Here is a 72,089-nt window from a genome sequence, read left to right as displayed (position 1 = left end):
TCTCAGATACTCTTACATCTGGACCTCTCAAGTTAAAAAAAAAACAAACTTTTTTTTTAGGGAGTTAATGGAAATTTATTAAACATTTACCTCTACCCAAGTGAAATCAAGACACATGCAGGGGGCTGTTTATATCTGATAAACACTAAAAGACTGATTTAAATCTGGATCCTGACTATACCTGAAAGTCCCATTAATATGTTCCTTCAGAGCCTTCCAGCAGTGTGCGTTGTAATGGGGCTAAGTATTGATCCTCACATGTTCTCTGGCTAATGATTCAATTTAGATTACTATTTGTCAGCATGAAATTCTGGCTGAGACTGCCCTTGTTGGAGTTCAGTTCCTATTGTCTATTTTCACTTGGAGAATTGCTTATCCTTTCTGAGTATCTATTTTCTTATCTGTAAGACGCTGGAGATAAAGACACGACTTACAGGACTAACATAAGGATTAGTGCAAAAAAATAGCTTTGCAATTTATGAAGCACTGTGCAAATGCAGGACTGAAGTGAGATGCCAGATGCCGGAGCTACATTGCTGTGTGAGCTTGGACAACTTAATTAAAGTCCCTGACCCTGTGAGTCCTCAGCTGTATAATCAGGATGATGGGAGAACAGGATTTTTATGAAGCAAACATAATGTGTACAAAGTAGTTAGAGCACAGCTCGTCATATAGTAAATGCTATGTAAGAGTCTGTGAGATAATCAATAATGACGATGATAATAATGATGATGATGGTGGTGCTGATGTAGCAAATATTGTAGATTAGTGTTATTGAATAGGCAACAGGACAGATAAAGAATGCAATCTCTGGAGTCAAATTTGAGTTGAAATCCAAAACCTCTGAGATCTAAAGCAAGTTTCTTAACTCCTCTCAGTCTTTAGGTTTTTTTAAATCCCTAAAGTGGTGAATAATATAATAATAATAAAGTAGTCTTTAGGGAAAGAATTAAAAAGAGGATGCAATTTTATTTTTCACATTAGTCTTTATCAGAAACAGTGTAGCATAGTGATTAAGAGCTTTGGAGTCTAAAGATTCAGGGTGGAATTTTATCTCTGACTCTTATAAACAGGCTAATATCTGGCAAGTTTTGTCCCAGCCTCTATTTCTTCATAAGAGTATACCTATATCAAAGGATAATTGTAAGGATTAAATAAGAAAATAATGTATTTAAGGTACTTGGTGCAATTCCTGACACTTGCTCAGTTTTAAAATCTGTGATTACTGATAAGCTCATTGTCACTCAGGCTTTCATGGCTGAGGTCAGGGGAAAAGTAGGGGTGAGCACACATCTTATATCTTTGAAAGGAATGGAGTATGTCTCACTGTAGAAAATATGATCCCCAGTCTTGGGAGGGACACCCCAGTTTGGGAGTCTCAGATGGCAGCTCCTGGAAAACCAAGAAGAACAAGACGTTGAGCAACAAAACCAGGGAAACGAGGGGCACCAATGGTCACCCAATGTCACCTTGTACCACAGTGTAGTCTAGGCTTTGGCTAAAGGAAGCTTGAAGAAGGAGCAAAATAAACGGCTGCCCTCACAATTCAGAATAGACATATTTTCACTTGGGTTTGAATCAAAACCAGAAGGATGAAGTGCAGGCAGATTGGACTGTTGCAACAGAACTGAGCACACAGGCTGAGTCTACCACTAACTTAGCCATGTGAATTCGTGCAAAAATGTGGCCCTCCCAGAACAATATTTTCCCCATCTGTTAAATAATGTGTTAAGACCAGATGGTACCTACAATCTCCTTCTGTTCAATGGTAGATACATTTGCAAGCAAGAAAAGTTACTTTAAGTAACTCCACCAAATCCAGGTCTTTGCTCTCAGACCTAAAAGTAAGACTCTTTTTTTGCATCAAGAGTTAAGTTCAGACCCTCCTTAATGAGCCTCTAAGCAGGGGTTGGGTACAGTGTGGGGCAAATGCTGGAACCCAGAACACCCAACTAAACAGCCATATAATCAATAATCAGTCAAAATCAGAGTTCTCCCTGGAGGTGAAGACTCAGAGATAAGGCCGCAAGGTGGGGTGAATATGCCATCAGGAACACAGATCTGAATCAAGTCACTAGGCAAAGAGGAAAACCCAGGGGGTAAGGGGAGTCCAGACAAGAGGGCTTAAAAGAAGGGCCTCAGTCTGTCTCAGAGGCAGGGAGGGAGGACAGTGATTTTGTAAAAACAAAAAGTCAATGATTTTTTCATTTCAAATTAATAAAATATGGACAGAAGTATTATATATATGCAGAAGTATTATATATGTGCAGAAGTATATATATGCAATATATATTATGTACATGTATATATATGCAGTAGTACCAAGATATTTAGTGGGAAGGAGGAATTAAGGACTAGAAAAGGTTTGGTGTCAACCAGATTGATAACAGCAATTGCAATTGAGAGAACTATACTGTACAATATATGATTGATTAGGGGACACCTACTATCTGAGCCTCAGCAAACCAGTTTACATGCCATGCAAAGCTACTATAGACCCAAGTCAAAAAATCTTCCAACTCATCATGTGAAGTCCCACCCATCATCAGAGTCTGTCAGGTCATTGCTCCCACCTGGTTTTTTTTGTTTTATTTTTTTGGCTGCGTCGGGTCTTTGTTGCTGCGTGCAGGTTTTCACTAGTTGCAGCGAGCAGGGGCTACTCTTCACTGCAGTGCACGGGCTTCTCATTGCAGTAGCTTCTCTTGTTGCGGAGCACAGGTTCTAGGCATGCAGGCTTCAGTAGTTGCAGCACGCGGGCTCAGTAGTTGCAGCAGGTGCGCAGGCCCTAGAGCACGCGGGCTTCAGTAGTTGCGGCGCATGGACTAAGTAATTGCAGCATGCAGGCTCTAGGGTGCACAGGCTTCAGTAGTTGTGGTGCACAGGCTCTAGAGCGCAGGCTCAGTAGTGGTGGCACACGGGCTTAGTTGCTCCGTGGCTTGTGGGATCTTCCAGGACCAGGGATCGAACCCATGTCCCCTGCATTGGCAGGCGGATTCTTAACGACTGCGCCACCAGGGAAGTCCCTCCACCTGTTTTTTAATTCTATTTTTTTTTTTTCTGGCCCCTTCACCAAACCCCTCCAACAGGAAATGTTCTCTTTGAACATCATGGGGGAAGCCAGTTGGTCTGGTTCGGAGCCTGGTCAGGGGCCTGGTGCAGGTGGCTGGAGTATAGGGATTCTCAGGAAGGCAAAAAGGATGCAGGTGGAGCTCTCCAGGTGCCCTCTATGGCACTGGGGTGCTGGGGGCAGTGAGTGAGGTCCTGATGGAGGGTGCACCCATCAGGGGAGCGTCAGAGATGGGCAGAATCAGGCCCCACACACTGCTGCCCCCATGTCTCTTCCCAGAGGAAGGCTGTTCTTGCTGGATCTTGGCAAACTCTTTGGTACCTCGGGTGCCGCAGGCCTCTCCTCTGAAATTCGTTCCTAAGAAATCTGGTTCAAGACACCTATCAAGCACACCTCAATCGTCATCAATTTTAAGAGTTCTGTAATGTTTTTTTTTTCTAAGCTGAGTGGTGGATGCAGGATGCTATATTCCTCTTTATAGCTTTTTTAATATCTGAAACATTTTATACTTAACTTGTAAAGGAAAAAATTAGAAAGTTCTTTAGAAAAAAGTGATTTTTTGAAATAGGCTTAGAAGAAGAGACAAATTCAATATGTTGTTTTAAAGAGGATTAGAATCATTTATATCAGAATCTGGGGGGACATTTTGTTACCTCTAGAAACACAGTAGAATAATCTAGGACTTTCCTCATAAGGGGATAGTAAATGTGCTATTGACATGCTCTCTCTCTAGATCTTGAAATTCCTACATGGTTATTAAATTTGCTGATCAACAATGTTAAATAGCTAAATTGTTTGTGTGGGTAGGAGACTGGTCCATTGTGACACCATCACTAAAAATAAAGATATTATTGTAATTAAATATAGACAAGTATACTTCTTACGTAAAATATTGCAAGTGCACTTTCAAAGATAACAATTGCAATAGAATATGTAAACTTTCAGCAAAATTCTGCTAATAACTGAGAAGCACTGAGGAAATCTCCGTTCACTTCTATAAACAGCTGTGCTTTTTTCAAATGCGCTGATACCATCGTTTAGTCTTCAGTCATTGCTCAATTAGCCTGAGGCTGATAAACCCGAACGATTAACGCACTCTGTAATCAAACCAAATCAAAACTCACTCATCAGGTCAGCTTCCTGAAACTCCTTCTCATGTTAGACACCCAGCTCTTTCTAGGAAGGAAGATGACAGGTGATGTCTTTATCAGTGATGAGAAACCGGTAATCCTGGAGCCAGACCGCACTAGAGGCGAATTTTGGATTTTGTCACCAACACTGCAATTCAAATCGTAATTTTCATTGTTGTTTTGCTCTGGCTCTACGTTGACTCTCAATTTTCAATTTTGAATAGATGGAGAGCTGAGGATAATTTTAATCAGCTAATCAGAATTTCTCAACAATGCTAGTCATTGCAACTGAAATGTATTTGGCACATTTATTGAAAATGTATGGTATTATAATTTAAGATGTAATATTTTGCCAAGAGAAAAAAAAAGTATAACCTTCAAGTAACATTTTATCCATTGTTCTAAATTGTCCTTACAAAAAATAAAAAAATAAAACAATAAAATAAATTGTCCTTACATGGAAAAGGTTTCCCTATTACTATGACAGAATATCCACATGAAAGTAAATTTCCAGTCAGATGTATATATATATATATATATATATATCCTACACTTTGTTTTTTATAGGATTTGAAACATTTCTAATTTTGTTATTTTCTAGAAAAACCATCACCTTGATTAACTAATGCCTTACTAAAGGTAACTACTTTTTGTTTTAACCTTAGTATTTTAACATAATGAAGATCCAGTTCAGAGGATTCAGATACATCTGGAGACCGTTTTTCACAGTCATATGAACTACAATCAATAGGTTTTTGTTTTGTTTTGTTTTTTATTTATTTTTTTATTGGAGTATAATTGCTTTACAATGTTGTGTTAATTTCTGCTGTACAATGAAATGAATCAGCTACATGTATACATATATTCCCTCCCTCTTGGACCTCCCTCCCACCCCCATCCCACCCTCTAGGTCATCACAGAGCACCGAGGTCCCTGTGCTACACAGCACGTTCCCACTAGCTATCTATTTTACACATGGTAGTGTATTTATGTCAAACCTAATCTCCCAGTTCATCCCACCCTCCCCTCGTCCCCCGTGTCCACACATCCATTCTATACATCTGCATTTCTATTCCTGCCCTGCAAATATGTTCATCTGTACCATTTTTCTAGATTCCACATATGTGCATTAATATACGATATCTGTTTTTCTCTTTCTGACTTATACACTGTATGACAGACTCTAGGTCCATCTATATCTCTACAAATGACCCAATTTCACTTCTTTTATGTAATATTTCATTATATATATGTACCATATCTTCTTTATCTATTCATCTGTCGATGGACATTTAGGTTGTTTCCATGTCCTAGCTTTTGTAAATAGTGCTGCAATGAATATTGGGGTACATGTGTCTTTTTGAATTATGGTTTTCTCAGGGGTATATGCCCAGTAGTGGTATTGCTGGGTCATATGGTAGTTCTATTTTTAGTTTTTCAAGGAACCCCCATACTGTTCTCCACAGTGGCTGTATCAATTTACATTCCCACCAACAGTGCAAGAGGGTTCCCTTTTCTCCGCACCCTCTCCAGCCTTTATTGTTTGTAGACTTTTTGATGATGGGCATTCTGACCGGTGTGAGGTGATACCTCATGGTAGTTTTGATTTGCATTTCTCTAATAATTAGTGATGTTGAGCAGCTTTTCATGTGCTTCTTGGCCATCTGTATGTCTTCTTTGGAGAAATGTCTATTTAGGTCTTCTGCCCATTTTTTGATTGGGTTGTTTGTTTTTTTGATATTGAGCTGCATGAGCTGTTTGTATATTTTGGAGATTAATCCTTTGGCCGTTGCTTCATTTGCAAATATTTTCTCCCATTCTGTGGGTTGCCTTTTTGTCTTGATTATGGTTTCCTTTGCTATGCAAAAGCTTTTAATTAGGTCCCATTTACTGTATGCATGATTATAACTGCATATTATAAGATTATGATTATAGTTATATATTCCCAGGAAAATACTAATATTTTAGATTAATAATACATAGAATAAAAATTTTGTCTATACTTACAGATAGCACAAAAAATATCAGATTTCTGATTTACAGGTAATCGTTGAAAATTTAATAAATTGCCTTTCCCTTATCAAGTATATTCATTCTACTGTAACAAATGGAAGCAAAATAACATAGCTTAAAGCCTCTAAAAGAGTGAATTCTTCTCAAAAAGAGGGTTCCCCAGGGGTCATTTGGCAATGTTGAGAGACACTTTTCATTGTTACAACTATAAGGAGGGGTTGCTACTGGCATCTACTGGGTAGAGGCCAGGAATGCTGCTAAACATCCCCTGATAACAGAGAATTGTTGTACCCAAAATATTAATAGTGCCAAGGCTGAGAAACTACTCTAGAACATAATGAGCATGAAAAATCCATGGAAAGAAGGAGAAGGTAAGGAAAGGATTTGTTCCACAGAGCAATGAAAACATGATGTCTGCTCAGCAGTAAAACTAACCCATGATGCCACTGTGTGGCCTCTGGGCAAAGGAATTAATAAGGGGCCCACGTGATGTGAAAGTTTCCATAATAATAAACATGAATATTGAATTTAATTCAACTGAAAATCAGCAGGTTATCATCAGCAAACCAAATTTATGGACTTTAAGTAGAATAGAAATTAAACTGGATTGTCTTTAAAATATGGGTACACATTTCAGAAGTACAAATTCTTCTAAATAATCATTCTTGCCTTCATTTTCATTTTAAGAGAACCTCCATATTTTGAGTTGGCGCATGGACACCCAGAATAAAGCCTGTCTTTGCCGGTCCCCTTTGATGCCAGGTGCAACCATATGACTAAGTTCTGTAAAATGAGATATCAGCTAAGTTAAGTCAGCAGCAACAAAGTTAATCATTTAAAAGGGAGGGGCATACATGCCCCCTTTCTTTTTTTCACTTCTGGACAGCTGGAATGTGGACGTGGAGGTATATCATTTCAGATCCTGTGTTTAAGGACAACACACTAAGGATGGTGGAGCAACAGGAGACAAGGTGAGAAGACCCCTGGACCAATTCCATATAGCAAAACTCAAGAGCAGCCTAAAATACTGCCTTACTATGATACAGAGATATACATCTTAATTTGGCACTGGGGTACCATAACCATAGAGCAAACGAGATTCCATAAGCATTTGATTGTACCTCTGTGTTATCCAGTAGCCTGGAAAGTGATACATCATTCTATCGCTTCTGCAGAAACTTTTAATTCCCACCCTCAAATCCTACATGACCCAATTACTAAGTTCCAAAGAAAATGTAAAACTAAACATTTTTAAAAATCATGTAAAATCATGTATTGTGACGTGCAGATATTTGGGGTTTTTAAAACCCACGTATCTTGTGCATTTCTTATTCCATAGATCAAACTAATTGAATGAGAAGATGTATAAAAAGTATATGGATATATCTCATTATTTATCATACTCTCCCATGAAAGCTCTTTAACTTAAGCAGACCATTTAGCCAAAAATATTAGTTGAATACTTTCTTGTGTAACAGAGTAACTGAGAGCATTGATATTTGAGTTTTTATTAGCCAAGTTTGTCAGCAGTGGGCTATTTTGATGTCATCTATTAACAGGAAGTGAACACACTATTATCTTAAATTCTAGGTCAACACTGACTTTTTAAAAATTTTATCCATATCATATACTTTTGTGGATGAAATTTGACCATTAGCATCATGATGATAATTAAAATATCTGTGCATTCTTCCTTTTCTCTATTGCCGACAGCTGAGAACGAGTATGACAGCTCAATCTCTCTTATCATTGGCAATCATTGGCAATCAGTTAAGCAAAGAGATTATTATATTCATCGTGTTTTCTTATGTAGTTGATATAATAATTAACCAGCCAGATATCAGATTTCAAAGTTTACTACAATTGCTATTTGAAGTTCCTAAATCATCTGAATAGTTCTAATGTATAAGAATATTATTGTGAAAAACTCCCAGAAGATACAAAAGAAACTTTCATGAACAATATCAGAATTATTATTAGTGCATTTATTTCATTACATAAAATATATTTCTTTTAAATCATATAATTCTGTTATGTTAACATATATGATTATCTTTAAAAATTTTTGTTTTTAATTTTATTTTTCCTAGTTCTGGTCCTAGTATCTGGAGGAGAGTGTTCTTTCACTGAAGTAAAACCAACTACAAATTATGTAAGGAATACTGCGGTACTATAATTAGTGGCACTAAATCAAAATAGAAGCTTAATCAACTTTTAGTATTAGTTCAGCTGCAATTCAGTGATTTTTCTAATTCCAAATTATTCAAGAGCCCTAATCCATGTTGGCTTAAAACGTGTATAGATGTTGTTATTGAGGGAATAGTGCCTTTTCATTTACACAACAGATACTCATTTTACTCAACAAAGGTTTATTGAGCAGCTAACTTGTGCCAGTCACTCTTCTGGGCACAGTGAATAACATAGATAAGATCCCTGCTATCACAGAGTTTACAATCTAGTCTTTGTTTATAAATTGGGTGACCATATATTTTACCATCTTACCCAAGACACTTTTGAGAGTGAAAGGACTATTAGTATTATTCTGGCACAATCGATGTAATCTGAGACTGTATGCTCATCTCATTAATAAATGACATATTGGAATTTAGATTATAACTTTCAAAGATTTTTTAAATTGTAGTATTTTGATATATCAAGGATAACATTGTTTTGTTATTTGTAAATTTATATTTATATGTGTAAATTTTTTAAGACCCTCGATTTCTAATTCAGTCCTCCATTGAATGAAGGCCAACTGCATCATTCAACCTCCTGCGATGAGTGCCAGTGACTAGAGTTCATGAATTTTCTAGAATTTTGGCATTTTATTTTCTAATGATACTTATTGTCAGAAAAATGTTCTCATGCTATGTTGAAATATTCTTCTTTGTAACTTTAACTTATATTCCCTATTTCTTTTTTCTAGAAATAAAATAACTTTTCCTCTAAATAACAGCTTTTAAGCATTTAAGGACAAATATTATAGTTTTACTATAAAAATACTATTTCTTAAAGGCTAAACTTGGTCATTTGACTTTTACTTAAGTCTGATATGCAAACTTCTTTTAAAATATGTAAGTGGTGGAGAAAAGAATCACTCTCTTTATTATCAAATGTCACTGAATCACACTTAGTGGACAGTACCCCTGGTTAAGTAATTGACTCAGATGCAGTTTGCCATTAATATTAGTGACATTTAGTATGGAAAGGTGTGTATGCCTTTACCAATGAGTATACCATGTGATCATAATCTTATTCTAATTATAATTCTCCATGCATGAAGTATTATTGTTTCTACTTATGGGATATCAATGTTTCAAGAAATACTTTTTGCATTCCAAGGTATATTTAAAATGCTACCTCCATTAACTAGACATCACTAAGTGCTAAGACGGAAAGTTATGGTGGGAATGGGGAGAAAGACATTTAATAGATTAAATCTATTGTAAAGGCCAAACAACAATAATGAATATAAACAAGACTTTGGCGATATATTTTCGGATTTATCACGGTGGCATGACAAATATAACTCCTTTCTCAATTGTAGTTAGGTCTGGAACTGAGGCAGGAACTAAGGCTACACGTTGTGTTGGGGGAGGTTTATGGGATTGAGTGGTGAAGACCTGAGGTTGGCTCAGTCAGGGATAGTGAGATGGGGCTGACAATAAGTGGGATTGAACTGATGTCATTAAAAATATAAAGAAAGCGAAGAAATAGTTTGAATCTGGCCGTTGCAGGTAGGAGTCAAGTTCTGGCCCAGCTCTTAAAGATCATGATAAGCGAGGCTAGTAGAGGAGAAAAAGGAGGGCATTGTAGGAAAGTAGAAAGGGAGGGCATAAAAGGGAAGGATAGAGATTGATAGAGAGAGGTCTGAGTGAACAGCAGAGAGAAATGATATCAAATAATTACAGGAAAATAGAATTAAATGACAGTACGAGACTTTTGATATTTTATGTAGAAATGGCAAGCCAAACAGCAACATTTTAAACAGGAAAATAATGTGAAAATTATATTTGGATAACTAAAGCTAAACATATGCTTACCCGTCAGTACATGACATAGACATTTTGTTGATTGAAAGTAGCCATGTTCAAAAGCATATATACTATGCAATTACATTTATGTGAATAAAGGACAGTCAAAATTAATTTATGGTGACAGAATTCAGAATGATGGTTACCTCTGGGGAAATGGGGCACTGATATTAGGAATAAGGAATTTCTAGGGTGATGGACATGTTTTATATCTTAATCTAGATATATACATATATGTATAAAAATTTATTGAAAAATTAATAAAAAGGAGAGAAACATAAAAGTAAAAAATTACACTTGGACTTTATTCTGTTTTTCTTTATAACTTTAAGATAATGCTTAACTCATTAACTTTTAGCATTACATTTTTCAGTATAAGCTTAGCAAAAATATAAATTTTCTTCCAAATTCATCTGGAAGGAATATAATATTTTCATTATAAAATTCTTAGAATTTTCTAATTTCCATTTTTTATTTGACTCATAATTTATTTTTAAGTTTCTAAAATATTCTCCAGTGTTAGGGCTCTTCTAGTTATCTTTTAAATTTTGCTTCTAATTTCAATTGTTTATGATAAGAGAAAACGATTAAAATAATACCAATTCTGAAATTTATTGAGAATTATTTTATATATATGGTCAATTTTTGCATATGTTCCGTGTGAGCTTGAGAAAAATGCGTATTCACTTATTGTAGAGTGAGAAAACTATAAATTGATTCACCCACTCAGGAAATTTTAACCTCTAAAACTGTAATTCAATAAATTTATGTTGCTTTAAGCCACAAAGTTTGTGGTGCAGCAATAGGAAACTAATACAGATATTGGGTCCTGGAAGGTTCTGTGATAACAAATACCTAAATAAGTGGAAGTGGCTTTGGAATTGGGCAATGAAAAGAGGTTGGAAAATTTCTGCGGTGCGTGATACAAAAAGCCGAGATTGCCTTCAACAGATGTCAGATGATATATGGTTAATATCCATCTATATGGGTGTTAATAACTCTGCTATTGCAGTTTCAGAAGAAAGTGAGAAGCATGGTAGAGGAGGCCTATATTGTCTTAGAGAATAACTAAATCATCATAAACAGACTGTTGGTAGAAAAATGGATGTCAAAGGTGCTGCTGGTGAGGGCTCGGGTGAAAATGAAAAACATGTTATTGGAAAGTAGCGGAAATTGGATCCTTGTTATATAAAGGCATAAACTTAGCTGAATGGTGTCCTTCATGATTTAGTTATGTGGAAAGTGGACTTGTAAGCAATGAACTTGGACATTTAGCTGAAGAGATTTCCAAGCAAAGTGTTGAAGGTGTGAACTGGTTTGTTCTTGTTATTTATAGTAAAATGCAAGAGGAAACAGATAAATTTAGGGAAGAACTGTTAAGCATAAAAAAATGAGGACTTGATGATTTGGGAAATTCTCAGCCTACCCAGATTGCAGAAGATGCTAAAAATAGGAGATTCACTGTTAGGAAAGCATGCTAGGGAGAGAGCCAGGAGTGTGGTTGGACAACCTTTTACTAGTGCCTTGGAAGGATAAAAAGTCAGAGAACTCAATAATAGAGACAGCTCTTTGAAGAGCCTGTGATTCATGGATTCCCTCAGTCATCTCAGCAGAAGCCAGGAATAGAGATGGAATTTTTCCAGGAAAGATCTGTGGAGGAATATCTTGTTTAATGAAGTGACATACACAGGGGACCACAAGGTCCTTGAGAATTTTATACCAGCAGAAACACTGCCAGCTTGGAATGCAAGGGAGAGAGACAGGATGAAATAAAAGAAGTTACTTGGACTCTCAAAATTCTTCAGGCGGGAAACAGGCTGACAACACTACTCAGCTGCAAACATACGCTACTTTTCAAGAAAAGGAAGAATGACTGCCTTTCAAGTAAAAGGATGAAACAGAAGACCCAAAAAGGTGGACCCTCAAGCCAGAGGGCTATTTCCAGGCCTTGAAACCTAATGTTGTTTTTCTGTCTGGATCTCTAAATTGCTTGGGACCAGTGGCTAATTCTTTCTTTCATTTTCTCCCTTTTGGAATGGGACTATCTATAAATGTTATGTTACGCCTGTCTCACCATTATACTTTGGAAGCAGATAACTTGTTTTCTAGTTCCGCAGGTCCACAGATGAAAAGCTATTTTGTCCCAGAATGGATTATATCCAGAGCTTCATTCATGCCTAATTTTAAGATGAGTTAGATGATGAAATTGGGGACTTTCAGGTTCATGAAGCTTAGATATTTTGGACTTGAGTTGATGCTGTAATGGCCTGAGACTGGGAGTTTGAGATAGAGTGAATGTATTTTATATTTGGATGGGTAAGAATCTTTTGGGGGCCAGCAAATGAACAATGTTAGCCTGAATAATGCCCCCCAAAATGTACACATCTTAATCCCCATCTTATCTTACATGGCAAAAGAGACTTTGCAGATGTCATTAAATTAAAAACCTTGAGATGGGAAATCATCTTGAATTATCAAGATGAACCAAATGTAACCACAAGGTTAGTTATACAAGAAAAGCAAGAGGATCAGTAAAAGAGAGAGAGAGAGAGGTGTGATGACAAAAGCAGAGGTTGAAGTGATGTAAAGAAGGGGCCATGGGCCAAGGAATGCAGGCATCCTCTAGAAGCTAGGTAAGACAAAAAAACCAACTCTTCCCCAGAGATAATAATTGTTATTATCTCTATTTTATTTTAAAAATAGTAAAATTGCATTTTTAAGCCCTTAAATTTTTGGTAATTTGGCAGCAATAGGAAACTAACACGCAAGTCAATTAACATTTATCTATTTATATATTTATGCAACAGATATTTATTGAGCACCTACTATACCTTGAGCTGGAAAAAAAATCTTACTATCATTTTAAAAAGTAAGCTTGTGTGTATGTGTGTGTGTGTGTGTGTTTAACTGAAATGACTTGAAGAGAAAGGAATTTCAACGTGTGTAAGTATAATCCAAATTAAAGTATTTAAATACAGTTATTTCATTTTTAAGTATGTAGAATTTATGGTAAATAGGTTAACATACTAAAGATAATATTACTATTGCACTAATTTTAAAATTATTTCTAATTAGCATGGTCCATATTGATATGTTTATTTAAAATTTTTTGCTTAAACATACACCCATTTTTTCCCATTTGGTAAGCAAAATATTCCCTCCTCACCCCTGCCAGAATGTAATCATATAATAAATAGCAGTCCATTCTTTATAGGTTTGAATGAAGCTAACATTTTTTATAGTGTGTGAAATAGACTGAATATTTGTGTCCCCCAAATTTATATGTTAAATCCTACCCCCAATATGATGGAATTTGGAGGCAGGGCTTTTGGAAGGTAATTAGGTTATAAAGGTGAAGCCCTCATGCATAGGGTTAGTGCCCTTATAAAAAAGACCCCAGAGAGCTGCCTTCCCCTTTCACCATGTGAAGCCACAGAGAAAAGGCAGCTGTTGATGAACCAGGAAACTCTCACTAGATACTAAATCTGCTAGCATCTTATTCTTGAACTTCCCAGCCTTCCCACGATGAGAAATAAATTTCTGTTGTTTATAAGCCACTCAGTCTGTGGTATTATGTTATTGCAGCCTGACTGGACTAAGACAGTCTCAAGAACTAACTTTTTAAAATAATTTTTCAATGTCTACTGATTTGTAAAATATATATTCTTGGCTCCCACACTGATTCTGCTTCAGTAATTTCCAGTGGAGCCTGGTCATTGTAAGCATCGATTTAAATCTCATCAATTAGCAGAAATTATAAACAAAGTCCAAATTAAAAATTTTATTAATAATCTTGCACAGTTATTTTCTTCCTTGGACTCTTCTTCAGTATTTAATTAGTGCTTCCATTTGAAATAGCAAAAACAAATGTATAGCAATGTTAATAGCAGCCAATATGCTAAAGACAAAACAATTTGAGGAGAAAAATAACCACATTTTTGTACGGCATATATAGGAAACAAAATATAATAATTAAAATTGTTCTATGTAAGTTTATTTAACGTACTTCTATATTTAATGTTCATCCTTTAAACACATTGGTAGTTAAAAACAGATATTAATAGTAATTTTACTATGAGATTTTATCATACATTTCTTAGATAAGGCTTTTTCAATAACAAATTAGGTTCACTTTTATGCAGATTATATGATATAAAACTTTTAGGAAAACTGATAAACTCTTTAAGTTAAAATTTCAGTTCTTGTAAAATGGTGATCTAGTAAGTGTGGAAGACAGTGTGGGTTTTATGTAATACAGTGATGGATTAGTGATGGGCTAAATGGTTGCCTTTTGTCCTTGAGAGGGTGATAAACTTCCAATGAAGTATTGCTGTTGGTTAGAGAATCACCTACAATAGTTGTAGATATAAATTTAACATGAGAGATGGTAGGGGGAAACAGATGATGGGATAATTAGAGATAAAAACTAAGAATTCTTTTGCTATGGGGAAATCATTGTGTTGTTGCAATGTTTTTCTGTTTTGTTTTATTTTTTAAGTAGTTCTGGGAACAGTTATGGTAGTCAATTAACCTGACATGGTGATTGTAGTTGTGGTGGTTTCAGGCTCAACTGAAAAATACCACATCATTTGATCCCACAACAACCAAAACTAGTCCCACCATTTCAGACAAATCTACAGCATCATTTCTTGTGGTAGCTGTTACTTCCATTGTTGTATTGGTTTTTTGATGGTTATAAATTTAGTGACAGTAATGGTGGTCATAGCTTCAATTGAAATTATTATAGTGTCTTTGTGGTACTAAAATTATATAGAACATATGGTGCTTTTTGATTTCGCTAAAATAGTGAAGATGGCCTACTGTGCTTGTTGGTTCATTAGAAGCAATGGTAGCTTTGGTAGTTGTGGCCTTTGTTACCTGGATGTTAGTTGTTGTCATCTCAATTAACTAGCATTGGTGGTAAATGTGGGGCAGAGTGAATGCATGATATTGAGGTGGCTGTATTGTGAGAGGAATGAGTTTCATTGAATAAGTAGCAATGGCTGATATGGTTGCAAATTCAAAGTTGTACAAATTATAGGTTTACTTCAAGTACTGGGTATAGAGAGTTGAGATAAAGTGGGAGTGGTGGCAGCTGTCCTGGTAGTAGGATAGTGGTGGTTATTAATTCAGCTGAAGTATTGGTTCCCATTGTGGTTGAAGTGGTTAAAGCTGTAGGGTTATAGACTCATTTGAAGTGTTATAAATTCTGTTGAAGTGCTTTGTTATTTTAATAGTAGCTTCTGAAAAAAATTATGAGTGTTTATGAATGAAGTTTTGGTTCTTGCTTTCATACCTGTACATTTTGTACATTTAGTGGTATTTGGAAATTAAATTTAAATGGGAGTGACTTTTTTGGCTGGAGGTTCAGTGGAATTGGTAGGAGGTTTAGGTTTACTTCAAGGATAGTTGGTGCTGTGGTAGAGGGTTTAGTAGAAGTGGAAGTTTGAGTTATCATATTTGTAGTTTCAGCTGAAGTGGCTATTATATCTCTAAGTGTAGTAGTTCAGTAGAAATTGTAGTGCTTTCAGGTTCAATGAATGAGGTGGTATCGACTGCATTTGTTGTAATTTCAAATGAAGAGGTTGTTATATTTGTAAAAGTAGTAGGTTCAGTAGCAATTGTTGTATTTTCAGATTCAGTGGAAGTGATCATTTCTGTTGTGGTCATAAGTTCAGTTGAAGTACCTGTAGTCGAATGGGTTTTGGGATCAATTGAGGAGGTGATACTTATAGATTTACTAGAAGTCAGGATGGCTGTTGAGGCACGTTCAGAAGAGGTTGTGATGGTCGTAGGTACAGGAGTTATATGTTCTTTTGGAGTGGTTATAGTTGTAATGTCTGTGGGAGTAACGCTGGGTATAACTTCTGTTGACGTGGTTATAGCTGTTGTGGTGGTATTATGCTCAATCGAAGTGGTAGGTTCAGTCAGACGGGTGGTAGTGTACCTCATGGTAAGTGGTTCAGTTGAAATGCTGGTGGTTGTTTCCATTATGGTAGCAGCTTCAGCTGAAGTGGAGGTTGTGGCAGTTGGTGTCTGTAGGTTCAGTTGAAACTGTGTTGGTTGCAGGTTCAGGGGACATGGTGGTAGTGGGCTTTATGGCAACAGGTTCAGTTGCCATAAGTGGTGGAGTTGTCTGCTGTGGTGGTTGTAGGTTCCTTTGCTGTGATCATAGTAGTTGTACTGGTGAACTAGCTTATCGGTGTTCACCAGTAATGGCCACAAAATAAAACTCAAATGCATTAGCTATATCTATTACATAAAGTTTTATGTTCTCTGTTTATACATTGGAAAAGATTATCATATTATATATTCCCTTGGAGGAAAAATAAAACCACCGAACCTGTCTTTATATATATATATATATATATATATATATATATATATATATATATATATATACACACTTTTATTTGCCTATAATCTTCAGTTGATATTTTATTCCATTTGTCAAACTCTCCCTCAATAGAAAAACTCTCTCTCCATAACTGTTCAAATATCTAGTTGAAAAGAGAAATATATATTCTAAATCTTATTTTAAATAGCTTTTGAAAACATTTGTAAGTTTGACATTATTTGGAGAAACCATAATATTAGCTAATGATTAGCTTCATAAAGAGAATTTAATTTTAATTTTAATTGGAGTGTTTTGGCATCATAGTGAAGTAAAAAAATCACAACGAATCTGGAAATGATTTGTGTGCATGTTGGGTAAGGGGTCTCATTACCCTGGATCAAGAGAAAAAATCTCTTGCTTTTGAGGCAGAATTGTCTTCCTTAAAAATCTTTCATTCAGCAAAAAAGATACATGCACCCCAATGTTCATTGCAGCACTATTTACAAAAACCAGGACATGGAAGCAACCTAAATGTCCATTGACAGAGGAATGGATAAAGATGTGGTACATATATACAATGGAATATTATTCAGCTATAAAATGAACGAAATAATGCCATTTGCAGCAACATGGATGGACCTGGAGATTGTTACACTGAGTGAAGTAATTCAGACAGAGAAGGACAAATACCAAACGATACCATTTATATGTGGACTCTAAAAAAATGGGACAAATGAACTTATTCACAAAACAGAAATAGAGTCACAGATGTAGAAAACAATCTTACGGTTACCAGGGGGGAAAAAGGGAGAGGGATAAATTGGGAGATAGGGATTGACATATACACACTACTATATATAAAACAGATAACTAATAAGGACCTACTGTATAGCACAGGGAACTCTACTAAATACTCTGTAATGACTTATATGGGAAAAGAACCTAAAAAAGAGTGGATATATGTGTATGTATAACTGATTCACTTTGCTGTACAGCAGAAAGTAACACAACATTGTAAATCAACTATACTCCAATGAAAATTTTTTTAAAAATCGTTCATTCAGCAGATATTTATTGAGCAACATGACTTTCTTCTTTGACCTGTCTCTTCAGTGCAGAAATATGTTACTCCATGCCTTTTCTTTTTTCTTTGGACTGTTTATTTCAAACTGTACTTTTATTATTCCATCCAGTTTTACATTTTTTTTTAATGCCAAGGGCAATTTGATTAGATTTGCCTACTTACCAAAAAAAAAAAAACCAAATGCTATTGTAAATATCATCTAGCACATGGTTAACATTGGTATTAAAACATAAACAATCATGTTAACAAATTGCACATAAATAAAACAGAATTTTTAGAGAGGATCCCTCTTAGATCTAGGGACCATATCCAAGATTAGCTCCTGATTTTCAAGGATTTTGGAAATATTTGAGTTCTGACAAGTCTAAAATTTGTGCGAAAAGAAAAATCTATGCATTATATAATAAAATCTGGACATCAAACTTAAAAACAAATCAAATTGAAGAAGTTAAAGCCGAAATTACATAATTATTTTGAATCATGACTGTAGAACATTTCAAAATTTGATTAATTCGTATTGACAGAAAATTGCACCTGTTGAAGATTAATAAGTATTTGAAATAGTTTTTAAACTATGCATGGAGTGACATAATGTATGAATAAAAATATAAGATTTGTGATTGACAATGAGTGGTTGAAAAGTTAATAAATTGACTTTTCCTCAATAACTAGAAGTATTCATTCCTTTTCTTGAAGATTACAGAAATTACTAGAATTTTCTGTAAAGACTGAGTATAAGACTCACATAAGCAAGCTGTCAAAATGGAAAAATAAATACTCACTGGCTGTTTTCCAGGGGGTTCAACATTCACAATACATTTTCCATGCTTTTTCTCCATTTTCTACCACAGGCTTAACTCCAGGAACAATTTTCATTTTGAACAGTGGCCTTTATACCTGGAATTTTGAGAAATAATTGAGTTGATTGATGCTACCATGTTATGAACTATGATGCATCAGTGCAGGTATGAACTAAATTAAGTAATAAGCTATCATTCCCCAATATAGGATCCACCTTAGAGGAAAAAGTAAGGTAGTAATTAATACAACAAACAAGAAAACCAATCTTGCCTATGGGAGCTATTCCCTCCTGGCTCTCCAAAGAGAAAAAAAAAATTCTCAAATTATAACTCATGTTACATTCTCTTAACTTTTAGCAACGTCTCTCTCATTTACCCTTCCTTCTGACTTTGGGGTCTTCTCCATGATAAAATTCTGGACCAGGTGATATTTGCCATTGCTTTCCTTCCAACTAAGCATGGCCACCTTCTCTCCCCTTGTTGGCACCTCCTCTTTTAGGTGCATAGCTCTCTCCTCACTAGGCTTTAACACTTTCAGGCTCTCCTCCCATGCTCTAAAACTTTCCAGTCCTCCTCCCTCAGCTTCCAGAAAAATGTGTCTGAGCCCACTTCCTCAGAGCTCCGACTCTGAGAGCTGGTAAATCTGATATAGAAATGTATTCACCAAGGTCTTCCATCTTTCAGAAGGGCACTAGGAAATTTAGTTAAAGGGAATTGATTCAACAAGTTTCTTCCAACATCTTCATATTTAACTGCTGAGGCAGCCTCTGCTTTACACAGGTAGAAATGTCACTGTGACTCAGCAAAATCTAAATTGCAATAGGCTGGAGTTTAGAAATAACTATCAATTTAGAAGTTAACAATTAGTATCCAACACATATATCCAGAGAGATCGTCACAAAAGTGGCACAGAAAGTTCTTGGTGAAGAATGGTATTTGAATAATGTAAGTTTTTAAAAAATGACTCATACAGTAAGTAATCAAAAACTAATTCAAAAATAATGTTCTTTTATGATAAATATATCATTAGCACTAATTGACTAGCTAGAGATTCATCTAATTTAATACATCTCAATCTACCAATAAAATGTAGACCATCTATTCCAACCCTGACAATTTGCAATTGAAAACATTGAGGCCCCAAGAGGAGAAGTGACAAAACCAGTTTAATCGTCGTGGTCAGAACCTCCTGCTGTCTTTCAGACTAGTAGCCACCCATATATCGCAGCTCAGGATGAAGAAAGGCAGACAATCCATTAGAGAGTCCATTAGCTTTCCTTTAAAAAAAAAAAAAAAAAGCAAATATTCAAGTTCCAGAGTTGGAAAGGACTGGGGAGACTTCTTGGGAATGCTTACTCCTGGACCTCACTAGACTGACTAAATCTAAAGGGGGTTTTGTACTCTGCTTAGATGACTCTAATGCACACCAAAGTCTGAGAAGCACTAAGTTAGAAAATGTTGTAAAGAAAAGTGATGGAGCAGAGCCTCCCATCAAGCCTCTTAGATAGCCTCAACCACCAGAGGGCAGACAGCAGAAGCAAGAAAAACTACAATCCTGCAGCCTGTGGACCAAAAACCACAGTTACAGAAAGAGAGACAAGATGAAAAGGCAGAGGGCTATGTACCAGATGAAGGAATAAGAAAAAACCCCAGAAAAACAACTAAATGAAGTGGACATAGGCAACCTTCCAGAAAAAGAATTCAGAATAATGATAGTGAAGATGATCCAGGACCTCGGAATAAGAATGGAGGCAAAGATTGAGAAGATGCAAGAAATGATTAACAAAGACCTAGAAGAATTAAAGAACAAACAAACAGAGATGACCAATACAATAACTGAAATGAAAACTACACTAGAAGGAATCAATAGCAGAATAACTGAGGCAGAAGAACGGATAAGTGACCTGGAAGACAGGATGGTGGAATTCACTGCTGCGGAACAGAATAAAGAAAAAAGAATGAAAAGAAATGAAGACAGCCTAAGAGACCTCTGGGACAACATTAAACGCAACAACATTCGCATTATAGCGGTCCCAGAAGGAGAAGAGAGAGAGAAAGGACCAGAGAAAATATTTGAAGAGATTATACTCGAAAACTTCCCTAACATGGGAAAGGAAATAGCCACCCAAGTCCAGGAAGCGCAGAGAGTCCCATACAGGATAAACCCAAGGAGAAACACGCCGAGACATACAGTAATCAAAGTGGCAAAAATTAAAGACAAAGAAAAATTATTGAAAGCAGCAAGGGAAAAACGACAAATAACATACAAGGGAACTCCCATAAGGTTAACAGCTGATTTCTCAGCAGAAACTCTACAAGCCAGAAGGGAGTGGCATAACATATTTAAAGTGATGAAAGGGAAGAACCTACAACCAAGATTACTCTACCCGGCAAGGATCTCATTTAGATTTGATGGAGAAATCAAAAGCTTTACAGACAAGCAAAAGCTAAGAGAATTCAGCACCACCAAACCAGCTCTACAACAAATGCTAAAGGAACTTCTCTAAGTGGGAAACACAAGAGAAGAAAAGGACCTACAAAAACAAACCCAAAACAATTAAGAAAATGGTCATAGGAACATACATATCGATAATTACCTTAAACGTCAATGGATTAAATGCCCCAACCAAAAGACATAGACTGGCTGAATGGATACAAAAACAAGACCCATATATATGCTGTCTACAAGAGACCCACTTTAGACCTAGGGACACATACAGACTGAAAGTGAGGGGATGGAAAAAGATATTCCATGCAAATGGAAATCAAAAGAAAGCTGGAGTAGCTATACTCATATCAGATAAAATAGACTTTAAAATAAAGAATGTTACAAGAGACAAGGAAGGACACTACATAACGATCAAGGGATCAATCCAAGAAGAAGATATAACAATTATAAATATATATGCACCCAACATGGGAGCACCTCAATACATAAGGCAACTGCTAACAGCTATAAAAGAGGAGATCGACAGTAACACAATAATAGTGGGGGACTTTAACACCTCACTTACACCAATGGACAGATCATCCAAAATGAAAATGAATAAGGAAACAGAAGCTTTAAATGACACAATATACCAGTTAGATTTAATTGATATATATAGGACATTCCATCCAAAAACAGAAGATTACACGTTCTTCTCAAGTGCGCACGGAACATTCTCCAGGATAGATCACATCTTGGGTCACAAATCAAGCCTCAGTAAATTTAAGAAAATTGAAATCATATCAAGCATCTTTTCTGACCACAACGCTATGAGATTAGAAATCAATTACAGGGAAAAAAACGTAAAACAGACAGACACATGGAGGCTAAACAATACGTTACTAAATAACCAAGAGATCACTGAAGAAATCAGAGAGGAAATCAAAAAATACCTAGAGACAAATGACAATGAAAACACGAAGACCCAAAACCTATGGGATGCAGCAAAAGCAGTTCTAAGCGGGAAGTTTATAGCTATACAAGCCTATCTCAAGAAACAAGAAAAATCTCAAGAAAACAATCTAACCTTACACCTAAAGAAACTAGAGAAAGAAGAACAAACAAAGCCCAAAGTTAGCAGAAGGAAAGAAATCATAAAGATCAGAGCAGAAATAAATGAAATAGAAACAAAGAAAACAACAGCAAAGATCAATAAAACTAAAAGCTGGTTCTTTGAGAAGATAAACAAAATTGATAAACCATTAGCCAGACTCATCAAGAAAAAGACGGAGAGGACTCAAATCAATAAAATCAGAAATGAAAAAGGAGAAGTTACAACAGACACCGCAGAAATACAAAGCATCCTAAGAGACTACTACAAGCAACTTTATGCCAATAAAATGGACAACCTGGAAGAAATGGACACATTTTTAGAAAGGTATAACCTTCCAAGACTGAACCAGGAAGAAACAGAAAATATGAACAGACCAATCACAAGTAATGAAATTGAAACTGTGATTAAAAATCTTCCAACAAACAAAAGTCCAGGACCAGATGGCTTCACAGGTGAATTCTATCAAACATTTAGAGAAGAGCTAACACCTATCCTTCTCAAACTCTTCCAAAAGATTGCAGAGGAAGGAACACTCCCAAACTCATTCTATGAGGCCACCATCACCCTGATACCAAAACCAGACAAAGACACTACAAAAAAAGAAAATTACAGACCAATATCACTGATGAATATAGATGCAAAAATCCTCAACAAAATACTAGCAAACAGAATCCAACAACACATTAAAAGGATCATACACCACGATCAAGTGGGATTTATCCCAGGGATGCAAGGATTCTTCAATATACGCAAATCAATCAATGTGATACACCATATTAACAAATTGAAGAATAAAAACCATATGATCATCTCAATAGATGCAGAAAAAGCTTTTGACAAAATTCAACACCCATTTATGATAAAAACTCTCCAGAAAGTGGGCATAGAGGGAACCTACCTCAACATAATAAAGGCCATATATGACAAACCCACAGCAAACATCATTCTCAATGGTGAAAAACTGAAAGCATTTCCTCTAAGATCAGGAACGAGACAAGGATGTCCACTCTCACCACTATTATTCAACATAGTTCTGGAAGTCCTAGCCACGGCAATCAGAGAAGAAAAAGAAATAAAAGGAATACAAATTGGAAAAGAAGAAGTAAAACTGTCACTGTTTGCGGATGACATGATACTATACATAGAGAATCCTAAAACTGCCACCAGAAAACTGCTAGAGCTAATGAATGAATATGGTAAAGTTGCAGGATACAAAATGAATGCACAGAAATCTCTTGCATTCCTATACACTAATGATGAAAAATCTGAAAGAGAAATTATGGAAACACTCCCATTTACCATTGCAACAAAAAGAATAAAATACCTAGGAATAAACCTACCTAGGGAGACAAAAGACCTGTATGCAGAAAACTATAAGACACTGATGAAAGAAATTAAAGATGATACCAACAGATGGAGAGATATACCATGTTCTTGGATTGGAAGAATCAACATTGTGAAAATGACTATACTACCCAAAGCAATATACAGATTCAATGCAATCCCTATCAAATTACCAATGGCATTTTTTACGGAGCTAGAACAAATCATCTTAAAATTTGTATGGAGTCACAAAAGACCCTGAATAGCCAAAGCAGTCTTGAGGGAAAAAAATGGAGCTGGAGGAATCAGACTCCCTGACTTCAGACTATACTACAAAGCTACAGTAATCAAGACAATATGGTACCGGCACAAAAACAGAAACATAGATCAATGGAACAAGATAGAAAGCCCAGAGATTAACCCATGCACCTATGGTCAACTAATCTATGACAAAGGAGGCACAGATATACAATGGAGAAAAGACAGTCTCTTCAATAAGTGGTGCTGGGAAAACTGGACAGCTACATGTAAAAGAATGAAATTAGAATACTCCCTAGCACCATACACAAAAATAAACTCAAAATGGATTAGAGACCTAAATATAAGACTGGACACTATAAAACTCTTAGAGGAAAACATAGGAAGAACACTCTTTGACATAAATCACAGCAAGATCTTTTTTGATCCACCTCCTAGAGTAATGGAAATAAAAACAAAAATAAACAAATGGGACCTAATGAAACTTCAAAGCTTTTGCACAGCAAAGGAAACCATAAACAAGACGAAAAGACAACCCTCGGAATGGGAGAAAATATTTGCAAACGAATCAACGGACAAAGGATTAATCTCCAAAATATATAAACAGCTCATTCAGCTCAATATTAAAGAAACAAACACCCCAATCCAAAAATGGGCAGAAGACCTAAATAGACATTTCTCCAAAGAAGACATACAGACGGCCAAGAAGCACATGAAAAGATGCTCAACATCGCTAATTATTAGAGAAACGCAAATCCAAACTACAATGAGGTATCGCCTCACTCCTGTTAGAATGGGCATCATCAGAAAATCTACAAACAACAAATGTTGGCGAGGGTGTGGAGAAAAAGGAAACCTCTTGCACTGTTGGTGGGAATGTAAATCGATACAGCCACTCTGGAGAACAATATGGAGGTTCCTTAAAAAACTAAAAATAGAATTACCATATGATCCAGCAATCCCACTACCGGGCATATACCCAGAGAAAACCGTAATTCAAAAAGACACATGCACCCCAATGTTCATTGCAGCACTGTTTACAATAGCCAGGTCATGGAAGCAACCTAAATGCCCATCGACAGACGAATGGATAAAAAAGAAGTGGTACATATATACAATGGAATATTACTCAGCCATAAAAAGGAACGAAATTGAGTCATTTGTTGAGAAGTGGATAGATCTAGAGACTGTCATACAGAGTGAAGTAAGTCAGAAAGAGAAAAACAAATATCGTATATTAATGCATGTATGTGGAACCTAGAAAAATGGTACAGATGAGCTGGTTTGCAGGGCAGAAGTTGAGACACAGATGTAGAGAATGGACATATGGACACCAAGGGGGGAAAACTGCGGTGGGGTGGGGATGGTGGTGTGCTGAATTGGGCGATTGGGATTGACATGTATACACTGATGTGTATAAAATTGATGCCTAATAAGAACCTGCAGTATAAAAAAACAAACAAACAAAACAACTAATACTAAACTTTCATTGGGTTATTTGTATGGAAATATGTTAATATAAATGTTTCAGACATTACATGAAATTTCTAAAAATCTTATATTTGTATTTGTATGGAAATATGTATGGAAATATGTTAATATAAATGTTTCAGACATTACATGAAATTTCTAAAAATCTTATATGTTCTGGTATAATGTTATAAGTAATAATCCTAGTTATTACTTTAAAATGTATATCTCAGAAATAACTAATTTTCTTGTCAACTGCATTATTATGAACTTTCACCAAATCTTTAACTGTGGTCATTTTTAAGTCTTTTCTCATTTACAGACAGTTCTGGGTGTACTCTGATGCTTTTGCAAATATGTTCCTATTAAAGGGTTTCATCTTCAAGAAATTCATGGAAAAGACTCTGACAAGTACAGGTTTCTGGTAACTGACTGTACTGCTGAACTGAATGAATAAGCATTTTCAGAACTCTAATGAAAAACTGATGAACTCAAAAAAGTGCTAACAAAAGATCAAGATGAAAAAAAAATTTTAATTACATGGGACTGAGTGAACTGATGAGGATGAGTATAATTTTTGTGACTATCTGTCTGAATTAAAAATAAAAAATCCCACAAGGACTCAGAGGCAAAGAATATACAAATCAATTTTCACTGCAAAGTAAAGGAGCTGTTACAGTGGAGGATTACTGGACTGAATGTCAATATTATGACATAGTATGAGTGTGTTTCGGGTTTGGTAATTGCAATCATTGTTGCTTTTGTTGTGGTCATCCATGTACAATGCTTCGTGTCAGTCTATTTATCTCTTGTAAAAATAAAATACACTGTGTGTGTGTGAAAAAAAAAAAAAGAAAAGTGATGGAATTCCCTGAACTATGTAGGAAGAAATATTTTGTGTGTGTGTGTAGTTTAACCCTTTCAAAAGTCTTCTTATAAATGTATTCACCATTTTTAGCTTAAGAGTTCTAATTGGAATCAACTAAAACAGAATGTCATTGCCTCAGCTTCTAAAATAAATAGGCAATGAAAAATTTATGGAAGAGGGGAGAGAGTGAGAGAGTCATTTGTTTCGAAAAGCAGTATAACACAATGCCCACCAAGAAATGACTTGGGCCTGTAGGCTATAAGAATCCATGTGAATGAAATGTTTCAATAGTATTGAACACTGATAATAACATCAGCATCAATCGCACTTGACTACAAATGGCTTTTTTTCCAGGCTGGCTACGTGTTTGACACACTGCTAGCTTTCCCTAATAATTATCCTCTCTTTCACTTTCATAGTAAGCAAACCCCAGAATATTTAGCTGGGTACATGCCTGCCAACAATAAAGGCTAGCCTGCCCAACTGCCCATGTAGCAAGGTGTGGCCATATGACTAAATCCTGGCCCATGGCATGAGAAAAGAAGGTATGCGTGCAACTTCTGGTTGTATACTTAAGAGCAAGGAATATGCCCTTCCTTTCCCCTTTCCCTTCCTTTTCATTCAAAAGCAGATCAGTGGGTGAGCCATCCTGTAACCCAGAGATTAGAGCAATATCCTATGAACAGTGGAACAGACAACTGGAAGAAGCCTAAACTCTAAATTTTTAATAATGAAGAGCTACTGCAGCCCCTAAAATTCTATAACAGCTGGACTGCATTCTTAGTAATATACTATCTTATGATGGTAGGAAGACACTATCTTAATTTGACCCTGGAGCATCATAACCACAGAGTAGATAAAATTTCACAGGCATTCATTTGCATCTATACCTTTTTTTGGTAGTCTACAGAGGAATAAATAGTTTGATACTTGTGCAGTAACTGGAATGTTCCACTTTCAAAATGCCTGATTAATTAAAGAGTTGCAAAACCAAACTGGAAAGTACTGAAGAAAGTATGTTACTGTGAAATTCATATGATCTCTACTTTGTCAAAGAACAGTTTAATACAGGTATTACCTCATTACTCAACAGCACAGAGTAGAACACACCTGGATTAATATGGATATGGGTAAATCCGGGATTGCCACTTTGCCCAACCCTGGGGGTGCTTTTTGCATCCTAGGTTATGAAATTGGTGACCCTTATAGTGTTTCCAACTATCTTCACAGTCAGACATTCTATACCTGGGTATATTTCACAGTTAAGTCAGGATTCCCTATAAGGACTCTTCAATCTCTGGTGAATTTGTAGCCAAAAGAATTGGAAAACTTAGTGAAATAGTAAAGGTGCTTTGTATTTGGCCATTCTTTAGCCAAAAGAATTTGGTGGTCTCTTTCAAATTCACCTATTAATGCTCTGTCAGCTTGTTTTATATTTTTATCCACACACAAAAAAAACTCCTGGGTTTAAATTACACCATAATCTGATGACAGTTAAATCACGTTTGGTCCACTAATTGGCTGAGACCAGTAGGACAGCTCCTGTTCCCTGATTTGGAGTAATTTTTAGCCAAAGCGATTATTTTAGTTCGTCATTTTTATTGTTTGACATAGTAACTAACAAGCCAAACAAGAGGTTTAAAAATATAGTGGTTAGTGTTAATTAGTATTATTCAACTAATTTAAATGCATGAAAAAATCATTATAACATACACAAACATGCAAAGAAATTTTCAAAAGCCCTTTCAGAACTGTTATGTATTCATGTATTCAATTAGTGTTTTGCACAAAATCTGTAAATATAGAAGTTAAAAAAAGGAAAATTTCATACATCTTCTTATGTGATTATCATAAAAGAATGGGTTTTTTTTTTTTAAGAACTCAATTCCCAAAATCTAGGACAGAATTCTATGACAAAATGTTATTTCATCAAATTTAAAATAATGAAGTATTATCTAGGTAACATCTTGGATCAACAATAATTAGTACTACTCAAATTGGGAGCAAGCAACTGTTTGATCCGTATCAGTGATTTTTTTCTAATTTCACATTACACTAGATTCCATTCTAAGTCTACTTTAAAATGTCAAATGTGTTTTTATTGATAGAATATTGAGGGTTTTTTAATTCATTCATCAAGTGAATTGATGAAAACATATCAGGTATTTTTCTGGGCAATGGGGATTTATACAGTAATAAATAAAATAGGCAATAAATAGTAGTTGTGTTTTCTTGCGGGAAATGCTCTGCTTTTATAAATGGATGTAATTATGTTTGAGTTAAAAGGATTCTAGACATTCAGGTCAAACGCCAGTGAATGAAGTGAACCCTTATGCCAGCCTCTCTGTGCCACGTGCCGTGACCAGGAGCTTGTCTGTTTTCTAGGGTTCAGTATTCCTTTCTGGGTTGACTCTCCTGCTAGATCATTCTTCCTTATGTTGAGTAGAAGACTTCATCTCAGTAACTTCAACCTGTTTACCCAGGTTCTGTTTTCTAGAAAGATATACAAAATAAATAAAATTCTTCTCTTAAATAGTAGGTCTTAATTATTTTGGCACTACAACTGTGTCCCTCGTTATTCAAGATTTTTTTAAAAATCTGCTTCTTAAAAGACAAAAGTTACTCACTTGAGTTTTACCTAAGTCCTGTTAGTATTTTTAATGGGGGGGAAGGAAGGAAGGGAGGGAGGGAAGGGGGGAGCAAGGGAGGGACGGAGGGAGAGAGAGAGAAGAAAAGGAAGGAAGGAAGGAGGGAGGGAGGGAGGGAAGGAAGGAGAAAGAAAGGAGGGAGGGGGGAGGGAAGGAGGGGGAGGGAGGAAGAAAATAGCACCACAGAACCATCTGTTGTTGCAAAATGTCACTGCAGCCCCCTAAATGGGCCTTAACACCGGGATGTTAAGTCCTTTCCAGGACAATTACTGACATATACTAAGGAGAGATGTGGCTTTATAAGTGGGTGCACTCCTCTGACCATAACTTAATCTTCATAACCTCTCAAGAATTAAGTGTTAATATCCCCACGTCCTTGATGAGCCATCAAATCTTAAATAAACACTTAATGAGTCCCAAGCTAAGTTTAGTGTGTGAACCTGAGGTTTCCCCAGACACTCATCCAACAATCATTTAATTAAGGTCATTCTATAATTATTGTACATTTTCATTAAGAATAATGGGGAGAGAGAAATTATACATTTAAATGGGTAAATCTTATAATCTGAATTATATCTCAATAAAGCTATTAGAAGAAAAGATTAATAGCAGGGAGGTAGAGGGAGTGGAGTAAAAAATATTTAGAAGTGAATCAGTCAAAGAGATCAAGCAAAATATCGAAAAGAATAATAAACATGCTGGTAACTTACCTCAAGATGCATCAGGGAGGCCTGCATGTTAACAAGACAGGGATGGTGTTGAGGGCTGGAAATAGACTGTCCATGGGGACAGGAATCTATTTCTAAAAAATAGAAAGGGCTTAGCAAATGCAGTCAAGGTTGCCAGCCTTCTAATCATACACTCTCTACAATCCCTGACTGGGATTTAGGCAGATAGATGATTAGCACTCAGGTGTCCACGCTGGAGAAGTTTAACTTTCCAACAGGTGTCCCGAGTACAGAAATTAGGAATCTTTAAGAGCTCTGCAGTTTTGCAGTCTGTCAAGATCTGCCAGGAGTCAATAGGGCCTTAGCCCCTGGAGCTAAAGTTCCTGGGAAAGACCCAGTCTTCAGGAATGGGGCCTTAAAAGAACAGGATCCTGTTGCCAGAGTGTTCAGAGCTTGAGATTTGATACTTGTTCACCTAATCTGGGTTGAAAGTGTCAGAAGATGAGCATATGAAGCATGCCTGCCCAGCACTTAAATATATTTTTTTCTCTTATATGGTCAGTTCTGGAACTTGGGCAGAAACAGGGGTAAAACAGGGGCTACAGGTTGGAAGGTTTGGTGGACTTAGCTGTGAGGACTAGACAGGTTCAGAAAGGATGTATTTCTGTATCTCCTTTTACCCAACCCACTGCAAAAATCTAATTTTTCTATTTCTACTTTTTCAGTCCTCCAATCCCTTTTCTGCAAGGCATTTACATTGTTCCACCTAAAATTAAATAAGATATGTCACTTTCCGGCTCAACACTCCTCAATGGCATTCCTCTGGGGAAAGGAAAATCACTAAAACTTAGCAAAACATGTAAGATCTAAAGTAAGTTAGCCCCAGCTGACTTCATTGTGCATTCATGCAGACAACACTTGCTGTGTCCTAGCCACACTGCTTTTGGAAAATTAGGAAATATTTCAAATATACAAAGAGATATAAAGAATTTTACATGGAACACCCATATATATTCTATCACTCATCCTCAGAGACAAATCATTATAAAACATGTATGAATCTCACAAGGAAAAAGCTGAGCCAAAGAAGTCAGACACAAAAGAGTACATACTATACCAATCCCATTCCTGCTATGTTCGCAATCAGACAGAGTGGTCCGCGGTGTCAGAAATCAGAACAGTGTTTACTTTGGGGGAAGGAAAAAGGAGGTGGTGTTTGGGTGTGGGCACATGGCAGGCTTCTGAAGAGCTGGTAAGGTTCTGTTTCTTGATTTGGGTATGGGTGTGTTCACTCGGTGAAAACTCATTGAGCTGTACCTTATGATACGTGCATTTTCTGCACATACGTGTATTTCAACTAAAAAACATTTTAGAAAAATGACACTAATTAGAATAGCTTAACATTAAAAGTATATTAAAAGATGATTTAACAGTATAATTCCAATTCTAAAATCTTCATTTAATAATAAATTCTTATAATTTTTGCTATTTTCATTTATTGAGCAAAATATTTATTACCTGTTAGTTGCCAGGTACACACACTGGTTAAACATAGGGGCCAGGTTCCTCCCTTCAGGAAGCTTACCTAATATACTGTTGCTGTGATGAACATTTATTAAACAAAAATCCATTGAGCACCCACAATGTGTTAAACTGGGAAAATCTTCCATCCTTTACAGAGCAAACTTGTATTTATTTACACAGTGGACCTACTGCAGAACATGTCTCATCCTGATGAAATGAAGAGATGTAGAGCTGGAAAGTGGTAAAAGTTATGTCTTCTTTAACAAAAAAAGAAAAGTTCAGTCAGTGAAACATTTAATAAATAATATACAGTATCACTAATTAAAAAAATAATGAAGGAAATAAAGTGTTCTAATAAAGTTTTATTACATTAATTGCATATAGTTACAGTAAATAGGTTGGTAATACAGGGGGAAAGTAACTCTGTAAGACTGACTTGAAAGGATAGTTAAAAATTATTTCTAATTAGCATAGTGGCCACTAAAATATTTGTTCTAAATTACTTGAAAACGCATTTCTCCTTTTGGGTAAGGAAAGCATTTCCATACCCAGTCCCTACCATGTGCTCATGTGTCTATACGCTATTCAGCATCCTTTGTTTATAGGTAAAATTAACACCAACAAATGGAACTGACTTTTGTTAGTGCTTTAAAGAATATTTACTGATTTATATCAATCTCACTAACATCAAAGATACAGGTCACAATGCCCTTCTGAATTCACTGCTTCAAGTAGCGGTTATCAGTCCTGTTTGCACACTTTTTGAAGAATATAGATTTCTGGATCACCCTTGAGGATTCTGATTCAGTAGGACTGCAGTAGAGTGCATGTACCATCAACACTGATTTAAACCTGTGAATTACCAAGAATTCTAAGTAATAGAATCCAAATTTGTAAGTTTATTACTCTCAGCATTGCTATTTTCTTTTTCTGAATTTTCTCTGGTATTTCAGCAGATAGCAGGCATAAGTAAATATTTATCGAAAGTATTTAATTTAATGCCTTTATAAGATTACTGCAAAAAGTAGTAGAAAACAAACTTATTAATTGAAAATAGTGATAACACATTTAAATTTTTACTTATATATCAAAATGATTTAAAGAGAAAATGAAATGAAAAAAATGTTGGCACAATCTAAAAAGAAGATGTGGTAATATGTAAATCTATTTAAAACACCCTTACGATACAGAATGTGTTTTCCTTATTACATATGGAATTAGTGTATTAGAGACTACAACTTTATAATAGTAAAAGACTGTATTCACATTTGGTAACTTTTTATTTAATCATAACAGCTTTCCAGCATAAATAAATGGATTGGATTTACTTTGTATGAAAATTGTGTTATCAAAAACCTCACAAAGTAGAGACTATCCACATTAAATGGTCAAGTCTAATATATGGTATTGTTAAATCTAAATGTTGTTTTGAGGATGAATTCATTATCATTTTAGTGTTAGTTGAATTGGTCATTAAGTAATCTTGTTTTAGAAGTGGTTATTTTGGTCCCTGTAGTTTTATGCTGGCAGTTACTGACATTGGAATCACCTATGGTACTAATAGTAGTTATAGTTAAGAGTGATGACAATGGACATAAGGATTTAATTTGCAAGCATCCTAACTAGAGTTCCAATGGAAGGGGTCATTCTGAATTTGCCATTTATGTCAAGTGGGTATGATGTTGTGACTTACTGGATTTACAATAAATAGAGAGGCAGCATTGGTTCGGATGAATAAGTAATGGATAGCTTTGAATAAAACACCAGTAGAAGTTACAGTGCTTATAGATTCAGCTGATAGGGTATGGAAGGGTTTAGTGAGGTTAGTATATTATACAAGTACATACAGTACAAACGGCTGTGTTGTAGAAATGATGAGGTGTAGAAATGATAATATGACTGTAGGATTAATTGATGTCGTGGTCCCTATTGCAAAATTTCAGTAGAAGTTGTAGCTAGAGTATATTGTTGATGTAATATGGGTCTGGCTATGAATTCATTTGAAGGGGCAGTGGAATTGCTAACTGTATTGTGATAGTAAATGACGTAGCTGTGGTTACATTTTCTATTAACAGGTATTATTGTTTCTATTACCAGGTTAAGGAGATTATAATTTCACTGAGGTCATTATGGTGTTGTAATTAGAAAGTCATCTGAGTTGGTAGCATCTGTGTTGACTTTATTTTTACCTGGGGAGGTAGCAAAGGGGGTTGAAGATGATGCTTACATTATCTCAGAAAACAGACTAGAGTCACTACCTGAGATGGAAGTAGCAATTGTGGTAGTGTAAATTCATGGAATAGCAGAGAGTAGTGTCTGGTGATTCTGGTAAACTGATACCATAGGTTGATTTGAAATGAAAATGAATCAGACTTGAGTTCACAGTGTTGAATGATTTGTGCAGTTAGAGCTTCAGCTGAGGAGGAGAGTTTACCATTGTGAAACAGAAAGGGGTGAACTGGTATTATAATATAATAATATTGGATTCAGAAAAAGGAATGGTGGTCAGAGATTCAGTCAATATGAACCAGGTACTCATGGGCTCTGAGTGCAAATAAAATGGTAACTGCAATTGTGGTAATGCCTTCAGTAAGGGAAAATGCTTAGAGTTATGGTGACAGGGTAAGTTTAAAAGATGATGCTAAGAGTTGTGCTGGTGGGTTCAGAAAAAGAGGTGGCTATTGCCGTGGTGGTAGGTATGCCAAAGGTTGCAGAAGGGATACAGGTGGCTGATGGGATTGTAGCCTCATTTGTAATGCTGGCCATTGTTGTGCTAGCTGGTTCAGCTGAAGTGGTGGCAACTGTGGCAGTCATACTCTCAGTAGAAGTGGTGGAATCAGTTGTGTCTGTTGTGGTTGTAGCTTCAGTGGTAGTGCCGGCCGTTGTCGTTGTAGTTGGTTGAGGTGTGGTGGTGGCCACTGCGGTAGTCGTAGTCTCAGTAGAAGGGGGAGAATCAGTGGTGTCTGTTGTGGTTGCAGCCTCAGTGGTAGCACTGGCCGTTGTCGTGGTAGTTGGTTGAGGTGTGGTCGTGGCCACTGTGGTAGTCGTGGTCTCAGTAGAAGTGGGAGAATCAGTTGTGTCTGTTGTGGTTTCAGCTTCAGTGGTAGTGCTGGCCGTTGTTGTGGTAGTTGGTTGAGGTGTGGTGGTGGCCACTGTGGTAGTTGTGGTCTAAGTAGAAGTGGGAGAATCAGTTGTGTCTGTTGTGGTTTCAGCCTCAGTGGTAGTGCTGGCCGTTGTTGTGGTAGTTGGTTGAGGTGTGGTGGTGGCCACTGTGGTAGTCGTGGTCTCAGTAGAAGTGGGAGAATCAGTTGTGTCTGTTGTGGTTGCAGCTTCAGTGGTAGTGCTGGCCGTTGTTGTGGTAGTTGGTTGAGGTGTGGTGGTGGCCACTGTGGTAGTCGTGGTCTCAGTAGAAGTGGGAGAATCAGTTGTGTCTGTTGTGGTTGCAGCTTCAGTGGTAGTGCTGGCCGTTGTTGTGGTAGTTGGTTGAGGTGTGGTGGTGGCCACTGTGGTAGTTGTAGTCTCAGTAGAAGTGGGGGAATCAGTTGTGTCTGTTGTGGTTTCAGCTTCAGTGGTAGTGCTGGCCGTTGTTGTGGTAGTCGGTTGAGGTGTGGTGGTGGCCACTGTGGTAGTCGTGGTCTCAGTAGAAGTGGTGGAAGCAGTGGTGGCTGTTTTGGTCGTACCCTCAGCGGTAGTGCTGGCTATATTTGTGATCGTGTTTTCAGTTGAAGTGGCAGCTGTTGCAATTGTGGTTTCTGTGGAATCAGTGGTTGGTATACTTGTAAGTTCTGTTGAAGTGTGCTCAATGATGGTAGTCATGGTCCTGGAAGTGGATGTTGTGGTAGAATCTATTGTGCTAGTCGCAACTGTAGTTTCGGAACTAGGAGTTGAGGTTGTTTCAGTTGTCAATGAGATTGCCCCCTGGTTTTGAGTAAGTTGTATAACAATGGGGGCATTATTATTTTTCCCATTATACAGCAGAGACACTATGAGTACTCCAATTGCCATTGTTATCACAGAAGCTAAGAGACAAGCCAGGAATATTTTCCACACAGACCAGTCACTAAACAAATTTCGTGTCACCTGGAAAGGATTTAAATATAATTACTGAAGTTGAAACCAAACGTTGCAAAAAAAATATGTCATTTATATTCTTTTTATATATAGATTACTTCAGTGGAAGAATGTATAAACATAAAAAATACCTTAGTAGCCTGTAGATATAAATATTGGCTCAAGTTTAATGTTTCATTTGGGAAAGGCTTGGTCTTTGTAATAGGAATAAAGGAACATCCACTGATGTGTCTGCTTTCTTTTCATATGTATTTAAAACTAAAAGAAATATTAAATGTCATCTTAGAAACCATTTATTCCTCCCACCATCAAAAGAAGTATCAACACATGTGTGTCTGACTGTTGCATACAGTGATTTGAGGGACCCAAAATATCACCTGATAAAATCTTCTCCCTTCGTTGGCCTATCAACTATCAGATTTGTGTCTGCTTTGTAGCCTTCCATTTTAAATGCATTAATTAATGGCTTATCAAATATTCTAGCTAGGTATTCATACAGGTTAGTAATGGCAGCATGAAAATCAGAGTTGAATACATTTGTTGAAATCCAGCTTGTGCTGCCACCAGCTATTTTCACTGTGTAAGAAGTTAACCTCTTTGATCTTATTTTTTCATCCGTAAAAATCTATAAGATTAGAATAGGGATTAATGTCAGTAATATTACTTTGTAATATCTCTCTCTTTTATCTGTTATTGTAGAGGAAACATTGCATAGTATAAAACATGTAAGCCTTGAGACAAGAGAGTCTTGAATTTGAATTCCATACCATTAATATTCTGAGCAAGTTTCTTAACTTGCCTAATTCTCAAAAGTGGGGATAATAATATCTACCTCCAAATGTTATTGAGAAAATTAGAATAAGAAACATCCTTCAAATTAGATTTTTGCAGAAGGCAGGGCTTTATAGTAATTAAGGGCATAGCCATTGGAATCTAACAGATTTAGGTTTAAATTTTAAATCCACCTTTTACTAGATAGATGGTGGTATGTGGAAATTTGCCGTGTCTTGCAAAGCCTCAATTCCCTTGCATGGATAATATCACCTATTTAATAAGGCTAAACAGTAAATAAGAAAACAGCATGAATAACGTTGTCCTAGCACTTTCTAAGTACTCAAAAAACATTTGATTTCACTAATTAGCTCATTCTTATCCATTTTCTTATGACTGAAAACAATCACTAAAGGAAACAAAGAGCACATATGTCTTTGGAGCATGTAGGGTAACTCTTCAATGTTCCAAAATAGTGGACACTGTCTCAGACAATAAACCACAATTTGGGTGTTGAGAGTGACACCCACTAGGCAATCAGAAGCAGTTCAAGGGCATTGGGTACCAAGGCTAAGGGAATTTGTGGCACCAACTAAGAGAGCCCAATGACTAATGGCACCTCCTGCCCCATGTCATCTAGGCCTTAGAAAGGAAATCAAAGGGGGAGGAGAGGAAGGACGATACTCACACCTCAGAGGAAAATTACCCTCATTTTTTGTTTGAATTTTTAAAAAGAGGAGTAAGATGAATAAAAACTCATCTTAACCTAACCTGAGACCTGTGCTCAAGTGCTATTACTGCTACTATCTAGCTGTGTGAATTCTTACAAACAATCTAAACTTCCTAGACCACGATGTTTTCCATCTGTGGCTAAGTAAAGGCATCTAAAATAACTTTCAGCTCTCTGATTGGTCTGGTTTGTTTGAGATCATCAGAGATATATTCTCTAAATAATTCTATCAAAAGCCTTCTTCCACAATGTTTCTTGTCATTAAGAGTTTATCCTCTCTTCTTTAATCAAAGTCTTTCCAAACTGTCTCTGTAGCAGGATTAATCAGAAGAGGGGTGTAGTCCAGAGCCAGAAGAATTGAACCAAACTGCCAGGCATCATTAGCAATCAGTCAAAATCAAGTTTTCACCTGGAGTAGGTGGTGGAATGGAGGAAAGACTCAGAGATCAGATCTCAAGGTGAAGAAAACAGAATAATGAGAAACAGGGTAAAGAACACCGGAAATCTGCTTCTGGGCACCAAACCAAGGCAGGGCTAAATATTTTCTAACACAAGGTTGAAAACACACGAGGTCAGAAACAGGAGGCTAACAGAAGGCCCACAGTTATGCTTAGAAGCAGGAAGGGAAGGAGAGTGAGCCAGATCACCCACAGACTAGGGCCCCAGGGCTTTAACACATGACTTCACCTTCCACTGAGCAAGGGTTACAATGTCATTTACTGTCAATGCATTTGCTGACATCAGCTACTCGGTCCTCCAAAAAAAGGAACCCAAAACTTCGCTTTTTTTTTGATGCTTATATATTTTCCCTAAACTTTATAGGTGTTTTTTCTTTCCATCAAGATCATTAGCTCCTTAAATTAAGAGCCCCATAAATCTACCTCTTCTGCATTCCCTCTCAGTGATTTGACATGTTCAAAGGATGCTGTAGATTTTCAAAAGAACAATGTTAATTGATTGAATGTTTTTTCTCTAATATTAGATCAAAAACACTTCCATGTGGATTACATCATAACCCAGAGAAACAGTGTCACCCCAGACATTACCTGACAATGTTGGGATTCTCTGTTTGGAAATTCTGCAAGTCCAAGGGTCCCTCTGTTGGTGCAGATGTCAGTTAAATTGGGACCAGCATCACCAGTTACATCAATTGATGTTGCAAACTTACAGGCTGAACTCTGAGCTTCATCGTTTCTAAGGTTCAGAAATGGCTGTGTACAGGAAAGAATGGGAGAAAAATAAGATGCTATTGTATTTTGTGTCTAAAGTAATACAATTCGGACAAATATAAATTAGATTGTGTCATATTATGGCTTATTTGATCAAATAAGATCATTTGAAACCTGACTGAGGAATAAATAAATACATTTATTATATTTCTTCTCAAAACAAGAAAATCTAATTAGGTCATCATAAGTTACATGTAATTATTTATATAATTATTGACATTCAAATTCAGGCATTATCTTTTACCTTCATCATATTTAAAGGATTTGTTAAATATCATTATGTGGTAAGCTGATGTAGAGAGATATATTAAAAAGTCCCATAACAGGATGTGGAGAAAAGGGAACACTCCTACTCTGCTGGTGGGAATGTAAATTGGTGCAGCCACTGTGGAAAACAGTACGGAGGATTCTCAAAAAACTAAAAATAGAATTATCACATGACCCAGCAATTCCACTCCTGGGAACATAACTGAAAAAAACAAAAACACTAATTCAAAGAGATACGTGCACCCCAATGTTCATAGCAGCATTATTTACAATTGCCAAGGTATGGAAGCAACCTAAATGTTCATCAACAGATGAATGGATAAAGAAGATGTGATACATATCTACAGTGGAATCCTACTCAGCCATAAAAAAGAATGAATTCTTGCCATTTGCAGCAACATGGACGGAGTTGGAGTGCATTATGCTAAGTGAAATAAGTCAGACAGAGAAAGACAAATACTGTAAAATAAAAAATACAGCAAACTAGTGAATAAAACAGAAAAGAAGCAGACTCACAAATATAGAGAACAAACTATTGGTTACCAGTGGGGAGAGGAAAGGGGGAGGAGGATGGGGGGGAAAAGGGTTATTATGAGACTATATAAAATTATGTGCATGAAACTTCTAAAAATTGTAAAGCACTATAGAATTTAAAGAATCTTTTATTCAATAAAAAAAATTACATACTTCTGTGTAATTCTACATGGCCATAAATTTGTGTGCTTCAGCTAGTATGGAATAATAAATTTCTTTCCAGAAAAAAATTTTTTTAAATAAAATAGAATTTAAAAGTCCCAAAATGAAAATTCTAGAGACTTCAAGGCTTATAAAGAACAACACTTTGGGGTCTTATTCATAATGAGAAAATCAAATCTAAAGAGGTGAAGTGAGATTCTAGGTATAGTAAATTGCAATAGGACACATCTCCCACTGCAATCAATCAATTAATAAATAAATAAAATTGAAGGGCTTTCAAAGAAGTGAAAATTAGATTACTTAAAATTTAAAAGAAGAAAGAGCTTTTCCAAAGTGATCTAATAATCATAGACCATTTTATTTTCTGGGGGCATTCGCTGATTCTGAGTATGAGTTGAGGTTCTGACTAACAAAAGAGTCAGCAAAACTTTTGCTGTTCATGTGAGTCCAGCATAACAGACTGGAAAATAGGGGATCCCCAAACACAAGGCCTTTGTAATGTTCTGGAATAGCTCAGGAGGCTGGCAGTCAGGATGGAAAGGCAGAGTAAAGTCTTCAGCAGTATCATAGTGATTAGGAGATAAAATCCTGCTATCAGAAAGGGACTTAACACAAACATAAGACTGGTTTCCCCCTAAGGACAGCTGCCATACTTTGAGGCTGCCTGGCATAGGAAGTTAAAGAGCTGACCTTGAAATCTCTGAAGGTCAATCTCTGAAGAATATACATACAAACATTATGAACAAAATAATAGTAAATTAAATCCAGAAATATATCAAAATGGTAAAAATTCATAACCAAGTGAGGTCTACCCAACTACCTAAACTAACTTAGAATGAAAGTTAGTTTAACATTCAAAACAGCTAATATAATTCGCCACATTAACAGAAATAAAGGAGAAATATATATGTGAATATATCAAAAAAGATGCAGAAAGAGTTCTGGCAAAATTCAACAACAATTTGTGATAAAAATTCTGAGCAAACTAGTAATAGAAGAGATTTTCCATAATCTGATAAAGGATAGCTCCGTAAAACCTAAGCTAACATCACAATTAATGGTGAAATATTTCATGCTCCCCCCCTGAATTTGGGAACAACACAAAATGTTCACTTTCACCACTTCCATTCAACATTACATTGGAGGTCGTAGCCAGTGTATTGTTAGGAAAACAAAAATAAAGTTATAAAACATGAAAATAAAAAATGACATGATTGGGTTTATAGAAAATCCAAAAGAGGGTCCAAGATGGCGGAGAAGGATATGCTCTCACTCCCTCTTGCGAGAACACCAGAATCACAACTAACTGCTGAACAATCATCGACAGGAAGACACTGGAACTCACCAAAAAAGATACCCCACATCCAAACACAAAGGAGAAGCAACAGTGAGACGGTAGGAGGGGCGCAATCACAATAAAATCAAACCCCATACTGCTGGGTGGGTGACTCACAAGCTGGAGAACACTTATACCACAGAAGTCCACCCACTGGAGTGAAGGCTTTGAGCCCCACGTCAGGTTCCCAACTGGGGGTCTGGCAACAGGAGGAGGAATTGCTAGAGAATCAGACTTTGAAGGCTAGTGGGAATTGATTGCAGGAATTCGACAGGACTGGGGGAAACAGAGACTCCACTCTTAGAGGGCACACACAAAGTAGTGTGCGCATCAGGACCCAGGGGAAGGAGCAGTGACCCCAGCGGAGACTGAACCACACCTACCTGCTAGTGTTGGAGGGAATCCTGCAGAGGCAGGGGGTGGCTGTGGCTCACCGTGGGGACAAGGACACTGGCAGCAGAAGCTATGGGAAGTATTCCTTGCCGTGAGCCCTCCCAGACTCCACCATTAGCCGCACCAAAGAGCCCAGGTAGGCTCCCGTGTTGGGCCTCCTCAGGCGAAACCACCAACAGGGAGGGGACCCAGCCCCACGCATCAGCAGTCAAGTGGATTAAAGTTTTACAGAGCTCTGCTGACCAGAGCAACAGTCAGCTCTATCCACCACCAGTCCCTTCATTCAGGAAACTTGCACAAGCCTCTTAGATAACCTCATCCCCCAGAGAGCAGACAGCAGAAGCAAGAAGAACTACAGTCCTGCAGCCTGTGGAATAAAAACCACATTCACAGAAAGATAGACAAGATGAAAAGGCAGAGGGCTATGTACAAAACGAAGGAACAAGATGAAACCCCAGAAAAACAACTAAATGATGTGGAGATAGGCAATCTTCCAGAAAAAGAATTCAGAATAATGATAGTAAAGATGATCCAGGACCTTGGAAGATGAATGGAGGCAAAGATCAAGAAGATGCAAGAAATGTTTAACAAAGATCTAGAAGAATTAAAGAACAAACAAACAGAGTTGAACAATACAATAACTGAAATGAAAAATACACTAGAAGGAATCAATAGCAGAATAACTGAGGCAGAAGAACGGATAAGTGATCTGGAAGGCAGAATGGTGTAATTCACTGCTGTGGAACATAATAAAGAAAAAAGAATGAAAAGAAATGAAGACAGCCTAAGAGACCTCTGGGACAACATTAAATGCAACAACATTCACATTATAGGGGTCCCAGAAGGAGAAGAGAGAGAGAAAGGACCCGAAAAACTTTTTGAAGAGATTATAGTCGAAAACTTCCCTAACATGGGGAAGAAAATAGCCACCCAAGTCCAGGAAGCACAGAGAGTCCCATACAGGAGAAACCCAAGGAGAAACACACTGAGACATACAGTAATCAAATTGGCAAAAATTAAAGACAAAGAAAAATTACTGAAAGCAGCAAGGGAAAAATGACAAATAACATACAAGAGAACTCCCAGAAGGTTAAGAGCTGATTTCTCAGCAGAAACTCTACAAGCCAGAAGGGAGTGGCAAGATGTAATTAAAATGATGAAAGGGAAGAACCTACAACCAAGATTACTCTACCCAGTAAGGATCTCATTCAGATTCGATGGAGAAATCAAAAGCTTTGCAGACAAGCAAAAGCTAAGAGAATTCAGCACCACCAAACCAGCTCTACCACAAATGCTAAAGGAACTTCTCTAAGTGGGAAACACAAGAGAAGAAAATGACCTACAAAAACAAACGCAAAACAATTAAGAAAATGGTCATAGGAACATACATATCAATAATTACCTTAAACGTGAATGGATTAAATGCTCCAACCAAAAGAAACAGGCTTGCTGAATGGATACAAAAATAAGACCCATATATATGCTGTCTACAAGAGACCCAATTCAGACCTAGGGACACATACAGACCGAAAGTGAGGGGATGGTAAAAAGATATTCCATGCAAATGGAAATCAAAAGAAAGCTGGAGTAGCAATACTCATATCAGATAAAATAGACTTTAAAATAAAGAATGTTACAAGAGACAAGCAAGGACACTTACATAATGATCAAGCGATCAATCCAAGAAGAAGATATAACAAGTATAAATATATATACACCCAACATAGGAGCACCTCAATACATAAGGCAACTGCTAACAGCTATAAAAAAGGAAAACAACAGTAACACAATAATGGTGGGGGATTTAACACCTCACTTACACCAATGGACAGATCATCCAAAATGAAAAATAATAAGGAAACCCAAGCTTTAAATGACACAATAGACCAGAGAGATTTAATTGATATATATAGGACATTCCATCCAAAAACAGCAGATTACACTTTCTCCTCAAGTGTGCACAGAACATTCTCCAGGACAGATCACATCTTGTGTCACAAATCAAGCCTCAGGAAATTTAAGAAAGTTGAAATCATATCCAGCATCTTTCCTGACCACAACGCTATGAGATTAGAAATGAATTACAGGGGAAAAAACGTAAAAAACACAAACATATGGAAGCTAAACAATATGTTACTAAATAACTAAGAGATCACTGAAGAAATCAAAGAGGAAATCAAAAAATGCCTAGAGACAAATGACAATGAAAGCACGACAATCCAAAACGTATGGGATGCAGCAAAAGCAGTTCTAAGAGGAAAGTTTATAGCTATACAACCCTACCTCAAGAAACAAGAAAAATCTCAAATAAACAATCTAACCTTGCACCTAAAGGAACTAGAGAAAGAAGGACAAACAAAACCCAAAGTTAGCAGAAGGAAAGAAATCATAAAGATCAGAGCAGAAATAAATGAAATAGAAACAAAGAAAACAACAGCAAAGATCAATAAAACTAAAAGCTGGTTCTTTGAGAAGATAAACAAAATTGATAAACCATTAGCCAGACTCATCAAGAAAAAGAGAGAGAGGACTCAAATCAATAAAATTAGAAATGAAAAAGGAGAAGTTACAACAGACACCGCAAAAATACAAAGCATCCTAAGAGACTACTACAAGCAACTCTATGCCAATAAAATGGACAACCTGGAAGAAATGGACAAATTCTTACACAGGTATAACCTACCAAGACTGAACCAGGAAGAAATAGAAAATATGAACAGACCAATCACAAGTAATGAAATGGAAATTGTGATTAAAATCTTCCAACAAACCAAAGTCCAGGACCAGATGGCTTCACAGGTGAATTCTATAAAACATTTAGAGAAGAGCTAACACCCATCCTTCTCAAACTCTTCCAAAAAACTGCAGAGGGGGGAATACTCCCAAACTCATTGTATGAGGCCACCATCACCCTGATACCAAAACCAGACAAAGATACTACAAAAAAAGAAAATTACCGACCAATATCACTGATGAATATAGATGCAAAAGTCCCCAACAAAGTACTAGCAAACAGAATCCAACAACACATTAAAAGGATCATACACAATGATCAAGTGAGATTTATCCTAGGGATGCAAGGATTCTTCAATATACACAAATCAATCAATGTGATAACACCACATTAACACATTGAAGAAGAAAAACCATATGATCATCTCAATAGATGCAGAAAAAGCTTTTGACAAAATTCAATACCCATTGATGCTAAAAACTCTCCAGAAAGTGGGCATAGAGGGAGCCTCCCTCAACATAATAAAGGCCATATATGACAAACCCACAGCAAACATCATTCTCAATGGTGAAAAACCGAAAGCATTTCCTCTAAGATCAGGAAAAAGAAAAGGATGTCCACTCTCACCACTATTATTCAACATAGTTTTGGAAGTCCTAGCCACGGCAATCAGAGAAGAAAAAGAAATAAAAGGAATACAAATTGGAAAAGAAAAAGTAAAACTGTCACTGCTTGCAGATGACATGATATTATACATAGGGAATCCTAAAGAGGCCACCAGAAAATTACTAGAGCTAATCAATGAATTTGGTAAAGTTGCAGGATACAAAATTAATGCACAGAAATCTCTTGCATTCCTATACACTAATGATGAAAACTCTGAAAGAGAAATTAAGGAAATACTCCCATTTACCATTGCCACAAAAAGAATAAAATACCTAGGAATAAACCTACCTAGGGAGACAAAAGGTCTGTATGCAGAAAACTATAAGACACTGATGAAAGAAATTAAAGATGATACCAACAGATGCAGAGATATACCATGTTCTTGGATTGGAAGAATCAACATTGTGAAAATGACTATACTACCCAAAGCAATCTACAGATTCAAAGCAATCCCTATCAAATTACCAATGGCAGTTTATACGGAACTAGAACAAAAAGTCTTAAAATTTGTATGGAGATAAAAAAGACCCCGAATAGCCAAAGCAGTCTTGAGGGAAAAAAACGGAGCTGGAGGAATGAGACTCCCTGACTTCAGACTATACTACAAAGCTACAGTAATCAAGACAATATGGTACTGGCACAGAAACAGAAACATAGATCAATGGAAGAAGATAGAAAGCGGAGAGATAAACGCACGCACCTATGGTCAACTAATCTATGACAAAGGAGGCAAGGACATATAATGGAGAAAAGACAATCTCTTCAATAAGTGGTGCTGGGAAAACTGGACAGCTACATGTAAAAGAATGAAATTAGAACACTCCCTAACACCATACACAAAAATAAACTCAAAACGGATTAGAGACCTAACTGTAAGACCGGACACTATAAAACTCTTGGAGGAAAACATAGGAAGAACACTCTTTGACAGAAATCACAGCAAAATCCTTTTTGACCCACCTCCTAGAGTAATGGAAATAAAAACCAAACTAAACAAATGGGACCTAATGAAATTTCAAAGCTTTTGCACAGCAAAGGAAACCATAAACGAGACGAAAAGAAAACCCTCAGAATGGGAGAAAATATTTGCAAATGAATCAACGGACAAAGGATTAATCTCCAAAATATATAAACAGCTCATTCAGCTCAATATTAAAGAAACAAACAACCCAATCCAAAAATGGGCAGAAGACCTAAATAGACATTTCTCCAAAGAAGACATACAGATGGCCAAGAAGCACATGAAAAGATGCTCAACATCACTAATTATTAGAGAAATGCAAGTCAAAACTACAATGAGGTATCACTTCACACCAGTTAGAATGGGCATCATCAGAAAATCTACAAACAACAAATGTTGGCGAGGGTGTGGAGAAAAAGGAAACCTCTTGCACTGTTGGTGGGAATGTAAATCGATACAGCCACTATGGAGAACAATATGGAGGTTCCTTAAAAAACTAAAAATAGAATTACCATATGATCCAGCAATCCCACTACCGGGCATATACCCAGAGAAAACCGTAATTCAAAAAGACACATGCACCCCAATGTTCATTGCAGCACTATTTACAATAGCCAGGTCATGGAAGCAACCTAAATGCCCATCGACAGACAAATGGATAAAAAAGAAGTGGTACATATATACAATGGAATATTACTCAGCCATAAAAAGGAAAGAAATTGAGTCATTTGTTGAGGCGTGGATGGATCTAGAGACTGTCATACAGAGTGAAGTAAGTCAGAAAGAGAAAAACAAATATCGTATATTAACACATGTATGTGGAACCTAGAAAAATGGTACAGATGAACCAGTTTGCAGGGCAGAAGTTGAGACACAGATGTAGAGAACAAACGTATGGGCACCAGTGGGGGGAAACCGCGGTGGGGTGGGGATGGTGGTGTGCCTATTACATTATTCTTTTTTTTTTTTTAAAGGAAGATTTATTTATTTATTAATTTATTTATTTATTTTTGGCTGTGTTGGGTCTTCGTTTCTGTGCCAGGGCTTTCTCCAGTTGTGGCAAGCGGGGGCCACTCTTCATCGCGGTGTGCAGGCCTCTCACTATCGCGGCCTCTCTTGCTGCGGAGCACAGGCTCCAGACGCGCAGGCTCAGTAGTTGTGGCTCGCGGGCCTAGTTGCTCCGCGGCATGTGGGATCCTCCCAGACCAGGGCTCGAACCCGTGTTCACCACATTAGCAGGCAGATTCCCAACCACTGCGCCACCAGGGAAGCCCAATTACATTATTTTTGAAGTCTTTTAAATACATGTTGAATTTTTTAAAGTAAATGAATGAAAAGGATGGGTTCAAATAAGAAAGGTTTTGGTGGTTAGGTTTTTCTTGAAGTCAGTCTAAGACATTTCCTCAACAGCACCATCTATAACATTTTATAAACTTACTATGTTAAAATATATTAGCTCTCTTTATTTGAATAAATGTTATTTTCTAACAATAGAAGATTATTTCTTCAACTAAAAAAAACAAAAGAGAGAGAGAGAGAAATCACTCCAGATACAGTTTTAAGAAAAAGATAAGAGAGCAATGTGTGTTATATTCTTACGGGAGTATAAATTGTTATGTATAAATTTGTTATAGCTCAAAAACATTATAGAATTATCTAAGTTTTACTCATAGGACAGCAAGAGCATTATTTAAATGTACTCTCTCAATTACATTGATTAAATAACCAATCCTAAATGGTTATTAAAAATGCTATTGACATTGCTGGCTCAATCTCGAATTTCTATAAAAACAATCAAGCTACATATGTGTGCAGACGTTGGCCATTGAGCAACTATAACTAAGAATAAAAGGGAGTATAATTATGATTAAATATAGTCAAGAAGGAATACACTCAGGCAAAAAAAAATTAGTCAAGTTCTGTTTTTCTAAAGGTGTAATATCACGCCAAAGAAGTAAAGAGAATGGTTATGCAGTGATACCAAATAAAAGAAGATATGATACACACAAGCACTTTAAGAATTTCCATCTGTTCTTAAATAGGTAGCTTTGAGAAAATTACACATATTTATATTTTATAAAAGCTTTGTGTTTCTTTGTATTATTACTATCGTTATTCTTCAGCTATCCAGTTTGTTTACGGCTGATGAACTTGAATATTTTTCTGAACTTTTGTAATTAAATAAAAATTCACTGGCAAGAGCAATTTACCGGAATTTAAAATATTTAAGAGAAGAAAGATGGTGAGTGATTGCACTGAGAGCAGAGTAGTCTCTAAAGTTAAAATTCTGAGAAGTTGGGGGGCTATGAATTATAGTTAATTAGCTCTTGGTAGAAGCCGATAATCTCCATTACATACACCCAATATGCATTAGCTATATAAAATTTAGAATAAAATTTTAAAATTTTAGAATTTTAAAATTTTAAATTCTATGCTCATAACTTAAGAGATTACCATTTCATGTTTCCTAAGAGGGAAAAACAAACTCTGAAATTTCTCTATTTTATGTAGACTTCAACTGCTACTACAATCCACTGGCGAAAATGGCCATCAATTAAAAAAAAATTTCTCTACCATTATGTCCAAATATCCAGATGTAAAGTGAGATAGTCAGTGATGAAGATACATGCCCTTTATTTGAAAACTCTCATTATTATCTAGGGAAATCTTCAAGATGAATAATTCCTTAGTAAAGGGACCTTTTTATCTGAGTATCTTGACACTGTGAAGACCTAATGACATAGTTGCAAGGCTAGAAGAACCATGAAGAACATCTTTAGGGGAAAGGAGCGCTGGTCTAGAATCAAGAGAACAATTTCTCTGCCTTGTACCTTCCTTGTTAGTGCAGGGGGACAAAAATATTTTTCCTCACAGAATGGAACTGTCCATTCAAACTTATACTGATTTCATTCAACACATTTCCACATGTTTCCAGTATCAAGGGCTCTAGTCAGAGGCAAAGTTACATAAAAGGCAATCCCAAAACACACAGTACTAAATTATTTCTTCTAAAAACATAAGCAATAGTCAAATAATATTGTATACAATTGAACTCTAACATTCCCTTGAATACAATTCTTTATTAAAAAAGAAACTCATATGTAGTTAAGTAGAGGCTAATCTAAAGGACTTGCTAGATAATTTGCTTCCTAGGCATAGAATTCACTTACAAGATTATGTTCTGACTTTCAAAAATGTACGAAATCTTTGAGTTCTGACAAATCTACACATTACACTAAAATCCAGGCAATTACCACAAAAATCTATATATCACATTTTAACAACATAAATTGTTAATGCAATCAACCACAGATTTGTCATCTTATACTCTAGTTGTGATAACTGTAGAGAATTATTTGAACAGTTTATTAAATTATTACCCCCAAATTGCTAATATCTTAGATTAGTGAGTATTAAAATAAATTTCTTAATAATGCATATATTGATATACAGAAAAAAATACAAGTTTTCTAATTAACAAGTAGTAACAGAATAGCTAAAAATTGTCTTTCATGTAGAATTCTGATTAAGAATTGCTTTTTGGGAAGAACCATGTTGTAATAAAAAAAAATCAGAGTTGTATTATTATTGAAAACAAGACTCTGAACTATCAGACCATACCACGGTGGTGCCACCAATACTCATCGGCTGGTTTCCAGAGTGTTCAGTATTCACTACGTATTTCCCACATTTTCTGTCCATTCTTGAAGCACAAGCTTAACTCCAGAAATACTTTTCAGCCTGTGCATTGCTCTTTATACCTGCAACCTTGAGAGATAATTAAGTTGATTAATATCCACTATGAGACATCACTGCTAGTGTGGATTAGACTAAATAATAATTATTCTTTATGTGGGATCCACCTTAGAGGAAGAAGTGGGTGTCAAGAAATTACATGAGGATGCAAGAAAGCCAATCCAACCTCTGTGATGACACCCTCAATACTATGCCACCAGGCGGCTTCCTGGTAGAATGAAACTGCAATTATACAATTCTTCCTTCTCTCTCCTACCACATCATTTCACAGAACTCTTCCTTCTGACTTCAGGAACAGCCCAAGATAGAATTCTGAAATAAGTGAATGTTGCTGTTGCTTCTTTTCCAAACAGACAGGAACATCTTTCCGCTCTTACTGGCAACAACCTTTAGGCACTCATGACCCTCTGCTCATCAAGTCTTGACCTTCTTGGGTTCCTCCCCACCTTTAAAACTTTTCCAATCTATTCTCTTTCTCTGCTTCTAGAAAATGTTAATCTAACTTGATTTATACTTCTGGAAAAAAATAGTACAACTTGGCTTACATGTCTCCAAGCCCCAGACTGATACAGACGGTTAATCTGATAAACAAATCTCTGTGAATATATTCACCAAGAGCCCCTTCTCTTCGTTTTTTGTGAGATCTATTTGGCATAGTTACACAGAAGATTACTTCTGATTTTGCTTACAGTTTAGTAACAAGACACTTTGGCAGGTAGGGCTTTTCTAACTTCTGAAAATTATACTCAAGAGCAAAGGACTTTTTTCTTATCTGTAGATATATCTTTGGAGGGATCTAAAAGACAATTGAAAAGAGTTAAGAAATCATTTTTAACCTCAAATAAAAAGTTATCAATCAGCTCCCAACACACGTACCCAAGGAATCCCAAATAAAACTGGTATAGAAAATTATTTATGAAGAATGGTGCTTAAATAACCTAAAAGTTTAAAAATATCTCTTCAATTTGTAATTAGTCCATAGTTAATTTCTTACAAATGAAGCAACAAAGACAAAATACTTACACTTTTTTGTTGAAAATGTCTCATGTAGCACTTTTTAACTGGCCAGGTATCTATGAGGTTTCAAAGATAAGAATTACCTGATAGTAGAGCTGCAAGAGGGCTGGGAGATCTTGGAGTTCAGCCTTGTCATTTTAAGATTGAGGAAATTTGTGTCCAAAGAGGGGAAGTGATAAAATCAGCTGGGTGGTAGAACCCAGTTTCCTTTCAGTCTAATACCGTCTCTATAATTAGTTTATTAATAGTGACTTTGTAGAAAGATGGACAGCCTAGTAGGAAGTCAAGCAAATGTCTTTTGAAAACAAAGTGAAACAAAGATATCAAAGACTTGGATTTGGAAAAGATCCTAGATATGATGCCTGAAGCCATCTGAGACTTACTGAACTTTCAGGGGAAAAGTCTGGGAGCCTGACTTTTTGGCCAAATGTCAAGTAATCTTTATTCAAACATGTTTGAGAAATATTTTGCTAACCAATGATCCCAAGCATGCACATGGAGTGTCTTCATATCTTTAGGGAAGAAAATTGTGTGTGTAAAGAAACTACAACTTTCTCAAATTAAAAAATGGGTAAGTTTTTAATTGCTTATTCCTTCAATAAGCACTACTGAGTCTCTGTTATACCCAAGCATTGTGCAAGAGGCTGAGTGCTCAATGGTGAATAAAAGAGTCAAGATTCCTGCTCTCTTGGAGTAGAGTAAAACATATACTGATTATGTCTTAAAATATTTTTTGATCATTTCTAAAGTTCTCTTATAGATGCATTCTTTAGCTAAAAGTTTCCAATGGAATCCATGGAAGCAAAGTAAAATGGCCTTTGGATCTAGAGAATAAAAAAGGTGTGAAAAGACTAGGGAAGGGATTTATTCTAGGAAGGAGTAAAAGACAACGTTTTACCCCTCCATAATGAAACTAAGGCAGTGAAACTATGGCTTCTGTGACAATATAAGTAGAGTGATCATGTAGTTTATCACTCCAAACCAAAATACTCCTGAGAGCAAAAGGAAGCAGTATTAATAATTTAATTTTACAGAGACAACACTATCCCATGTAAACCAGGACATGTGGTCACTTAGCAATAAAGAACCCATGTGAGTTAGGAGATTCACTAGTACTAACCATGACCACTGGATAAGTCAGTGCATTTAAAAATTGATTCAATATCTCTAGTGAACAAATATTCGATTAGAATACACCGTTTACTTGAGCTTTAAAAAAATCTAGTATTGCAGTACTAACACACACATATTTATATTATGCCCTGGAGTTCCAGAACCACTGAGAAGGTAAAATTCCAGAGTGTATATCATTAAGTCACTGACAAAATAACATCAAAGTCCCACCCTCATTGTCATTAGCTGATGAACTGTTTCAAGAGCCAAAGTAAATCGCTATGCACTTAAATCTTCAGCATAAATTTAGAACTTAATTTTTCCAAAGAATACTTTTTGTGCTTTTTCACATCACAAACCAACAGCTAGAGAGGGGCACACCTGGATTACTATAACAGGCAAAGAAATACAGGTAACTCTCATTGGTATGCTGAATATCTCCTAGAAAAGCTCTTTGATATCTGCATAATTTTAAGTCAAAAAAATGTGGAAATCTATATTAATTGAGAGTGGTTGATGGTCTTTTAACAACTGGTAATTTTTTTTTTGGCCAAAGAATGCAAAGCCTGTTAAACTGTCATCTGTTATAAAATGAACCACACTGTAGTCTTAAAGATTACAACAAAACTAATTTATTGATAAAGTCACCCACTTCAAATACTTCCATGACAAATTTCACCGTGATCTGATATTAATCGAAACACCGATTTTTTTGGATGTCTCTGAATCAAGATGGTGGAGTAGAAGGACGTGCTCTCACTCCCTCTTGCAAGAACACCAGAATCACAACTAGCTGCTGGACAATCATCAACAGGAAGACACTGGAACTCACCAAAAAAGATACCCCACATCCAAAGACAAAGGAGAAGCCACAATGAGATGGTAGGAGGGGCGCAATCACAGTAAAATCAACTCCCATAACTGCTGGGTGGGTGACTCACAGACTGGAGGACACTTATACCATAGAAGTCCACCCACTGGAGTGAAGGTTCTGAGCCCCACATCAGGCTTCCCAACCTGGGGGTCCGGCAACAGGAGGAGGAATTCCTAGAAAATCAGACTTTGAAGGCTAGAGGGATTTGATTGCAGGACTTCGACAGGACTGGGGGAAACAGAGACTCCACTCTTGGAGGGCACACATAAAGTAGTGTGCACATCGGGACCCAGGGGAGACTGAACCAGACCTACCTGCTAGTGTTGGAGGGTCTCCTGCACAGGCGGGAGGTGGCTGTGGCTTCCCAGACACTGGCAGCAGCAGTTCTGGGAAGCACTCCTTGGCGTGAGCCCTCCCAGAGTCCACCATTAGCCCCACCAAAGAGCCCAGGTAGTATCCAGTGTTGGGTTGCCTCAGGCTAAACAACCAACAGGGAGGGAACTCAGCCCCACCAATCAGCAGTCAAGTGGATTAAAGTGTTACTGAGCTCTGCCCACCAGAGCAACAGTCAGCTCTACCCACCACCAGTCACTCCCATCAGGAAACTTACACAAGCCACTTAGATAGCCTCATCCACCAGAGGGCAGACAGCAGAAGCAAGAAGAACTACAATCCTGCAGCCTGTGGAACAAAAACCACATACACAGAAAGATAGACAAGATGAAAAGCAGAGGGCTATGTACAAAACGAAGGAACAAGATAAAACCCCAGACAAACAACTAAATGAAGCAGAGATAGGCAAACTTCCAAAAAAAGAATTCAGAATAATGATAGTGAAGATGATCCAGGACCTCGGAAAAAGAATGGAGGCAAAGATCGAGAAGATGCAAGAAATGTTTAACAAAGATCTAGAAGAATTAAACAACAAACAAACAGAGATGAACAGTACAATAACTGAAATGAAAATTACACTAGAAGGAATCAATAGCAGAATAACTGAGGCAGAAGAACAGATAAGTGACCTGGAAGACAGAATGGTGGAATTCACTACTGCAGAACAGAATAAAGAAATGAAGACAGCCTAAGAGACCTCTGGGATAACATTAAATGCAACAACATTCACGTTACAGGGGTCCCAGAAGGAGAAGAGAGAGAGAAAGGACCCGAGCAAATATTTGAAGAGATTATCATCGAAAACTTCCCTAACATGGGAAAGGAAATGGCCATCCACGTCCAGGAGGCTCAAAGAGTCCCATACAGGATAAACCCAAGGAGAAACACACCAAGACATAGTAATCAAATTGGCAAAAATTAAAAAACAAAGAAAAATTATTGAAAGCAATAAGGGAAAAACGACAAATAATATATAAGGGAACTCTGATAAGGTTAACAGCTGATTTCTCAGCAAAACACTACAAGCCAGAAGGGAGTGGCATGATATACTTGAAGTGACGAAAGGGAAGAACTTACAACTAAAATTACTCTACCAAGCAAAGATCTCTTTCAGATTTGATGGAGAAATCAAAAGCTTTACAGACAAGCAAAAGCTAAGAGAATTCAGCACCACCAAACCAGCTCTACAACAAATGCGAAAGGAACTTCTCTAAGTGGGAAACACAGAGAAGAAAAGGACCTACAAAAACAAGACCAAAACCATTAAGAAAATGGTCATAGGAACATACATATCTATAATTACCTTAAACGTGAATGGATTAGATGCTCCAACCAAAAGACACAGGCTTGCTGAATGGATACAAAAACAAGACCCATATATATGCTGTCTACAGGAGACCCAATTCAGACCTAGGGAAACATACAGACTGAAAGTGAGGGGATGGAAAAAAGATATTCCAGGGCTTCCCTGGTGGTGCAGTGGTTGGGAATCTGCCTGCCACTGCGGGGCACGCAGGTTCGAGCCCTGGTCTGGGAGGATGCCACGTGCCGCGGAGCAACGAAGCCCGTGAGCCACAACTACTGAGCATGCGCGTCTGGAGCTTGTGCTCCGCAACGGGAGAGGCCACGACAGTGAGAGGCCCGCGCACTGTGATGAAGAGAGGCCCCCGCTCGCCGCAACTGGAGAGAGCCCTCGCACAGAAACAAGGACCCAACGCAGCCAAGGATAAATTAATTAATTAATTAATTTATTTATTAAAAAAAAAAAAAGATATTCCATGCAAATGGAAATCAAAAGAAAGCTGGAGTAGCAATACTCATATCAGATAAAATAGACTTTAAAATAAAGAATGTTACAAGAGACAAGCAAGGACACTACATAATGATCAAGGGATCAATCCAAGAAGATATAACAATTATAAATATATATGCACCCAACATAGGAGCACCTCAATACATAAGGCAACTGCTAACAACCATAAAAGAGGAAATCAACAGTAACACAGTAACACAATAGTGGGGGATTTAACACCTCACTTACACCAATGGACAGATCATCCAAAATGAAAATAAATAAGGAAACCCAAGCTTTAAGTGACACAATACACAGGATAGATTTAATTGATATTTATAGGACATTCGATCCAAAAACACCAGATTACACTTTCTTCTCAAGTGCGCATGGAACATTCTCCAGGATAGATCACATCGTGGGTCACAAATCAAGCCTCAGGAAATTTTAAAAAATTGAAATCATATCCAGCATCTTTCTGACCACACGCTAAGAGATTAGAAATGAATTACAGGGGAAAAAACGTAAATAACACAAACACATGGAGGCTAAACAATACGTTACTAAATAACTAAGAGATCACTGAAGAAGTCAAAGAGGAAATCAAAAAATACCTAAAGACAAATGACAATGAAAGCACGATGATCCAAAACCTATGGGATGCAGCAAAAGCAGTTCTAAGAGGGAAGTTTATAGCTATACAAGCCTACCTTAAGAAACAAGAAAAATCACAAATAAACAATCTAACCTTACACCTAAAGGAACTAGAGAAAGAAGAACAAACAAAACCCAAAGTTAGCAGAAGGAAAAATCATAAAGATCACAGCAGACAAAAATGAAAAGAAACAAAGAAAACAATAGCAAAGATCAATAAAACTAAAAGCTGGTTCTTTGACAAGATAAACAAACTTGATGAACCAATAGCCAGACTCATCAAGAAAAAGAGGGAGAGGACTCAAATCAATAAAATTAGAAATGAAAGAGGAGAAGTTACAACAGACACCGCAAAAATACAAAGCATCCTAAGAGACTACTACAAGCAACTCTATGCCAATAAAATGGACAACCTGGAAGAAATGGGCAAATTCTTAGAAAGGTATGACCTTCCAAGACTGAACCAGGAAGCAACAGAAAATATGAACAGACCAATCACAAGTAATGAAACTGAAACTGTGATTAAAAATCTTCCAGTAAACAAAAGTCCAAGACCAGATGGCTTCACAGGTGAATTCTATAAAACATTTAGAGAAGACCTAACACCCATCCTTCTCAAACTCTTCCAAAAAATTGCAAAGGGAAGAACACTCCCAAACTCATTGTATGAGGCCACCATCACCCTGATACCAAAACCAGACAAAGATACTACAAAAAAAGCAAATTACAGACCAATATCACTGATGACTATAGATGCAAAAATCCTCAACAAAATACTAGCGAACAGAATCCAACAACACATTAAAAGGATCATACACCATGATCAAGTGAGATTTATCCCAGGGATGCAAGGATTCTTCAAGATACACAAATCAATCAATGTGATAACACCATATCAACACATTGAAGAAAAATAACCATATGATGATCTCAATAGATGCAGAAAAAGCTTTTGACAAAATTCAACACCCATTTATGATAAAAAACTCTCCAGAAAGTGGGCATAGAGGGAACCTCCCTCAACATAATAAAGTCTATATACGACAAACCCACAGCAAACATCATTCTCAACGGTGAAAAACTGAAAGCGTTTCCTCTAAGATCAGGAACAAGACAAGGATGTCCACTTTCACCACTATTATTCAACATAGTTTTGGAAGTCCTAGCCACGGCAATCAGAGAAGAAAAAGAAATAAAAGGAATAGAAATTGGAAAAGAAGAAGTAAACCTGTCACTGTTTGCAGATGACATGATACCATACATAGAGAATCCTAAAGATGCCACCAGAAAATTACTAGAGCTAATCAATGAATTTGGTAAACTTGCAGGATACAAAATTAATGCACAGAAATCTCTTGCATTCCTATACACTAATGATGAAAACTCTGAAAGAGAAATTAAGGAAACACTCCCATTTACCATTGCAACAAAAAGAATAAAATACCTAGGAATAAACCTACCTAGGGAGACAAAAGACCTGTATGCAGAAAACTATAAGACACTGATGAAAGAAATTAAAGATGATACCAACAGATGGAGAGATATACCATGTTCTTGGATTGGAAGAATCAACATTGTGAAAATGACTATATTACCCAAAGCAATCTACAGATGCAATGCAATCCCTATCAAATTCCCAATGGCATTTTTTATGGAACTAGAACAAAAAATCTTAAAATTTGTATGGAGACACAAAAGACCCTGAACAGCCAAAGCAGTTTTGAGGGAAAAAAACAGAGCTGCAGCAATCAGACTCCCTGACTTCAGACTATACTACAAAGCTACAGTAGTTAAGACAATATGGTACTGGCACAAAAACAGAAACATAGATCAATGGAACAAGATAGAAAGCCCAGAGATAAACCTAAGCACCTATGGTCAACTAATCTATGACAAAGGAGGCAAGGATATACAGTGGAGAAAAGACAGTCTCTTCAATAAGCGGTGCTGGGAAAACTGGACAGCTACATGTAAAAGAATGAAATTAGAACACTCCCTAACACCATACACAAAAATAAACTCAAAATGGATTAGAGACCTAACTGTAAGACCGGACACTATAAAACTCTTAGAGGAAAACATAGGAAGAACACTCTTTGACAGAAATCACAGCAAAATCTTTTTTGATCCACCTCCTAGAGTAATGGAAATAAAAACAAAACTAAACAAATGGGACCTAATGAAATTTCAAAGCTTTTGCACAGCAAAGGAAACCATAAACAAGACGAAAAGAAAACCCTCAGAATGGGAGAAAATATTTGCAAACGAATCCACAGACAAAGGATTAATCTCCAAAATATATAAACAGCTCATGCAGCTCAATAGTGAAAAAAACAAACAACCCAATCCAAAAATGGGCAGAAGACCTAAATAGTCATTTCTCCAAAGAAGACATACAGATGGCCAAGAAGCACATGAAAAGCTGCTCAACATCACTAATTATTAGAGAAATGCAAATCAAAACTACAGTGAGGTATCACCTCACACCAGTTAAAATGGGCATCATCAGAAAATCTACAAACACCAAATGCTGGAGAGGGTGTGGAGAAAAGGGAACACTCTTGCACTGTTGGTGGAAATGTAAATTGATACAGCCACTATGGAGAACAGTATGGAGGTTCCTTAAAAAAATAAAAATAGAATTACCATATGATCCAGCAATCCCACTACTGGGCATATACTCAGAGAAAACCATAATTCAAAAAGACACATGCACCCCAATGTTCATTGCAGCACTATTTACAATAGCCAGGTCATGGAAGCAACCTAAATGTCCATCGACAGACGAATGGATAAAGAAGATGTGGTACATATATACAACGGAATATTACTCAGCCATAAAAAGGAACGAAATTGGGTAATTTGTTGAGCCGTGGATGGATCTAGAGACTGTCATACAGAGTGAAATAAGTCAGAAAGTGAAAAACAAATATCGTATATTAACGCATGTATGTGGAACCTAGAAAAATGGTACAGATGAACCGGTTTGCAGGGCAGAAATAGAGACACAGATGTAGAGAACAAACGTATGGACACCAAGGGGGGAAAGTGGTGGGGGGGCGGGGGTGGTGGTGTAATGAATTGGGAGATTGGGATTGACATGTATACACTGATGTATAAGAGCTTGCTGTATAAAAAAATGAATAAAATAAAATTAAGGAAAAACAAAACAAAACAAAGAGGCCAGCATCAGATGAAAAAAAATAAAAATCAAAACATCTTTGTGTTTGTGCTTTGGCCTTTCAGTGTGATGACAACTAATATGACAGCTCCAGCTCTGTCATCTTTAGCAATTTTTTTAGGCCAGGACATTATCATAGTTCACTGTGTTGTATTGTGATTGAAATGATACCCCAACAGACAGCAGATTTCAAAGGCTTTTGTACAGTATTTAGAGCTGTATTTCCTATTAAACTTGATAAGATAATCATTCAAAATGCATAGAAGTTGTAAAAGAAGTTTTTGGGTATTAAGTCAAAATCAAACCAATACAGTGACTATGGGAAAAAAGTGATCAAAGTGAGAGAGTGAAAAAACTAAAACTATCTTCACATTTGTTTGAGAATCTACCTCTCTTGCCCTTCCCAACAAAAAGACAAAAGCTTAAATAAATTAAGAGGTTATTTTCCTTTCCCATAAAGAGAAAGCTGCAGGAGGGCAGTTCAGATATAGATGAGAGATAAGAAAATTAAAGTTTCATCTCTTGTTGAAGAATGTCACTAGAGCACACTAAATGGGTGCTGCTCTATACCTGGCTAGTTACTGACTCCGCCACATCTTGTTATTAATATTACTGACATTTCTTGTGAAGGGGTGCCTGTTCTAGTACACACCTCACTGGTCGCGTCTAATCCTCCTAATACCTTCCTGAATTAAGTATCATTACCCCATTTTCCTGATGAAATACCAAAGCATTTAGTGATAATTAGTTTTAAGATGAGTCTGTGGCTCTGCATTCATTCACCCAAGAAGTGGTTATCAAATACTTACTATATTCACTGTGTCACTTTAGATGCTGAGAAAATTTGGGAAAGGGAGGAGAGGGGAAAATATTTAGAAGTTTAATCTCTTATGGATAGAAATAAATTAAAAAAAACAACAACTAGAGATTCTTGTGACATGCCTCAGAATACATCAAGGCAGCAGGGTTGTTTACTAATAGCAGGAAAGGAGTGTCATTAATACCTGGAGCAGACTTGCCTACTAGGGAGAAGATGCTGGAATTTAGACCCAACTTATGATATATCATAGGCTTAGGAATTCCTGGGCAGAAGGCAAGACTTACAAGCTTTGCAGACTGAATCTCTGTCTGCGGTTCAGGCAAATGATCAGCATGAGAGAATTCAAAGAAAAATATCACGGCTTCTCAACAGGTACCATTCAATTGGAGAATGGATCAGGAGTTTGAGCATTCATTGCCATCTACGTCATGATTTGCCTATAGGTATCAGTGCTCTAGCACCTGGATAGCTGAGACTCCAGTCCTAAGGGATGGAGACAAGGCTTCCAGTCCTATTGGCGGACCCCAGGAAACAAGCTTATTGCTAGAACAGGACCTCAGAAAGGAGATCCAGGAGGATCTCAGGCCTACAGAATGAGTCGTAGAGAAAGGATTTGGACTTGTAAATGCCATCATCATAATTTAGTTCTCAGATCTAGGGTACCATTAAATGTTGGGATGAGCACTGATCCCCAGACCACAGTGAAAGTAGTACTAGTCATTCAAGTTCTTCCAATACATGATAGAATTGCACTTTCTATCCTCCTCTATTTCTTCTCAGCCTACTTGAGGTGAGGTTTATTCTGGCCAGAGTGGTCAGTAGAAGGTGTATCACTTTGAGACTGGAGCATTATAATGTTGAGACAAGTCATAAGCCATGGTCAATGGCAATGTTCCACAAAGAGGCCAGGTTCCACTAGCCTGAGTCTCAGAAAATGATAATGGAGCAGAGCCCATAGGTGGGCTCTGGTGACCAGCAATAGGCAAGTAGTGTGACCAGGAAATAAACCTTCGTTGTCATAAGCCATGACAATACCTGTGCTGTTTGTTACTGCAGCAAAACCTAAGCTATCTTGACTAAAACGGGGCTCCAAGTGGTCAGCAAAGGGTTGTTATACCTCATCTCAAGGCTGAAACATTAGATATCAGGGCATAGGAGATGAAGTAAGACTCCAGAACTCTAATGTTCAAAATTGGGCTTTACCTATCTTATCTGTCTCAGTCGTGGTGGCTCTGGAATTTGGGCAGGACAGAAACTGCTGTGAGATGCTGGAGTAGACTCAATTAGGAGGAATGTGGTGAAACGTACAGTAAATATGCAGAGAGTGATGTTGTTCAAAATACACGTAAAGCAAAAGCAGTGACAACTGCAGAACAAAGCCAGTCACTGAAGGCTTCTTGGAGGTATGAATCTTGAGCCAGATCTTAAAGTATATTGGAGGTTGGCAAAAAGAAGTGAAAGTGGGCAGCATGAGTGAAGAGAGCCTTTGAGAAAGGAGTAGAATTTGGAAGAATAATGTGTGTTGTCAGGAAGATGCCCGAGAACAGCCTGATTGTGGAGAAGAACTACAGACGTGACACTCCTTACTGATGGCCAGGCTCTGAATTAAAGGCTCTCATAAATCTCCTCCGCTGGTAACTACCGTAGCCTCATCACTAGCCTCCCCAGTCTACTCTCCTCCAAGGACATAAAATGATCCTTAAATGCCAATTACATCATGCCACGTCCCACCCAGTATTCCGAAGGATACCCACTGCATGTAGAAAAAAAAAAAAAAATCGCAAATCTCTAACAAGGCAAAAAGGCCCTGCAAAGTCTAGCTGCTCCTACTCTAAAACAGTAGCTTGCACCACTATTCCCTACTTTCTCCACCCTTCAAACATGTTCTTCTTTTTCATTAATTTATGGAAGCCTGTCTCAAGGTCTCTGTCCGTCCACTTGTGTTCTCCTTGGAAATTTATCCTCCACCCCTGATCCCCTTCCCCAGGCTCATTTCTACTCATCTGTGGCAGACAAAATAATGACCCACCAAAGATGTCCACATCCTCACCCCCGTGGATATGTTAGGTTACATGAGCAAAGGGGAATTAAGGTCAGAGATGCAACTGAGATGGCTAGTCAGCTAACCTTAAAATAGAGAGATTATCCAAGTGGGTCCACTGTAATCACAGGGCCTTTAAAAGCAGAAGAAAAAGACAGAAGTGAGTCAGAGAAAGAGATGTGACAATGGAAATAATGGTCAGAGAAAGGCAATTTTGGTGGCTTTGAAGAGGAGGAAGGGAGCCACAAGCCAAGGAATGTGGGTAGACTCTAGAAGCTGGATAAAGCAAGAAAACAGATTCTCCTCTAGAGCCTCTAAAAGGAACATAGCCCTGCCAGCACCTTGATTTTAACCCAGGGAGACCGATGTTGAACTTCTGACCTTCAGAAAATGTACGATAATAAAATAATAAATTTGTGCCTTTTTCTTTTTTTTGGCCGCACCACACAGCACGTGGGATCTTGGTTCCCAGACCAGGGGTGGAAGCCGTGCCCCCTTCAGTGGAAGCGCAGAGTCTTAACCACTGGACTGCCAGGGAAGTCCCAAATTTGTACTTCTTTAAACCACAAAGTTTTTGGTATTTCTTACAGCAGCCATAGAAAACAAATACACCATCCTTCATGTTTCAGTTTAAATCTCACTCTCTAATTTAAATTTATTCTTCTACTTTTATAATCTTCCCAGCACTGTGCTCTTTCTTAGTACTTATCATAGTTGGTAAATAGATGAAAGATAGATAGATATTACTTGTTTTTAATATTTATCATCCCTTTTGGACTCAAATTTCCACAAGAATGTAGACTGTGTGGTTTTTATCTTCATTGTATCCCCAGCACCTGGCACAGTGCTTTGGCCATTGTGAGCCCTTAATAAGGATCTATTGAATAAACACAGAAAAGAATTCCACAAACCTGCAATGCATTTTACTGTTTAAAAAAAAATTACAGAAAAAGAAAATTGAAGTTCAGAGAGGTTGAACAATTTACTTAAAAGTACACAGCAACTAAGTTGCAGATTTGGAACCTGAACACCAGCGATCTGATCCTGAGGCTCAGGTCTCCCTTATATAGGTCTGCAGCTGGGTCATTCATGGTCCATTTCTTAGCAGCACCTCTGGGGTGGACAGTCATTCTCTCTCAGTGAGATTCTTTTTCCTCAGTAGCTCATGCCTTTAAAGCAACTAGAAGGAGTTCTGCAGCTCACACTCAACATCTTCCAGAATTGACTGAGACCCACTGACTACAACATCTAAATTTGCACCAAAACTGGTTAAGGCAAAAAAAAATCCCAACGTTTACTCATAAAATAAAAGAACATTAGAATGCAGGACAATAAAGAATCTTAGCATTCTTTAATTTTCACCGTTAAGTGAAGGGATGAAGGACAGGAATTCTTCATGATTTATAAATGATTTATAAATATTTTATATATCAGATGATTTATAAATATATATATTTCAGAATTCTACTGTTATTTTTACAAATGTCACATTTTAGTCTTCAGAACAATTCATGGGGGGTGAGTTTAGTTTTCAACCCAGCATTTGGCACAGCGCCCAGGACAAGAACTTAATAAATGTTCAATGAAAAAATGATCTCATTTTTTTGGTATGTGCCTTTTTCCCCCAGCTTTATTGAGATATAATTGGCATATAATATTGTATAAGTTTAAGGTGTACAATGTGATGATTTGATACACATATACATTGTGAAATGTTTACCCCAAAAAAGTTAGTTAACACATTCTTCACCTCACATAATTACCATTTTGTTGTTGTTGCTGTTATGGTGAGAACATTAAAGGTCTACTCTCATAGTACTTTTCAAGCATACAATACAATATTGTTAATTATAGTCACTATGCTGTTATTAGATCCCAGAAACATATTCGCCTTATAACTGAAAGTTTTTACCCTTTGAGCAACATCTCCCCATTTCCCCACCCTCAGCCCCTGGCAACCACCATTCTACTCTCTGCTTCTATGAGTTTGAAATTTTTAGATTCTACATATGAGTGAAATCAGACAGTGTTTGCCTTTCTCCACCTGACTTATTTCACTTAGTATAATGTCCTCATGGTCTGTCCATGTTGTTACAAATGGCAGGGTTTCCCTCTTTTTTATGGCTGAATAATATTCCATTGTATACATATACCATTTTCTTTATCGGTGGGCACTTAAGTTGTTTCCATGTCTTGGCTATAGTGAATAAGGCTGCAATGCATATGGAAGTGCAGATATCTCTTCAAGATAGTGATTTCATTTCCTTTGGACATATACCTAGAAGTGGAATTGCTGGATCATATGGTAGTTCTATTTTTAATTTTATTTTGAGGAACCTCTATACTGTTTTGCATAATGGCTGTATCAATTTACCCTTTCTTCCACATCCTTCCCAGCACTTTGTTATCACCTATCTTTCTGACAATAGCCATTCTACCAGGTATGAGGTGGTATCTCATTGTGTTTCATTTGTATTTCCTTGATAATCAGTGACGCTGAGCACCTTTTCATGTACTTGTTGACCATCTGTATGTCTTCTTCAGAGAAATGTCTATTCAAGTCCTTTGTCCTTTTTTTTAAACTTGCATTTCCTTGCAAATCAAATCACCTCACACCAGTCAGAATGGCCATTATCAAAAAGTCTACAAACAACAAATGCTGGAGAGGGTGTGGAGAAAAGGGAACACTCCTACACTGCTGGTGGGAATGTAAATTGGTACAGCCACTATGGAGAACAGTATGGAGGTTCCTTAAAAAACTAAAAGTAGAGCTACCATGTGATCCTGCAATCACACTCCTGGCATATACCCAGAGAAAACCATAATTCGAAGCAGGAATAGAGATGCAGACAAGAACGGACTTGTGGACACAGTGGGGAAGGGGAGGGTGGGACGAACTGAGAGAGTAGCATTGACATATATACACTACCATGTGTAAAATAGATAGCTAGTGGGAAGCTGCTGTATAGCAAAGGGAGATCAGCTCGGTGCTCTGTGACGACCTAGAGGGGTGGGATGGGGAGGGTGGGAGGGAGGCCCAAGAGGGAGGGGATGCAGGTATACATATAGTTGATTCACTTTGTTGTACAGCAGAAACTAACACAACATTGTAAAGCAATTATAATCTAATGAAGATGAAAAAAAAAAAAAAGAAAAGATACACGCACCCCAGTGTTCACTGCAGCACTGTTTACAACAGCCAAGACACGGAAGCAACCTAAATGTCCATCAACAGAGGAATGGATAAAGAAGATGCGGTACATACATACAATGGAATATTACTCAGCCATAAAAAGGATGAAATAATGCCATTTCAGCAACATGGGTGGACTTAGAGATGATCATACTAAGTGAAGTAAGTCAGACAGAGAAAGACAAATATAATATGATATTGCTTATATGTGGAATCTAAAAAAAAAAGATACAAATGAACTTATTTACAAAACAGAAACAGACTCACAGACTTAGAAAACAAATTTACGGTTACCAAAGGGGAAAGGTGGGGGGAAGGGATATATTAGGAGTTTGGGATTAACATATGCACACTACTATTATGAAATAGATAATCAACAAGGACCTACATATAGCACAGGGAACTCTACTCAAATTCTGTAATAACCTAAATGGGAAAAGAATTTGAAAAAGAATAGATATCTATATATGTATAAATTAATCACTTTGCTGTACACCTGAAACTAACACATTGTAAATCAACTATACTCCAATATAAAACAAAATTTCAAAAAAGAAAACAAATCTAAAAAAAATAGAATAAAATTTGCATTTCTTTTTTTTTCTTCCAGTTTTATTAAGATATAATTGACATACAACACTGTATAAGTTTAAGGTGTACAGCATAAGGATTTGACTTCCATACATCATTAAATCGTGATTTGTATTTTTAAATTAAGTGTACCGGGTAAGGGTCAATCAAGTAGACAAAGATTAGGCAGTGACGCTACATTGCCAGCTTTGCCATGACCTTTCAGGACTGTGCACCAATGCACACGAATCCATTCATTCATTCATGCATCCCGCTAGTATTCACTGAGCTTTATTCTGTGCCAGGCCCGTGTTAAGCACTTCATAAGCATTTTACCACTTAATCCTCATGACTACATTTATGAGCAGGTAGTACTTAGTGACCCCATTTCACTCAGAAGAAAACTGAGCTTCTGAGATGTAAGTAACTTGCCCAAAGTCACACAACCAGTGAGTAACTGAGCCTCAGCTTTCTGAAAACGATGCTTCTTTGAAAACCCAAGTTGACTGCCAGCCCTTAGACGCAGCCTCTCCACGTGGCCTCAGGCAGAGCCTCCCCTGCCATCTGCTTGCGCCATCCCCATTTAAAGTCTTGCCTTTAAATGATTCTCAAATCAGGCATCTGTAGCTGTCCTCCCGTCTCTCTTTCTTTCTAAGATTTGAGAAAAGACCAATGGAGAAATCTTTTTTTTCACCATTAGCTCTTAGCTAAAAAACTAGAAAATTAAACAAAGATGAAAAGAAAGTATAAACACCTGACATCCACAAGGCCAGGAAGTATAATGGAGGGTTCTTTCCTCTCTCTCATTTTTGATAATAACAATTCAGGTTTAAGTAACATGTGAAAATTAATATAATTAAAATTAGAGAGAAAGTGTTCCTCACCAGGCTCAGTGTTGGATGACCCCAGGTCACGCCTTCCCTTCTCCGGGTGTCAGGCCCTGTGCAGATGCCGCCTCACCCAAAGTCCATGCCACCCACAGGGCCAGGCCGTCCGGGGCCTCCCAGTCCCTACTGACCAGAGACGCCTTGTGTCTCCGTGGGTGGAGCGTCACACTTTGTCCAGGTAAGTGCAGTTGCCGTAAAATCCAGGTCAGCCACACAGAAAGACCTTGCTCCAGGGATTAAGGGAGGAGCTGTGGAGAGATGAAAATCCAGGCCGTAAGCATTACCACAGGTTTGGGTGTTCAGGTTTTTGGTCCTAGAATGAGACTCAGTCTGTTACTGGCTTCTAGGCCGTGGATCCAAAATGGTGACCACAAAGCCACCCCTAGCCCATGATGATTAGAGACTGTCATCTTTCCATCAAAGAAGCCCTCCAGCACCCTTCCTTAAGTAGGAAGAAAAGGCATCTGTTTCCCAAACCTAGGAAAAGAGTCATTTATTTATATTTATTTAACAAACCCTTAAATAGTACTTAATAAGCCCTAGGCAAAGGTTCTAAGCACTTTATGAACATCAGCTTATTTAATTCTCAGAACTATCTTAGCAGATATTTTCCTGATTTTACTGACAAGGCACCATTTTTGAGGCACAGAGAGGTTAAACAGCCGGTTGGGGTCACACAGCTAGGAAGCAGTGAAGCACAATATATACCTAAGCAGTTTGGTTTCAGAGTCCCTTCCTTTAATCACCACACTGTGCTGCCTCATATTTTAAAATAGCATGATATTTTCATATTAAAACAATGTCCCAAATTCCTGAAACACTGGCAAAAATTTTAAGTCTTTTAAACCTAGCCAGTTCTCTAGATCCTATAAAAACCCAGAGTGGTTCCTGCAGAGTCTCCCTGCTGACAGTCTCTCTAACCCACACTCAGCTAATATTTCGCTTCCTAACCTTCTTCATGGTCCTCCCTTCAGCAACAGCTTTCCATTTCCTGATGAACTGAGTTCTGACTCCTCCTGTCTGGCTTTCAAAGCCCAGTGGTCCCGTCTCTCAACTGTTCAACTGTATTTCTCACGACCCTCCTCTCCTGCACGCACCTTTTAGCCAAGCCAAGCCCATCTCCTCAGTGCATGGAGACCACCCCGTGGGGACTTCCCCGAAAGCCTCAGCTTCTCTGAGTTTCCTTGCAGCCGGATTCCTCCTCTGAGCTGGGGTCAGAGTTTTCCGTTACGCACAAATGAACTCTGACTTGAACTGCTCACTCCGCTTCTTGTCTCCTTCCAAGTGTGCATCCAGCACTGAGCCTCAAACTGGACTGTCCAGAGGTCAGATCTCCTGTGTGCTCCCTTCTCAGTCTCACATATATGTAGAATCTAAAAAAAAAAGGAAAAAAATGGTTCTGAAGAACCTAGGGGCAAGACAGGAATAAAGACGCAGGAGTAGAGAATGGACTTGAGGATACAGGGACAGGGAAGGGTAAGCTGGGACGAAGTGAGAGAGTGGCATGGACATATATACACTACCGAATGTAAAATAGATAGCTAGTGGGAAGCAGCCGCATAGCACAGGGAGATCAGCTCGGTACTTTGTGACCACCTAGAGGGGCGGGATAGGGAGGGTGGGAGGGAGATGCAAGAGGGGGTGGATAAGGGGATAAATGTATACGTACAGCTGATTCACTCTGTTATACAGCATAAACTAACACACCATTGTAAAGCAATTATACTCCAATGAAGATGTTAAAAAATAAATAAATAAAATAAAAAAATAAAATGACCTTTTCCAACTGATATACCAAGTAGTAAAGTTTATCTACTTGAACCTGTAATTCATCACATAAGATCACATTCTGAGGTCCTGAGGTTAGGACTTCAGCATGTGAATGGGGCAGGGGGAACAATTCAACCCCTAACATCCAATATCCTTCACCATATGGTCTTAGTTGACACTTCCATTCTAATATCCTATTACACTACTGTCTTTGTCCTTGTGAAGAAGCCATAATGAGAATTATTTCCCCGATTTATCATTCATAAATTGAGGCAAAGTACAGGTGAGTACTTACTGAAGGTCTATAAACTCGTCGCTACAAAAGCGTACAAAAGAAAGAAGCAGAACTGTTTCAGCCTTCATTAAAAAGCTTTACCCTGTTCCATTCCACTGCATGATCAAGATCTGATAAGAATCTAGGAATAAAAATAAGCTGGACAGGGACTTCCCTGGTGGCGCAGTGGTTAAGACTCCGTGCTCCCAATGCAGGGGGCCTGGGTTCGATCCCTGGGCGGGGAACTAGATCCCACATGCATACCACAACTAAGAGTTCACATTCCACAACTAAGGAGCCCACGAGCTGCAACTAAGGAGCCCACCTGCCGCAACTAAGACCTAGCAGAGCCAAATAAATATATTAAAAAAAAAATAAGCTGGAAAACAAAGTCTCCTCTCCTTCTTGACAAGTTGTAACATGTAACTCTCTAGGAAAGCAAATTATAAATAATTTCACATAATATATAGAAAAGCAGGAGCAATGTTCAATAATGCTCTGTTATCCTAGAGACTGTAAAAGTGGAGAAGACAGACAACTTTGGAGTCACACAAGCTTGGTTTGAATTATACATCTGCCATTTATGAGCTCTGTAACTTTGATATAGTTCTTACTTTCTTTCTTCTTTTTTATTTTATTTTTACATTATACTTTTACTTTATTCTTTACATTATGATGGGATATGATCATTATAATATATTATATATTATATCATTATAGTATATATTAAATAATACTAAAGTGTTAAGTAAAATCAAAATCTTTCTCCTGTTATAAATTTCCATCCATGAATACTCCTAAGAAATAACATTAATATTTTATGTATTTCTTTCCAGTCTTTTTTCTATAAATCTACAAATATAGAAGGTAAATGAATAGGTTTTTTACACAAAAAATAATTATACCAAATATATAACAAATGCAACTTGATTTTTACCATGAACAGAATGTGGTAGATTTCTTTATATAACATTTCATATAGATCTACTTCATTCTTGTATTTTGAATGCTACATAATATTCAACGGCATGAAAAATCTACAGTTTATCAAAAACATTCCGTTGATATACTGTGGGTGTTTTCAATTTTTCACTATTACAAATAGCAATACAATGAACATCAATATTTCTTTAAAATATATTTCTATAAGTTAAATTGCTAGATCAGAGTATGTGCATTTCCCATTTTTTACAGGTCCCACTGAATTGACTTTTATAGAGTTTATATCAACAGCAGTATCAATCTTTTCATATTTTGCAAATCTGATGGGTGAAAAATCATATATCTTTATAATGTTAATTTGTGTCTTTTTTAGAGAAATTGGCAACGGCAATATCATATGGATATATTGGCCATTTGTTATTTCTTCCATTGTAAATTGTCTGTTTATATACTTTGCCCACAGGTCTATCATTTATTTCTTTTATTACTTATTATAAGTAACTTTTTTACGTGGCCGTGAATCCTTTTTCTTTTCTTTCAGCATAGTGGTTGAGAACAAGGATTCTGAAATTAAACTGATGGAACAAAATCTGACTTCTGACACTTTTTAATTATGTGCTCTTGTACCAGTTACTTAATCTTCCTGTGTCTATGTTCCTTCCTATGCATATATTGATATTAAGAATACTTACCTCCTAGAATGTTGTGAGAATTGAGCGACTACAGTTGAAAGTGATTTAACAATGCCTGGCACATAGCCATCACTCAATAAGCCCTACTTATTATTTTGTTTCAAAAGACATGATTGTTAGCCTCAATTAATCTCAGTTTCTTCACCTATAAAATGAGATGATGAAACCTACATTATAGATTTATTGTGGAGATTAAATAAAATAATAGGACAGTAATAGACCCTCATAATATAACAGCCCTTTTAATCATCTTGCCTAAAAATTGTTAAATAACAGAGAATGTCACCACTTAGCTTCTGGCTGGATGTTTTTGCAGCTGCTACTTAAATAATGGTGAGAACTTACACTTCTTGAGCATTTCATACATGCCCGAGATCAAACTAACTGCTTCATGCATATGGTCTCATGTAATTCTCAACACCTATGAGGTAGGTACTGATATTGTCTCTATTTTATAGATGAAGATACTGAGGTATAAATAAATGTAAAACTTGCCCAAGGTCACATGTTGGTAAGTGGCAGAACAGAAATTAAAACCATAGAATCTGATTCCAGAGTTCGTGACCTTAACCACTATACTGTGTTGATCGCTTGGCAATGATAGATAGAACCCATGAGAGCTTTTTACCTTTGGTTTTAAAATAATAGATGAAGTCCCCTATTTTACATGTAATTTAAAAAGAGGAATAAAACATGTGCCATATTACTTGCTTTAAGTTTTCTGTGATTGTGATTGGTGATTGGTTGTGCTGATTGGTTTCCAATACAGAAATATAACAGTATTTCCAAGTTAGATTAATTTTTGGCCCCCTATAAAATCTTACATGGTTATCAATTATCTTTCCCATGATGACAAGTCTACCAAATAACAAAATGGGAAAACAGAAAATCAATAAAATTTGTATAAATAATATTTATTTACAAATAAATTTTTACAAGTAAATTCTGAGCTTGAAATGAATTATCAAAATAATCCCCCTGTGTGTAGGATCTGAGGCGTCTCATGCTGTGTTAAAGTGCCATCTGCAGCAAACACTGAAATATCTGCACAAAATGTGTCTGCGGAACATTCCTCTCCATGTTGATTTCAGTAGCAACTAATCCTTAACATTAAGTCTCCCTCCATCAGCCCATGTCCATTTGTACTCTGCAGTTATTTCCATTCACTATTATCAGCTTTTGGAATGCAGGGACTATTTTTAAAGGAAATGAGCCAGCTTTTTTTTTTTTTTTTTTTTTTTTTTTTGGCTGCATTGGGTCTTTGTTGCCGTGCGTGGGCTTTCTCTAGTTTCGGCAAGCAGGGGCTACTCTTCATTGCAGTGCACGGGCTTCTTCTCATTGCGGTGGCTTCTCTTGTTGCAGAGCACGGGCTCTAGGCGCACGGGCTCAGTAGTCGTGGCTCACGGACTCTAGAGCACAAGCTCAGTAGTTGTGGCACGTGGGCTTAGTTGCACCGTGGAATGTGGGATCTTCCCAGACCAGGGCTCCAACCTGTGTCTCCTGCATTGGCAGGCAGATTCCTAACCACTGTGCAGATGGCATTTTTTATAATAGATTTGTTTTCACTTTGCTATTGAAAAGTCCTTTTAGACCCCTTTGCAACATGCAACAATGCACTCACATTAACTGATACATGATGTGTGCTTCTGCTATTTTTCCTCTGCTTCACTTGGCAATTAAACACATGATTTCCCTGTAAATGACTGTAATTTTTTGCTTCCATAATATTTATGTCCACTCCAGAGGAGCTGGGAGTTGTCATCCTGAAAACCTGACCATCTGAGGCAGTGGCAGCAGCTTGTAATTTCATCTGTATCCACTAATTACTGGATGATCAGAACACCAGAAATAAAAAAAAATCATATGGTGAAAAACCATAATATGTGCCCTCAGCTGGCTAACTCAGTAATCTGAAGCCATGGGCAAATGAGCACATAACTTTCTGAGTGATTTATTGCTGTTTTGGGATACATATTGAGCTTTGAAAATATTTCATTTGACCTGAACTACAAACTTCAAGTTGAATATGACTGAAAGCACCACACAGATCTTGCCAAGAGGTCTGCAGAAGCGATTCTTTCTTGTGTCAAAAGGTATGATCAGAACACATGTTCTACAGAACTTGTCAACGAGACTGTCACAACAAGGTGGCATTCAGTTGAAGGCAGAATTCATACACTGAAACATCTGTGATTATCTGTATTTCTGCATTTGGGAATTATGGAAAGAATATGATGTGGGGTTTAAGCTTTCTTTGCATCCCAGAAAATGCCAGCTCCCTCTTTTCACATATTCACCAGGCCTTAAACAGTAACCTAGCCCAACTGCCTCATTTTGCTTATACGAAAAGTGAGATGGAGTGAGGTCAAATTATTCTCCCTAAGTTATACATTCCAGTAGTAGCAGAACCAAACAGGAGTCCAGCCCCTTCATTCCAGCTCATTTCCACCTGACTACCCTGGGTCTGTGCTGTGTTCGGGACTGGCCCCTTGCCTCGCTGGGGAGGAGTCACCCGGCTAGTTGCACAGGGCCTCCGTGACGTGCAGTGACTGCCCCAACCAACAAACAGACCCCAAGCTATGGCCTAACAGCGCTCTTCCCTGTTCTACACCTTGTCACACATCCCTAGGTTTCACTGACTTGGCAAATATTTAGTAGCTACTGACTATTCCACTAAATAAACATGCATAGAGATTTACATTCTTCAGGCCCTGGAGATACAAAAATATGCAGTTAATTATTGTTCTTCACAGTAGTTACGGTCTATAAAGTCACTGCAAACACTGAATTAGAAAATACTGGGAGGATGACGGGAATGATTCAGCAGCAATGACTGGAGGACGCACCCCGGGTGCTGGCTGCTGAGTCTGGGGTTTTAGACCCCTGAGCTGTGACAGCACCTTCTTGTGAAAGCGCTTTGGAAGATTTAACGAGGTCTCTAAGCTACAGGCTCTAGGTGCTCCAGCCAAGCATCAGTGCTGTGCTTCTGAGGTGGGAGAGCCAAGTTCAGGACACTGGTCCACAAGAGACCTCCCAGCTTCACATAATATCAAATGGCGAAAATCTCCCAGAGGTCTCCATCACAACGCCAAGACCCAGCTCCACTCGATGACCAGCAAGCTACAGTGCTGGACACCTTATGCCAAAAAACCAGCAAGACAGGAACACAACCCCACCCATTAGCAGAGAGGCTGCCTAAAATCATAATAAGGTCACAGACACCTGAAAACACACCACCAGACGTGGACGTGCCCACCAGAAAGACAAGACCCAGCCTCATCCACCTGAACACAGGCACTAGTCCCCTCCACCAGGAAGCCTACACAACCCACTGAACCAACCTTAGCCACTGGGGACAGACACCAAAAACAACGGGAACTACGAACCTGCAGCCTGCGAAAAGGAGACCCCAAACACAGTAAGTAAAGCAAAATGAGAACACAGAGAAACACACAGCAGATGAAGGAGCAAAGTAAAAACCCACCAGACCTGACAAATGA

The 72,089-nt window shown here is 37.3% G+C and overlaps 2 protein-coding genes across 2 annotated transcripts; both read right to left on the bottom strand.

Annotated features, from left to right (window-relative positions):
• Positions 1–15,728: 15,728 nt before the first annotated feature.
• On the bottom strand, positions 15,729–16,235 carry LOC137776225 (uncharacterized). The gene has a single exon (XM_068562463.1). The coding sequence runs from the start codon at positions 16,233–16,235 to the stop codon at positions 15,729–15,731; it is 507 nt and encodes a 168-aa protein (XP_068418564.1).
• Positions 16,236–32,091: 15,856 nt separating this feature from the next.
• On the bottom strand, positions 32,092–68,956 carry DYNAP (dynactin associated protein). The gene is made up of 5 exons (XM_068562462.1): positions 68,935–68,956; positions 65,043–65,159; positions 64,909–64,964; positions 37,385–37,549; positions 32,092–34,846 (listed from the first exon to the last, which is right to left on the bottom strand). Exons 1-5 carry the CDS (start codon positions 68,954–68,956, stop codon positions 33,935–33,937), a joined length of 1,272 nt encoding a protein of 423 aa, XP_068418563.1. The 3' UTR covers positions 32,092–33,934.
• Between the last annotated feature and the right edge of the window lie 3,133 nt (positions 68,957–72,089).

The sequence above is a fragment of the Eschrichtius robustus genome, chromosome 14 (genome assembly GCF_028021215.1).
Source record: "Eschrichtius robustus isolate mEscRob2 chromosome 14, mEscRob2.pri, whole genome shotgun sequence".
Taxonomy (NCBI): domain Eukaryota; kingdom Metazoa; phylum Chordata; class Mammalia; order Artiodactyla; family Eschrichtiidae; genus Eschrichtius; species Eschrichtius robustus.
Note: the sequence above shows the minus strand (reverse complement) of the source record. Positions and strands in the feature narration are given on the sequence as shown.

What these genes read in the sequence shown, in the direction of transcription:
- LOC137776225 (XM_068562463.1), bottom strand. Translation starts at nt 16,235, where the DNA reads ATGGAAACAACCACCAGCATTTCAACTGAACCACTTACCATGAGGTAC.
- DYNAP (XM_068562462.1), bottom strand. Translation starts at nt 68,956, where the DNA reads ATGTATGAAATGCTCAAGAAGT. An exon ending in GTCATCCAACACTGAGCCTG is followed by an intron (nt 37,550 to 64,908) that starts GTGAGGAACACT and finishes TCCTGTACACAG; the next exon opens with CCATTTCTGAACCTTAGAAA. An exon ending in GAGAATCCCAACATTGTCAG is followed by an intron (nt 34,847 to 37,384) that starts GTAATGTCTGGG and finishes AATCCTTTCCAG; the next exon opens with GTGACACGAAATTTGTTTAG.